This window comes from Equus asinus, chromosome 6, assembly GCF_041296235.1.
Source record: "Equus asinus isolate D_3611 breed Donkey chromosome 6, EquAss-T2T_v2, whole genome shotgun sequence".
Lineage (NCBI taxonomy): Eukaryota > Metazoa > Chordata > Mammalia > Perissodactyla > Equidae > Equus > Equus asinus.
The window spans coordinates 13,824,862-13,886,862 of record NC_091795.1 but is presented as its reverse complement, the minus strand read 5'-3'; the positions used below and the strand labels follow the sequence as shown (position 1 = coordinate 13,886,862).

The 62,001-nt window shown below is 41.4% G+C and overlaps 1 protein-coding gene and 1 long non-coding RNA gene across 13 annotated transcripts; one reads left to right on the top strand and one right to left on the bottom strand.

The window, feature by feature from the left end:
- Nucleotides 1–17,350: 17,350 nt before the first annotated feature.
- Nucleotides 17,351–28,975, top strand: NMS (neuromedin S). 11 transcript variants are annotated; one of them, XR_011503848.1, is made up of 12 exons: nucleotides 17,389–17,581; nucleotides 18,021–18,143; nucleotides 19,725–19,780; nucleotides 20,080–20,118; nucleotides 23,143–23,166; nucleotides 23,262–23,315; nucleotides 24,920–24,994; nucleotides 26,057–26,092; nucleotides 26,707–26,748; nucleotides 27,454–27,559; nucleotides 27,862–27,911; nucleotides 28,810–28,969. XR_011503848.1 is itself a non-coding variant. In XM_070511613.1 (11 exons), exons 1-10 carry the CDS (start codon nucleotides 17,443–17,445, stop codon nucleotides 27,898–27,900), a joined length of 627 nt encoding a protein of 208 aa, XP_070367714.1. In that variant the 5' UTR covers nucleotides 17,389–17,442; the 3' UTR covers nucleotides 27,901–27,911; nucleotides 28,810–28,970. The 11 variants fall into 11 exon arrangements, 8 of the variants coding, with proteins under 8 accessions (XP_070367720.1, XP_070367721.1, XP_070367714.1 ...); XR_011503850.1 differs by lacking the exon at nucleotides 18,021–18,143 and having other exon boundaries at nucleotides 28,810–28,972; XR_011503849.1 differs by lacking the exon at nucleotides 23,143–23,166.
- Nucleotides 28,976–50,293: 21,318 nt separating this feature from the next.
- LOC123286386 (uncharacterized) lies at nucleotides 50,294–61,748 on the bottom strand. 2 transcript variants are annotated; one of them, XR_011503851.1, is made up of 4 exons: nucleotides 61,463–61,748; nucleotides 54,954–55,033; nucleotides 52,447–52,550; nucleotides 50,294–52,069 (listed from the first exon to the last, which is right to left on the bottom strand). It is a non-coding gene; the product is annotated as an uncharacterized lncRNA (long non-coding RNA). The 2 variants fall into 2 exon arrangements; XR_011503852.1 differs by lacking the exon at nucleotides 52,447–52,550 and having other exon boundaries at nucleotides 61,463–61,747.
- Between the last annotated feature and the right edge of the window lie 253 nt (nucleotides 61,749–62,001).

Below are 62,001 nucleotides of genomic sequence, written 5' to 3'. Positions count from 1 at the left end.
TGAGGTAACAAGGGGGGAACAGACAGATGCCTTGGCTGCATGAGCCAGTTTGTACATGCATGGCCAATGCAGCTACATTACAGCCTTTTCTTCGATCTGGCAGGCAATTTCTTTTGCTATTGATTGTAAAAGGCAGACATGGATCCAGAGGATACCTAGTTCCCAGAAAGAGTCGAGGTAAAGAATGTCTTAAGGGGGGATGCTACTCCCAGCCCTTATTGAAACTACTCTGTTAAAGGCCACAGATAACCAAATTTATTCTCTTATTCATTTATCAAGTGCTTACTATGTGCCAAGTATCACACAAGTGCTGGAGACACATAGATGAAAAATAGTAGTAACAATAGCAAATATTTATGCAATGACCATGATATGCAAGCAACATTTTTCAAAATGCACATGACCACCTATTAAGGGGTTGCAAAATCAGTTTGGTGCTTCACAGCCATTGAAGAGAATTGAAATAGTAGAGTGCTTCCCTCCTATTAAGAGTAAGAATTGTTTCATAAAACTTTTATTGCATACAAGTCTATGTGTACTGGGTCACAATATAAAATATATTTCTTACTGTTGTGGTCAAAACAGTTTTAAAACCACTAACCTAGAACATTGTTACAAGAAGTATTAATATGTGTTTTTTCACATTTTTAACTCTTCTCAAACCAATGCGCATCTCACATTACAAGAAAAAAAATTATAGATCAATATTTGTCAAAAACATGGAAAAATCCTAAGTAAAATAACAACAAATTGAACACAGCACTATATCAAAAGGATAATGTATCATAACCAAGTGGAGTTTATTCTAGAAATGCAAGGTGGGTTTAATATTTGAAAAGCAATCAATATAATTCACCGTATTAACAGAATAAAGGAAAGAATAGTATATCATCTCAATAGATGCAGAAAACACATTTAATAAAATTCAATACCCACCGGATAAAATTCTCAGCAAACTAGACATGGAAGAGAATTTCTATAATATGTTAAAAGGTATCTAAAAACAAACAACAAAAATAGAACTAAGGAGGTGGCCTGGTGGTGCAGTGGTTAAGTGCGCACATTCCGCTTCGGCAGCCCAGGGTTCGGCGGTTCGAATCCCGAGTGGGAACGTGGCACCGCTTGGCAAGCCATGCTATGGTAAGCATTCCACATATAAAGCAGAGGAAGATGGGCATGGACGTTAGCTCAGGGCCAATCTTCCTCAGCAAAAAGAGGAGGATTGGCAGCAGATGTTAGCTCAGGGCTAATCTTCCTCAAAAAAAAAAAAACAAAAACAAAAAAAGAACTGAAAGTGCTACTGAGACCAGCTAGGCAGCCAGCCAAAGGGGCGGATGGAATTAATAGACAGAACACAATCTATATTATTCAATGGGACGAGGGACCATCAGCCTCAAGGACTGAGGTGAGGTCCCTCGGATCGCCACATATTTATTTGCAGGTAAAGAATCTCAAGCAAGTACAATAGCCAGAACTCATGCCTGCAGGGATACGCAAGCCAAAGTCCAAAGGTTCTATTCTTCATCCCCCTGAAGCACACCAGCCCATCCCAGGTCATTCACTTAGGGAGTATCTTAAGGACAATCAGCAAGGTCTGCAGATTGTGTTCCATCCCTGCAAGGGCCCAGTGTTCCTAAGCCCCTTGCCTTCATGCTCGATAAGATATTCCCTTCCAGCCTTTGATTCCAAGGCACAAACAATCTGGTATCAGATCACAGATCTCCCAGTTACCCATTTGGAATTTATTTTTCCTAGGCTTGAAGCCTAGCAAGAACGCTGCTATGATCTCCTGCAGCACGAAAGCAAATACACAAAGTCTTATAGCTAACACCATGCTTATTGGGTGAACAAGGCAAAGATATACGCTATCACCATTTCTATTCGGTATTGTACTGGAGGTTTTAGCTGAGAGAGAAAAGAGTACAATTACCTTTATTCACACATGAAATGATTGTGTATAGGAAATCCAAAGGATTACACATATTATTAATTGATTTAATCTGCACAACAATCTTATGAGGTAGGTAGAGATTTTGTAAGATTGATATTAGTTCTTGCTGAAATGTTTAGAAGACTTCACTAGGGCAGTGTGTTGCTGGGGTTTTCTTAGTGAGAGAGTGTTTAATTATGGATTCAATTTTCTTAACAGATATAAGGCTGTTAAGAAATTTTTTTTCTACTTTGTAAGTTTTGCTTGGTTTTGTTTTGGAGGGAAATTTTCCATATTGTTTGTTTTCAAATTTATTTGCATAAAATTATTCATATTATCTTATTATCTTTTTAAAATATCTGTGAAATCTTCATCAATGTCTCTCTTTTCATCCCTGATGTTGGTCATTTTTGTTTTCTCTCTTTTTTTCTTGCCCAGTCTTGCTAATGTTTATAATTTATTAATATTTTTCAAAAAGCCAACTTTTGATTTTGACTTTCTCTGTCACGTTTGCTTTCTATTTTATTGATTTCTACTTTTTCCTTTATTATTTCCTTCCTCCTCATATTTTTATTTACTTGCTGTTCTGTTTAAGATAGAAGCTTAGATAATTTATTTTCAACGTTTCTATTTTTTAATATTTACATTCAAAGCTATAAGTTTCCCTCTAAGTACTACTTTGGCTGCATCCCATAAGTTTTGACATAGAAGTACTCCAGGTGATAACTCAATGCTTGTTCTGTTTAGTTTGGCTAGCTTTTTCTGTCAATGCACAGTGTTTCTTTTCTTTCATCTTGGGGAGTTATGACAGCACAATTTTGTGGTCATTGGAACAATAATCACGTATTTTCCCAAATCATTTTTACTTAAAAAATATCTAACAAAACATCTTCTGGCATTGAGTCTTTTGAAATGGTTTTGACCAGGAGAGCCTGCTTTGATCCTTCCCTTCTTCTATAAGATCTATGAGAAGCAGCATCTCAAAGTCTTTTAAAAGTATAAACAATTAAGTGTTGCTTGTTCTTATTCTTGTTGTATTTGGGCAAATAAAGACATGAGAATGATCCTTTTTTGTCTTAATTAATAAAGCTCAAAGTATTTAAACTTTCCAGAAAATGGAGATGTTAAATATTATAACCAAGACTGTCGTTACTTTTATAGTAACAACTTCTGAAGTCCAGTTACGTTTGCAAGAACAGCTTTATTATGCAAAACAGAATCTGTTTCCTCAGAGATGTGGAGAAAAGATGCTTCCTGAAATATCTTTCACCTACTGTTAGAAGGACCTGCAGTCTCAAGGCTAACCACTGGAATTCCATTACAGTGAGAGAAAAAGGCAGGCGCACGAGACTCAAAACTTCTGGTATGAAAAGGGGGAAGAATAGGATTATTAACAAATGGAAGATGGAGCTAGTAATGTTTTGTCTCTACAATTCTGAGCTATTTTATCATGTATGGAACGTCCTTTAAAGAACAGTTTTACCTCTTGATTCAGACATAACTTGACTGACGGGGGATAAATACTGGCCTAGTTAATTGCAATACCAGGCCTTCAGAAAGGAGCTGGACACTGTCTTGGTTGTTGGAAGTCAGAAAATTTGCTTTGGAAGTCTTCACATTTTGCATATCCCTTGAGTCCGCAATTTCATGTCTAGAAGTCTTTTCTAAGGAAATGACAATTTACACGTGTGAAGATTTAACTATAAGGATGGCCATCATAATGTTGCTTAGAATTCTATGAAAACTGCAAAAAATCAAACTTTTCTCAATTAGGTAATGTAAATTTATTATATTGGAATATGATGGAGCCAAAGCAATGACGCTGCTGATGAATATTTCGTGATATAGAAAACATTCATATGATATTTTTGTTAAAATATTATATATGATGTAACTCAATTTTTATTTTTTTAATAAAGGGCTTTTGGTATTTTATATATTGTATGCATCGAAAACATACCAGAATGGATAACCTCCAAGTGCTGACAGTGGTTATCTTTTGGAGTGGGGATTATAGGTGATTTTATCTTCTTTTGGCTTGAACAACAACAATCCACAACATGTGGACAACACGAGGCCTGCATGATGCTTCTGTATCGCTGGTGTGGGTGGGGGCAGAGGGGTCGACATGGAGGGGAGCAGTGGGTACGAGGATAAGTGTGGGACACTAGTGCCCTTAGCTTCACTTTCATGCCCCAAAGCTTGTCTAAGAGTCACTCTTGTGGCCCGCTCTAACTGGAAATATATAGGAAAGGAAATTCTGAGAATTGTAAAGTTCTGCCAAGTAGACAGGCTTATTGGGGATTTACTGGTCACAGGCCAGAAGCCCCAGAAGGTAGAGGGAAAAGGTTTTGGAGGGAGGTTGTAGGGTTAGATCAGGGAACATACTGGACAGTCTGGAGAAAAGAACCCCAGGGACGAGGGGCTGGTGATAAAGGAGACTTTGATCCTGGCAGTGACTGAGGTGAGCGCACGTGTGAGATGTTGAGCTCTGCCTTGGTGGTCTCTAAGTAGAAATTTCAAATGTCTGGTCCTGAGTACTTAGTTTGATGTTATAGGGGACACTCTCCTGTACAGCGGATTATAGGGACTCTCTCCTGCACTGAGGGAGGAGGCAGTTACCTGGTGAGGGGTAGGGGAGAGGTGGGGCACACCTCCGAGGGCAGGTGATGATGTGGAGGCCTCCAAGTGCTCTCCTCGGGAAGAACATCTTGTGATTCATCTATAAGCCTTACCACCTTGCTGTTTATGACACGAAGGAACTAGAGGCAGCCTAAATGTCCAACCAAGGGGATCTGTTTCATATACTATGGTGCACCCATAAAATGGAATAGCATGAAGCCATTACAAGTGATACCACGGAAGAATATTTAAAAACAAAAGAGGAAGGATCCTAAGAATATGGAGGTGTTGGTAGCAGTGCATTTTTTCAGTTTCTCAAAATATTCACATAAAAATACACAGAGCAACTAGACAGCAAAATCAAAAAATCCCTGGGTTTTACAACAAAACTGGGTGGTAAGCTATTGCCACAAATCTCAAAATACAAGTGGGCAGGGACAAACCACAGGCTTGTGGGTTAGCAGCATCTGTGCAGAAAGAAGCAGACAGAGGCAACTGGACAGCATCTAGAAAACCAGAGAACAAGAGGAACCCAAAGTTGCACAGTGGACAAGTTTGAGAAAAGCAGCCCAAACGGGGAAGGGTCTCACCCAAGCCAGTAGCAGGTGAGAGGCGAGGCTGCAGTACAAATTGAAGGGCTGGCGAGGTCTAGTCCTCGGGACCCTCAAAACTGACCTGCTGGGGCTCCCTTCTAGGACAGGGCCCACTCTTAAAAGAAATTGTTAGTTGCAGAATCAAAATTGAGTAGGATGGGCACGACAAGGATGAAGGAAAGGAAGATCTGGACCCAAGCTGGGAGGAGAATAGAGCTGGGAACTAGCAGAAAACAAGCTGCCCTGTTTTGGTATTTTTATTGAGATATAATTGACATATAACATTACATTAGTTTCAAAAGTACAACAAAATGAGTCTATATTTGTAAGTGTTGTGAAATGATCACCATAATAAGTCTAGTTAATGTCGATCACCATACATAGTTACAAAATTGTTTTTCTTGTGATGAGAACTTTTAAGATCTACTCTCTTAGCAACTTTCAAATATACAAGACAGTCACCATGCTGTACTATTAATGATAGTCACCATGCTGTGCATTGTATCCCCATGACTTATTTATTTTATAACTGAAGCTTGTACCCTTTGAGCACCTTCCTTCATTTTGCCACCCTCAACCCCTGCCTCTGGCAACCACCAATCTGTTCTCTGTATCTGTGAGCTCAGATTTTGTTTTCTGTTTTTAGATTCCACATATAAGTGAGATCATACTGTGTTTGTCTGTCTTCATCTGACTTATTTCACTCAGCATAATGCCCTTGAGGTCCATTCATACTATTACAAATGGAAGAATTATTTCTTTTTTATGGCTGAATAATGTTCCATTGTATGTATACACCACATTTTCTTTATCCATTCATCCATCGATGGACAGTTAGGTTGTTTCCATGTCTTGGCTATTGAAAATGAACATGGGGGTGCAGATACATTTTTGAGCTAGTGTTTTCACTTTCTTTGGATAAATACCCAGAAGCGGAATTGCTGGATCATATGGTGGTTCTATTTTTAATTTTTTGAGGAACCTCCATGTTGTTTTCCATAGTGGCTGCACTAATTTAAGCAGCCTTGTTTTTGAACATACACAAAAGTGACAGAAAGAGGCCAAATTTTGGAGTTAGAAAGGCTTTCCTGAATGCTTTCTTCATTCCAAAAGTTCAGAAAAATTAACTTCCCATAAAAATGAGCCACAGGGAAGGATCAAGGTCAAATCCCATACACAGTTAAAGGGAAAAAGAGAATAAGGAGCATAGTAACGTCCCTGCTGACGGTGAAAGCGTGCATAGAAGTCTTCCACAAAATGGAACAAACGCATATGCTTGTATTTCAAAACGTGCGAAAGACATTAGGAAAATCATACAAGATATGAAAGAACAAATCACAATTAGAAAAACTCAGAAATGAGGTGATAGAATTCAGGAAGGAATCAGAAACAAAAGAAAAATGTCACTTCAGAACGAAGAGCAAATTAGAATAAACACAGAATAAATAAATAGTAAACAGAAAGATAAATAGAAGGTAAAAGAAATTCATACTTGATTGGTTTCAAGGCATTGCAGTTCACAGTATTGAAGCTTATACTGTCTTATCTTTGGTCATTTGGAAGCAATGAAAATGTTTCTCTAAACTATGTACTAAAAAAATAACTTACAACTCTCTCCTCCACCAAGCTGCAAACAGATAGCAAGCAGATTCCGTTTTGTAATAACGATGCCCACTGACCCTAAATACTATCTGTTAGCACATGTTGAGTGCCTACTATGTGTCAGGCCTGGGCCAGATGGTTTTTAATACATTATATCTAATCGTCACATTAACTCTGAGAGATAAATATTCGTATTTCTCTTTTATAGATGGGAAAACTGAGCCCCAAAGAGATTAAATGATTTTCCCAAGGCCGCAAAACTAGTAAGTTGTCTAGCTAGAATTTGGACAGTTCTGCATGGTGCCAAAGTCTAGCCTGTATCTTCAGGACTCCAGTGTGGTCCATGCACCAGCAGCATCAGCCTCTGGGGGCTGTTAGAAGTATAGGATCTTGGATCCCCCCTAGACCTCCTGGATCAGAATATACAGTTCAACAAAATTGGCAAGTAATTTGCATGCACATTAAAGTTTGAGAAGCACTGTTCTGTATATAATACCACCCTTCTCCATAAAATGGGGTTGGGAGATCAGATACGCTCATATTCAATTTTGAAACTAATTATTTGCATGTTTGATGGGAAGGTGGCTTTGTTGATTTTCAATGTTTATGTTAAGCTTTCAGAACACGATCTATTCCGTCTGTGTGCTCAGAGTAGCATACCTATGAAATAAATTCACGTTGAAGTCACGTGATTGAAAGTTCCATGGACATAAGCAACATGTTGTTAGCATCTCCCTTTAGAGAGATGTCTCTAATCTTTTCCTTACTTGTTAATCTGATGGATTATCTAAAATCTTGAAAATGGAACAGGCTAATACAGAAAAATTTGAGGGGCCAGCCTGGTGGCGCAGTGGTTAAGTGCGCACGTTCTGTTTCGGCCTGGGGTTCACTGGTTTGGATCCCAGGTGCAGACATGGCACCGCTTGGCAAGCCATGCTGTAGCAGGCGTCCCACATATAAAGTAGAGGAAGCTGGGCACAGATGTTAGCTCAGAGCCAATCTTCCTCAGCAAAAAGATGAGGATTGACAGCAGATGTTAGCTCAGGGCTAATCTTCCTCAAAATGAATAAATAAATAAATAAATAAAATTTAAAAAAAGAAAAATTTGATCAAAGCAGATAAAGCCTACTCCATAAATTATTTAACACACCATCTCTCCAATCCCAAACTCCTGAGGGTGTTTGCATTTTAAAAGAGAAGCTTAGAAATCAAATGAATCTACAATAGGTGGATTATCTGCTGGAGCACGTATTTTTTGAGAAGACAGATAGACATTCCTGTTGTCCTTAGCTTTCCTCCCTTAGCTCCAGTCTCCACATTTTATCAGCCATGAGAGCAGTAGGGTCAGCGATTAGCACTTCCCTTCTAAGTTTACAATGGCAGGTAAGAATACAAGGTCCATTTAGTTTGCTCCTGTGGAATAAATTTACCAAAGGAAGGGCTTTTTGTATGTAACCAAACTAGAACATGCTAACTTTGACACAAGGAGCACATTTCTAACTAGCATTTGTCCAGTCCTCTGGGCTCTGACTCACTCCACCTTTCCAGCCTCCCTTCCTGGCCGAGCATTTTCCTTTTCATTCTCCTCGTCACCCTGACTGCACGAGCCCAAGGCAGCCCTCTGCGGTCCTCCAACTCTAGGGCTTGCTCCTGCTTCTCTCCACCTGAAATGTCTTCCCTCCATGTTTCCTCTTGCCCCAAACCTACTCATTCTTCATGTCAAATGTCAGTTATGACACACTGTCTTTCCTGATGAATGGTGGATAGAAACTCTAAACCCCAAAGGACATTATTTTCTCCCTGTTCGGACACTTACCTCTTTCTATCTTGACATAATATTTGTCTGAGACTTTTTCTGCCCTAGAAGACTGTGACTTCCCTGAGGGCAGGATCCTTGTCTCATTCATCTATATATTCCCCACAAAGCCTAATACGATACCTACCACACTAGCCCTCAAGGTTCCTCTCTTCCTTCCTGACTAATGATGTGGAACACTTTTCATGTGTTTAATTGGCATCTGTACACCCTCTTCATTGAAACGACTCTTTGTGTCTTTTACCCATTTTCTAATTGGACTTTTTGTTCTTGTTGAGTTTTCAGAGTTCTTTACATACATTAGATATTTTGTTATAGTCTCAGGCCCCCGAGACTCTGCTCATTCTTTTCAGTCTATTTTCTTTCTATCATTCACATTGGGTAGTTTCTATTGTTCTATCTTTCAGTTCACTGATTCTTTCCTTTCTCCTCTGCATTCTGTTGTCCAGCCCACCTGTTGAGTTTTTAATTTTGGGTATTGTGTTCTTCAGGTCTAAAATTCCTATTTGATTCTTATTTAGATGTTCTATTTCTTTGCTGAGACTTTCTATGTCTTTCATGAGACTCTGTATTTTTTCATTTGTTTCAAGTGTGTTTGTAATTGCTTGTTGAAGCGTGTTTATAATAGGTGCTTTAAAATCTTCGTATGATAATCCTAACGCCTCTGTCATCTTGGTATTGGTGTCTATTGATTTCTTTTCATTCGGTTGAGATCGTCCTGGTTTCTTGGCATGATGAATGATTTTCAATAGAAACTTGGACATTTTGTGTGTTATGTTTTAAGTCTCTGGATCGTTTCAAACCTTTTATTTTAGCTGGCTTCCTGTGACATTGCTCTAGTAGGGGAAGTGGGAGCACCACCTGTACTTCCAGGTCAGGAGTAGAAGTCCAGGTTCACTGTTTGGCCTCCATTGACATCCCAGTGGGGGTGCCTCTGCATTATGCTGGGTGGGTGCGGGAGTTCTGGATCTCTGCTAGTCCTTCACTGATACTTCCCTGGCTGGGTGAGTTAGGAGTGCTTTGTTACTGCTCCCCACTTGGCTCCCCTTATACTGCAAGATGGGGTGGTGGTGAAAGGCCTGACTGCCAATTAGGCCACTTCTGACACCACTCCCGTGAGGAATGGGAGGTTTGCCTAATTTCTGCCAAGTGGGGTGGAATTCCAGGTTCCTCACACGATCTCCACTGACACCATTCAAGGGGTTTCTTACCACCCAGTGGAGAGGAAGGTCCTGGCTCCCTACTCAGTCTTTTCTGACATCACCATGGCAGCAGAGTTGGACATCTTATGGTCTGGAGAGGGAGAAAGTCTAGGCTCCCCAAGCGGCCTTTGCTTGAAGGAGTTGGGATGGGGCCACAGTATTTTCTGTGGTGTTTTGCTGCAATAAAGTTGTTATTTTCTAAAGTTTTATGTCTTTTAGATCCACTTATAATGACACATTTAGAATGAATTCATTTATCTAATTAATTTCTGTATAGTATTCCACTGTATGACTAAACCTCAATTTATTTACCTATTCCCCCAGTGATGGACATTTATGTTGTTTCAAACATTTTGCTCTAACAGAACTTCACTGACTATCCTTGCACGTGTTTCCTTGTGCACATGTGAATTTCTCTAGAGTATATACCTGCACGTAGTGTTGCTGAGGCATGGGGTGTGGACATTTTGAGCTTTGCTAGATATTTCCAAATTGTTTGCAAAGGAGTTGTACTAATTTACTCACCCACCACTTCTTTGCCATACTCAGTAATGTCAGACTTTTTGATTTTTGCCAATCTGATGTGTGTGAAATAGCACTGAATTGTTTTAATTTGTACTTCTCTAACACTGGTCTACTGGTCATTAGATTTCTTCTTCTCTGAATTGCTTGTTCATATCCTTTGCTGAGACCTGGCTCGGGCCATTACCAGCTGTGTAATATTGAACAAGTTATCTAAATTCTTTGTGTCTAAATTTCCTTATCTGTAGAATGAAAAATGTATAATAAGATCACTTTATAACTGTAGGGTGATTATTAGGATAAAGTGCCTTCATGTATGTTTAAAACTGTGCCCAGCACATAGTAAGCTCTGTATAATTGTTAACAATTATTAATTCACAGAATACATTAATTTATATTTGGATATAAATTTCTTACCTCTTCTGTTATAAATATGTTCTCTCTGACTACGGCTTGTCTTTAAACTTAGTTCATAGCCTATTTTATCATATAGAGGTTTATCATTTTTATAATAATACATATCAATATTTTCTCTAATGTCTTTATAAAAAAATCATCTTTCCCCCAAATAATGATATATTATTCATACTTCCTTTCAATTGTTTTAAAAGTTTTTTTCTTCATAGCATTTAGCATTTTCTTTTTTTTATTGAGGTAACATCGGTTACAGCATTATATAAATTTCAGGTCTACATTGTTATGTTTTGATTTCTGCATAGACTACATCATGTTCATCACCCAAAGACTAATTACCATCCATCACTGTACACATCTGCCCAGTACCCCTTTCTTCCTCCTCCTTCCCCCCCTCCCCTCTGGTAACCACCAATCTATTCTGTGTCTACGTGTTTGTTGCTGTGATTGTTTTTATCTTCGACTTATGAGTGACATCATACCTATTGACTTTCTCTGTATGAATTATTTCGCTTAGCATGATACCCTCAAGGTCCACCCAGTTTTAAAATTTTGAATTTCACATTTAGATATTTAATCTACCTGGATTATTTTTAATCTACGTAGTTTATTTTTATATGGTGTAAGGGAGCATAAATCTAATTTTTTTCTCATCTAATTTTTTCTTGGAAAGCTGAGCTAGGCCAGACCACAAGTGCTGGCATGGAAATGAGGACTGGTGAGGATGGTGACCCCACTTAGCCTGGGTTACTTTCTCTGTTGTTTGCTAGTGAGCCAGTCAAGACCAGGGCAAAGGATCACAGGAAGTTAAGGGCACTCACTGGAGGAAACAGCTCACCAAAATGCCCTTTGTTATTGAGGAACTGCATCTGAGTATTTGGCAGTCTCAGCAGCCTTGTGGGGAGAAAAAGTGCCCGAGGCTGCAGAATCAAGACAACCCGCCTCTTCTTCATCTTGGAGGTTGAGAGGGTGGGGGGAGTTTCAACACTTAAGGATGACCCTGTGATGTCATAAAAATATCGGTCCAGCGCGATACCTTCCATTTCATTTCTAATTGGGCCTCCTTGAGGTTTCGGTGCCATGAGACAACACAATTGTCCCAGCCCCATTTATTGACCAGTCTTTCCCCATGATTGGTAACATTTCCCACGCCAAAGACCCCTAAAGGCCAAGGTATCTCTGAATACAATAACTAATGTAATCATCCATGTAAAACAGACAGCTTCAAGTGTCGGCCATCTTGATTTTGGCTTGTGGATTCCAAATGTCCCATGCCAGAACTTCAGAACCGAAGTGAAAGAAAAACAAATCCCTATTTTCCTTTTGATGACACATTCCAGTTTTTAAAGATTCATAACATAGCCCAGAGTCTTTTTATACAGATGCTTAATGGTTTGACATGGGCTTACGCTTGGATTCGTGCCTTCTGATAAATATGGTGGTGTCAGAAATTATAGCTGGGTAATTATAAATGCAAGAATTCTGTAGCCTTTTCACGGTAGGAAACTGAGTTAGTCCATGAATTAGTGAGCAAACTCTCCAAAAAGAGAATTACTAACACGAGAGGTGGAGGAATAAATGTGTAGTTACAGTCCAGTTTTATTTCCTGTGAACTGATTGCTTCCTCAGTAGTGGGCAATGTGTGTGCCTCAGTGCCTTCTGGGAAGCATGCTCCTATGGTGTCATGATGGATAATAAAAACAGAATCCTGAGGAAGAACATTGCCACACGGTATTAAAGTATGGCCGCAGGATGAAAAAAAAAAATGAGCTTGTGACATCTGACTAATAGGGATATGAAGCACTGTGAGAATTATTCATAGTGGGTCATAAAATGGAAAGGCCGGGATGCCAGCAATACTTGGGTGTTGTTTGCATACTGCTTCTCTAAATGACAAATTCTAGTCATCAAAACTTCCCATCCACCAGGGCTGCTTAGGCGAGTATGCAAATGATATTTTTACACATACAGATGGCTGTGTACAGATCACATGGATGCCAGCAGCTGTGATGGAGCCGGGCTGTGGCACAGACCCCTCAAGACATTCCACACGGTTTCTGGAGAGTCCTCTATTACTTATTTATTCAGGGCATAAGAGTTATCTTTGTAAGTGTTTTTCCAGAACCAATAGACAAATACTTTTTCATGTCCTGAGCATCTCTAAGGTGATGGCAAGAGGAGCCCAGAATCATGCTGGCTAGAGACAGTAGGCAGAAAGAACCCAAAATGGGCTGAGAATGAGCTGTCACGTAAACAAGAGAAATTGCTTAGCTCTGCTTGAACTGAGATTCTCACCCTGGGGTCCCTGAACCCGTAGGCAGGAGTTCTCAAACTCAGGTTGCTGCAGAATCGCCTGGGGAGCTTGTTTAGCACGTTACTGTGCACCACGGCCAGCCATCCTGATTCAATCTGAAACAGACCTGCGAACCCGTGCAGCCCAGGTGTTTCTGGAGCCTGTGGTCCAGGGACTACACTCAGAGGAACCCTCTCCTAAGGGTGGGCGGTTGTTTGTGGTGGGGATTCATGAAAAAGGACTGTGGAAAGAACCAGGGGCCTGAACCCCTGAAATGGCCTGAACAACGGCTCCAGATGTGCCTGTGTGCTTTTCAGAGCTGAGGATCCATGGCTTTCCTCACATACTCAGAGGGATCCACGTCTCGGAAGTTATAAACCACGGTAGCGTGTGGTCCCTATGAAACTAATGATCGGATCTCTGTTTCCACAGGGGATGTTTAACTCCTCTCCACTTCCAGCCTCCCATCACTCCGCAAAATCCATCCAGCATCTCACAGAAGTACGAACATACTCGGCCCTGAGAAGGTTCTGGTCAGGGAGAACAGCTGGGTCCCTGTGACTCTATCATCACTATTGGGAAAGTGACTCAAAAACGACATCCCACTGAGGTGGATAGGCAGCTTGTCTCTGCAAACAAAGATAATGCAGTTCCGTGTGCCAGACACCTTGCTCCCAAAGACAGCCAGAGAAGCAGGGCCTCCCCTGGGAGCTGGTTCTGCTCAGTCGTGCCTGGGAAATGACTCTCAGTGGCAGCCTGAATCTCTGTCAAAGGTCTGCTTAGAAAAAGGTCTCTTTAGTCCTTTGGCTTCAGTTCCAGAGCCCCCTCCACAGCTCCTTGAGCTTCTAGAACCTTCCTTTCCTGCCCTGGGGCTGAGAAAAACTGTGAAGAATGGCCCACAGTTATGCAGGGTGTCCCCATTACCATACTAATCTTAACTCTTAGCTTTGCCATTTTGCCGTTTTTTTCATTACCCACCTGGCTTCTCAAGCATATATTCCCGTTAATTTACTTGAGTTGTTCTTTCAAACTCTTTGTTTAAACAAGATAACAAAAGAATCGTAGGGTTTAGTTTATTATTATTATTTTACCTTTGCACAAAGGGAAGATGAGAGAAGTGTTCATAACCCTCTTCTGCCTTAGAAGACTCAGAAATATGTATGCCTTTCAGAAAACAGATCTCAAAACAGAACATTACCAGAGCCACACGTTTATAAGCAAGACCAGTGAGGATCACCACTTTCATGGAAGCTACAGTTATGTCCGCAAGCCATAGCAATAATCTCTGAAATTCAGAGGTTTTATGACACCTGCATTAGAAAGAATATTGACCAGCATAGCCAATGATGGGGAAGAACATTTCTTTGTGTTTTCCATTTGTTTTGTTTGTTTCTGTTAGGGAAAGAGGGGTACATTGTCTTCTTAACGAGCTGAGATTTCTCTCCCCAGCAGTTAGAAGGGTCTATTCTTTCTTTCTTTCTTTTTTTTTTTGAGGAAGATTAGCACTGAGCTAACATCTGCTGCCAATCCTCCTCTTTTTGCTGAGGAAGACTGGCTCTGAGCTAACATCCATGCCCATCTTCCTCTACTTTATATGTGGGACGCCCACCACAGCATGGCTTGCCAAGCGGTGCCATGTCCGCATCCGGGATCTAAACCAGCAAACCCCAGGCCGTTGAAGCGGAACATGCAAACTTAACCACTGTGCCACCTGGCTGGCCCCTCTGTAGTACATTTTGACACTGGCAAAGTTTCATTCTTTTTTTCAAAAATTTCGTGAATATTCTTAAATATTTTCTGTCCCAAATTAATATCAGAATCAGTTTTAAAATTCCTTGAAAAGTCATTTTGCAATTTTAATAAGCATTGTGCTGACTTTATAGATTAATTTGCCTGCAGTTGAACCTTTAGCAACCCTGAATCTGCTTGTCAAGGATCATGATTTGCCTTTTCATTTACTCACATATTCCTGTATGTCCCTCAGTAAAGTGGTGTAGTTTTCTTTTTTAATACATTGCACGTTCGTTCTTTGGTTTAGTACTCAGTATTTCGTAGTGTTAAAGCTATTTACATTTACCAATACATTTAAAAATAGTTTTCTTTAAATCTGTCCATTTTGGTAAACTCTTATTCATGCTAATAATTTGATTCCTTTGGGTAGATAATCATATCATTTGAAATAATGAGAGTTTACAAATTTTACTTTTCATTTCATTATTTTATTTTGATTTTTTTATTGAATTGGCTAAAAAAAACTCTGTGTTTTTATTAGTCTGCTCCAGCTGCCATAACAAAAGACCACAGACCAGGTAGCTTAAACATCAACAAAATTATTTTCTCACAGTTTGGAGTCTGGAAGTCCAAGATGAAGGTGAAAGTGAGACTGGTTTCTGGTGAGAATTCTCTCTTGAGATTTCCGGCAGTGCCTTCTCCCTTGTCCTCATGTGGCCTTTTCTCTGTGCGTGTGCAGACAAAGAGGGCTTGCTGGTGTCTCTTCCTCCTCTTATAAGAACACCTGTCCTATTGGGTTAGGGCCCCATCTTTATGCCTCATTTAACCCTGATTACCTCCTGAAAGGCCCTGACTCTAGATACTGTCAGGTTGGGGCTCAGAGCTTTGACAAATGAATTCGGGGAGCACACAATTCAGTCCACAATAAAGTTGTTAAATGCAGACTTTTTCTTTTTTTTCCTTTTTCCTATTTCTAAATTAGCATTAAAAATAATATTTTTATTTTTTATCCTGAATATCTGAGAAATAATGTGCAAAGGAAAAAAGATGCAAAGGAAACGTGAAATAAATTTGATACCAATCAGAGTTATCATAGATTTGTTTGTGGTAGACACAGACCAGATGTTCAAAAAGTACTTGTTGATTGTCACTTAACAGAACTGCCACAAACCTTTGCTGTTATGTGTGTGTTGTGTCTAAAATGTCCATTAGTAGTTGTGTTTAATACCATATAGATAAATGGTTTGTGTTCAAAAAGCATTCGTTCATTTTTTCCTCTCATTCAGTAAAGACTTGCTGTTAGGTAGTGGGTGTATTTTAAAACAAAGACATAATCTCTGCTGATGTTTAAAGACCTTGGGTTATTCTCATGAACCAAAGTGATAAATACTGTAACAAATAGAAGTCTCTATTTCTTGCTGGCTCAAGGAAGTAGGCAAAATATTATGGCTAAAACTAGTTCATAATTCCCACTCTGTTATGAATTAGAAATTTTTTAGCAAAATGCCACCTTTTAAGTCATGAATAAACAGTCCATTTTGAGCAACTCCTACCCAAAATTATTCTTAAAAAGTTCACTCATTTAAAAAATTATATAAGACAACTTAGGTAAAGTATTAACATGTCTGAGGCACCTTATAAGCATCCAACAGCTGTTAGTTACCTGCTAATCCTTAAAAGAGCAAGATCAAAAATAAACATAATGAAAAAAATGGAAGGATATGTTTCACTTACGAAAAATATATTTCCACTTTTGCAAGAAATAGCTGACTTCATTCTTTCTCCTTCTTTCTATCCCATATCCAAGCTCAAGGAGGCTCTTTTAAGAAAAAAATGACTTATCAGCTAAAATTTCACACTCTTAAAGACATGACTGGGCTCAGATACCCTTGGGTCCAAATTCCTGCTCTGCATCCTTGATGGCTTGGTGACCTTGGACAAGTTCCTTAATCTCTCCCAGCCTCAATTCTCCCATTCATAAAATTAAGATAATAATACATTTCTTTTGGGTTTTCCATGAGAATTACATGAAATAACCTGTGTGAAATGCCTAAAACAGATAAGAGCTGAGTAGATGGAGTCATTTTATTATTGCCGTTATTATTATTATTAAACATTATCATGTTTTCTTGAATACTGATTTAATTTGAAATATTTAACTTGTTGATATAAATAAATCTGGAGAAAGCTTTAAGAGTCTAATTTCCAACCACGATTTTTTTTTTTTTAAAAAAACCTTAATTGAACTTTTAAGTTTCATTTGATCTTATATCCAGGACTCCAAATTTTGTTCTCAGATGCACGAACGACTGCAGAACATCCTTTGTAAAAATGGAAAATAACCTCTTTGGAAATAAGACTTCATCATGCAAGAATTTATAGATATATGTCCAGTTCTTTGATTTAAAAAAGGAAAAAAGCCTTTCTTGAGTTCAAAATGTTTCTCACACCACTAGGGAATAACAATTATGACTCTCTGCTTTTTATTTTTATTGCTAGGTTGAAAAAGATGATTGTCTACAATGCCTACACTAGGAGAATATTATTCTACAAATAAGGGCCCAGCATGACATTTATGAGAAAAGCAGGGTCCTCCTGTGCAAAGCTGATTGGTACTCTGCCAATGGGCTCCGGGGCGTTGCACATAAAGGTCCCTTCTGGACTGGGCCGATCAGACGCAGGGAGGAGAGTTGCCTCTGCCTGCGGAACTTGGAAAAATGCTGTATTCCTGTCCTGGCGGCACTCATCTGTGGCCAGTAAAGAGAAAGCGGACTTTGAAAATGAAACATCTTCTTCCCCTCTTCTCTTCCATCCTGGCCATCTATTGCTTCTGCATGTTACAGATCCCCTCTTCAGGTAAGGGGACCTCTTCATCAGACCCCAGTTGGTCTGAGCTCTAAGAAGGACTGAGACAGCCCTTGGTCCTTCAGGGTGGTTCAGGGGCAGGCAAATGTTATTCCCTCACTTACCCCATTTCCACCCTCTCATCTGTCTCCAACCTTTAAGAGATAGTGGACAGAGCCGGGTGCCGCAGCCTTTTATCAGAGGAGGGGACATCCCCCATGGAACTGTCTTTAAACAGCTCCTGCCCTAGGACTGTCCAGAGGATGCCATGCTGAAACTGTGAGGAATATGAGTTCGGGAATGACTCCAAATTAAACATTTGTTCTTCTGGAGTTCTGAAGAGATGAGAACAAGGACGATAAAATTTAGTTTACAGACCCAAAGACTGAGGAGTGAGGGACAGTTGGAGAGGGGCGGCTCCTGAGGATTTTTTCTCTGGGGCTCCTGGGAGGCAGGATCTCAGCGCAGCAGAGACACCGAGTCTTCCCGGGCTGCGGCGCTGTCCGAGGTGCTGACCGGACGCGGACGTCGCTTGGCCAATGTCCGAGAACCAAGCGTTTACAGGGAATCAGGGGTGAGTCATGGGGTTAGCAGCCAGAATCTGCTTCCCTTCACCAGCTAACGTGCCATATGATGCAGGGAAGGATGTGGTGCCCGAATAGCTACGGTTGGAAACACGGATTATTTTAAAATTTTGGATTTTTCCATTAGAATTTTGATTTAGGGGAGTAGAAACTATATTCAAACAGAAAATATATTTCAAATGGTATACTTCTTTTGCCACCCTGCAGTGTGATCACAAAACCTAGTTATTGCAAAGAACTGTGGAGACCATCTAGTCATCTACTTGAACCTCTCACGGAGAGCAGGGATCTCCTCTGTGATTTCCCTATTTGATTACTTTCAGTGACATGCAACTCACTACCAGACTAAGACAGCCTGTAGCTGCCTCCTCTGGGCCTCAATAGAATCTTGTTTATATTACACTTTTGGAAACTTGTTATTACCTTTTACTTATCTGTCTATATATTTGTATCCATCTCCCTCTTTTTCCTGTTTGATTTTATGTTCTCTGAGGGTAGGCCCCTGATGGTCTTTCTGAAGGTATTGTTAACACAGACCCTCTTAAAAGGATTGGTTTAAATTACTTTGCATTTTTTGAATGGCTCAAATCATCAAAAACTTGTTTACACTAAGCTGAAACCTGATCACATGTAACTTCTATCCGATAGCCCTAGCTCTGCCCTTTGGGGATATAAGATTAATATCTCTTACAAAAGTTCTCAAAATATTTAAAGGCAGTTAACATACACTTCGTAATATTTCTCTTTGCCAATGAAAACTGTGCTTGGTTCCTCTAACTTTACCACATATCTTATCATTTTAAATGGCGTTATTACCTTTCAATGTTTGGACACTGTTATTTGAATACAAGACAAGATTACGTTAGCTTTTTCTTGGCTCATAGAAGATTGCAGGGAGCAAAATATCACTCACTATATATATGTATATATATATGCCAGATATTCCGTGTCCCACATTTTAAAAATCTTTCGTTTTATATTCATCCCATTTAGTTTCATCTTGTTAGTTCTGCCCTATCCGATTGATTCTTTCAACTGCAGTAATAGCTACTCCTCCAAGTGTTCTCTCATATGCAAATGAGGTAAAGACTTCATTTAGGTCAGACACAAGTTGACTGGCGCAGCATCCAGCTGCATGCTGGTAGCAACCTTCCCCACAGCCCTCCCCCTGAAGAGTCTGATGAAGCAGAGAGACAAGAATCCACATTTTGTAAAAGTTCTGAGGGTGATTCTGATGCACGTACTTTGTTGAACACCATTTCCTGATGTTCCATCCCCATAAATTCCTTCAAAATACAAATCAAGTTTTTACCTAGGTATTTTTTCCCTCTTTCCTGAGTTGATAACTCTTGTATTGTTATCTCCTGGTAAATAAAAAAACATGCCATTCTAAATTAATGTTAGTACAAATCTCAGGTTTGCTAGTGGTAGGTAGAAGTTTGTTTTCCTTGTAAATTCTTTTAACAACATTGTATGAATAGAATCTCTGTATGTTTTTCATGGTAAGATTTAAAAGGCAATGCTATGACCTCTTTTCTCCTAATTGATATTTTTATGATTTCTCACAATAGGATTTCCCCAACCCTTAGCTGATCCTCCGGATGGCTTGGATATTGTGTGGCTTAAGGTATGCTGTTGTTCGGTAATGTGAGATTTTTATTTAGTCTTGGTCTTGAAAATATCATGTGGATAATGTTAAAACTATTTTAAGATAAGATTCTTGGCTGCAGCAGGAACTCACTGTTGCCACTTTCATGGCCTCATTTAAGGCATCCTGGGAGTTTTGCTGAAATTCACTGCGATTGTGTGAGAAGATAATGCAAGGTTCATAAACGGGACAATTTTAGAATTCTATTTGTGTTGTAATAGAATTCTGTTGACTAAGAATTTATACTTATCTTTGATTCATTTCCTTCATTTTTTTAGCTGCTGCCATATTGGACAACTCTTTCTAGGCAATCTAAGGTAAAAAAAAAAAATTCCTATGATAATTCTTCTGGTTATAACAATGCACACATTTACGCCATAGTTGATGTTTGTAATAAGCATGCTCTTTTGCAACCTACAGGCGTGTGTATGTATAAGTGTGTGTGTAAGAGTATAGTTTTAAGAAATAAGTGAAACTCTTAAATATAAATTACCATAAAATATTGTAGTTCATATGTATTCCTAAAATTATCATAATTTTATATACATATATAATTACATTAACTGTATATGTTATGACGTATCATAACATACATTACAAACTGATATACCATGATATAACAATTCTCCAACACAATAGATCTCACATAAAGGACCTAATCGTAATTACAGCAACCACAACAGAAATATTTCAATGGATGCAGAGTGATGTTGATTCAATCAAAAGTGCAAGGGGATGGTATCAGAGTAGAGTCCATGATTCTTATCATAGACTGTATGTTTTCACCTTGAGTCACATCTCTTCCTCCCTCCCCTGCCTCACCCCGCAGCACACCATGCTCCAGCCACATTGAACTTCTACTATTCCCCAAACGCAGCAGGCACTATACCCACAGGCTTTTCCTTAGTCAAAAATGCCTTTACCTCCTTCACAGGCTGTGGTTAACAGCACAGACTCTAAAACTAATTGGTTCGAAACTCAGATCTACCTAACCTTGGAAAGTTTCTTAATGTCTCTATGTCTCAGTTTCCCCATCTCTAATAGGGAATAGTGGTGGTACTAGCCTCATAATGTTATTGTGAGTATTGGTTCCTTTAATATTTGTGAAGTGTTTTCAACAGTGTCTAGAACATGGTAAATAACAGCACTTAAGTGCAAGCTGTTACCATTGTCTCTTGATGCAACTAATTTTCACCTTTCAAGACTCAAACATCACTTTCTCTCTTAAACTTCATAAACATATTAGCCTATTTCTTCTTATTTTCAGTTTACAATTATGCATGTGTTTGAAAGCAATTGTCATCTCTCATCTTTACAACTAATCTTTATAGCCTTGGTACCTGGAGCAAAAATTCAGGACAAGAACTCAGTTCTCCATCTCCTTACCACTGCCTCCTCACCCCACTCTGGAGGGGCTTCCCTATCCCTCACATGAGGACTGCGGGAGCATCCTCTACATAAGCAGAGGAAGTGGAAGTGTGACTGTCACATGCGCTACATGCAGTATTCAGTTGGGTTATGGGGTTCCCCAAGTGCAATGGTCCACTTGGAATGAATTTCCCTCCACCTTCTCCATTTTCCCAAACTGATCCTGTTCATTGTTTCCAGTTGCAGAAGGCTAAGGAGTTGCTCAGTGAACAAAATTACCAATATTGTAAAGCTATTAACAGAGAGACTGTGGCTCCTCCTGGTCTTGCTGCTGCCTTCATATGTGACCTCCGGCATGTCACTTCCTCTCTTGGGGCTTTGGGTCCCTCAGTTATCCGGTGTCTGGATGAGTGATCTGGGCTCTAAGTCCACTTGCAGTTCTGGTCTCCAGAGGAGTCCAGCTCTCTGTCTCCAGAGGACTTTCATCTTGAGGCAGCTCAGAAAGCAGTCACGTTCTGCAAATAATGGCACCTGCAGAAACTCTTGGTGTTTTGTGTTTCTGGTCTTGATGTGGGATCAGAAGAAGTTTAGATGGGAAAAAGGGCAATAGATTCTTATGAACACAACCCTATTATTCATCCATGTGAAAAAAGATATTTATTGAGAGCATCCATGTGCCAGAAGCTAGAGATACAGCAGTGAACCACCTGCTCTCATAGAACTTATATTCTAGTTGGAGAAATAAATAATAAACAAGATAGATAAGTAAAATTTAAAATATGCTTTTTCTCTAAAAAGAAAAAAGCAAGGAAAGTCCATATGAAATGTTGAGAGTGATGTTTAGCACCTGAAAAAGCATCTTCAAATTCCTTGGTATTTTTTGGCCTAAAAAGTAGTGATATAAAGTTGATGAACATGGTACAAAAAACAATTGTCTGCTCAATAAGTGTCCAAAACACACACACACACACACACACTCTCTCACTACATTGTGAACAGATGCTGACAAGGAGACCAGGAGCTGTAAAAAGGGTAAATACTTTCTGCAGATTTAGAAGCGGTGATCATAAGGAAATAGTTAATTTCTGCAGAGCCTCTGCTATTAGTAACGTTGGTTAATTCTAGTGTGTATCTGTGTGTGTGTGCCCATACGTGTGTGTGTGCATATATGTGCATTGGCTGCTTTCACCGCAGAAGCTATCCACAAACTATGCGGGAAGATGTAATTGTATTCACAGCAACAAAATTAGCAGTGTTATTAACAACTTTCATTTTCTGTCTTGATTGAAGTCTGAGCTGCTTCGAGAACGTTTAAATGTGAATGGGGTGCGGCTGATCAATGTAGCCAGAGCAGCATATTTAAAAGTTCATTCACAGTAATCATCTCCAGCAATTTGATATAACATACAGCCATGGAAACCTGTGCCGTTGTTTTCTGAGATGCCTTCTTCAGAGCCTGTGCAGCTCTTCCTGGGCTGTCATCCACGCAAACGAGGGCACGGCGGTGCTCTGACAAGGATGCGGAAAGGAAGAGCGGGGCTTTCTGCAAGGAGAGTGAGGATTCGTGTGGAGACTTTTTTGGGGAAAAAAGTTTGGTCAATTTGAACCACCTCTAAAAAAACTGAATTCTAGGGTATACCCAGCAGCAAATTAAAAATTGCAATCATTATTTTATTCCACCTCAGAGTTGGATAGTTATCTGTGAATTGATTGGGGTGTTGCTTTGCTGAATCGTAGAGCACGTTTCTCTCCTGAAGATCAAAAAGGTGAAGTGAGATTAAATTTTAAAATAATGATGTATTGCTGGCAACTTTCTTTTTTTATTGGGCACTGCATTGACTATAGTCTTATTCAGTTTGTGTATGGATTTCTTTTTAGATTGGTAAGGTCCCTGGTGTGACTTACACTGAAACCTTGTCAGTTGCCTGCCTCACTAAGATTCCATGTAGCTTTTCTCACAATTCTCTTTCCAGGGTGATCAAGATGTATGCAAAAGGGTGAGTGCCACCCAGCCCAGTAACTAAAGCATGCGACTTCCACGCTCGCGGCAAGTGACACTTAGTACTAAAATCAACTTCCTTTTCTCCTATAGTTTTTATTTCACTACTCCAGAACTCAGGAGCCGACACATCCAGTTAAAACTGGGGTCAGTATTTTATCGTAATCATCTTTCTGTAAAGTCACTCCCCTCCGCATGCCTTTTATCTCTTCCTAATTAATACGTGCAGATAGCAGAAGAGCAGGGCCTCCAGACACTGGCTAATGGCTTCGTCAGTGCTCATTCCCGGGCTGCAGGGTGGGGGTGCTGGGAGGCTGACAGATCTGAAAAGTTAGAGAATAAATTATAGAAAAAAAATGAGAAATAACTTTTTGGAGCCGGCCCTGTGGCTGAGTGGTTAAGTTCACACACTCCGCTTCAGTGGCCCAGGGTTCCATGTGTTCATATCCTGGGTGTGGACATGGCACCACTCAACAAGCCATGCTGAGGCGGTGTCCCACATAGCACAACCAGAATGACCTACGACTAGATTATACAACTATGTACTGGTGGGGCTTGGGGGAGAAGAAAAATAAAAGCGGGGAAGATTGGCAACAGGTGTTAGATCAGGGCCAATCTTTAAAAAAAAAAAAGCCAGAATGCTGAGGCTGAGCTCATCTTAAAAAATAAGTAAGAAATAACTTTTTATTATGCACTTAAAGAGATGTACAAGAAGAACCTGGTAAATATTGAGCTCTGTTTATGTTGTTCCATGTCACCTTCCATTTTTCAAATTTTGGAAAGTGTCAAGCAGCATTTCCCCCACAGTGGTCAGGGGTGTGCACCTTCCGTAACTGCCATGCTGTGGACGTGCTATGGGAATGAGAGGCATCGCCTCTAACTTTCTTATTATAAACTTGAGTCACCCTTGGGAGCAGGTCGTATAAGACACTTTCTGCAGGGTATGATTTGAGGAATATTGGGAAGGTCATGGAATATAATTTTTAATTCAGGCGCCCAGTCCCAGCAACTGAAATTCTTCCATTAGAAAGTCACTTATTTATGCAATCAAGGCTTTCCAATCTTCAGGAAGATCCTTAAAAGAACAAAGACTCAGCAAAATATTTTTTCCTTAAGAGGCAAAGACTCATCAGAGGTATAGGTCTAGGAATGGGGATCAGGTAAGGACGAGGATATTGTCAAGAAGGGCCATGGGCGCTGCAAAGGGAGCAAGGACAATGGAAGGGGAAAGCTAAGCTCTGTCTGTGACACAAATTACCCTTTACTCTGAGTCAGAGTACTCAGGGAGGAGTCAGAAAGACTAGATAAGATACAGGTGTGTATGTCTGTGTGCGTGCGGGCACTCACAGACAAGAACAGGGAAATGAAATGCACCAGGGAGAAGGTTATGGATGCTGCCCTTCCACCTCACCCGTCAGGTGAGGAGAGCACACCTGCGAGAAAGGATCTGCCTGGAGATGCTTCTCTGGGACAATGCACTCCACACCAGAAGGATGGCATGCTTGGGGTTCATCCAGATAAAAGTCTGATTTACTCTAAGGGAATATTTTTAAGTGTTGTGTTGGAATTGAAACCTGCTATCAAGGCAAGCGATTCTTTATTGAAAACATAAAACTTCAAGCTTAGGCTCAGAAATGGATTTTGCTCTGAAAATTAAACCCATTTGTAAGGGAGTGAGTGGAGAGGACTGTGCATAGCCCTGGGCTGTGTCCCAGTGCTGTGTCTGACCTCATGGCGCCTCTCTGTTGCAGTTTCCTCCCGTGCACCCTTTAATGCGTCTGGCTGCAAAGCTCGCCGATAGAAGGATGAAAAGATTCCTGCAGCGCGTATGTGCTTTTTTCTTCCACCATATTTTTGTGCCACTAAAAGCTCATGTAACCATGGTAAATGTGTGTCATTGCCTTGGGGCTCGCTTGCATTCTCTCCTTGACTCTAAGTCTCCACCTTGGGAGGGAGCTCTGGCCCTTTGACCTTGCACAAGTCCTTTAACCTTCCCGCGCCTCAGTCTCTCCACTGTAACCCCGCATGGTGGCTTCAGGGCTGAGGGAGGGCCTGTGGCTCAAGGTAGTGACATCCTCTCTTTTGCTCTCTTCAGCTACATGTTTCATTTTGGTTTTTGTGTTGTTTTTTGACTTTCCCTGGCCCTTCCTCTGCCTCTTGACATGAACATTTGCCTTGGTGATATTCTCTGCTTCCCATTGCCCCATCTGACCTTTTGTCTATATCTCAGAGCTTTGTTGCTTTATAAATTTTTTTAAGTTTATAAATTACTAGTTTCAGTAATAGCTGAATCTGTTAAAATGTCAATCAAAGTTTTGTTGCATGGTAGCAAATAAAGAAATTTTTTTGGACACTGAGCCAAAGTAGGATGACCATCTCATCCCAGTTTGCCCAGGATTTTCCTAGTTTTTGCTCTGAAAATGCCAAGACCCCCAGGAAACTGCTCAGTTCCTGGACAATCCCTTGGTCATCGTAAGCATGGGCAGTAGTATGTTTGATCCGTTGCTCCCCGCAGCCTTCCAGGTTGAGTTTGACTCCATTGTTAGGCCAGACCCACAGGCAAAGACAATCTGAAGAAGCTGAAATGGCGTATGCTGGAACACTTGCCAAAACCGGGGGTTAATTTCAAGTTGAGGGTGTTGGGAAGAGTGAGCAAACTTAACATTGTCCTGGACACAAATGGTAACTCAATCAAGAAAACACGCTAGCCTGTCCAGGCAGGAAATTATTACCGGCTACATGGTTAGCCCTTCCCATGAGCTGCTTTTTTGCACTTAACTTCTGGCTACCTTGGAACAGAACCAGGGAGTTGCAGGATCACACAGAACAACTGTGAGCCTTGGGGACATGGTTCCCGTTATATTAACCTCTGCCTCATTCCCTCCCAGGACTCGGGGGCTGTGGCAGTGGACTTTACCAGGAAGGTATGTAAACCCCGTGGAGAACACAACCCCCAAAGAAAGATAGATTCGAGAAGGACAGGGAAGGGCATGGAGCTGGGCCGCCTTGCAGCCCCTTTAGATCACTTCTGGAAAGAACTGTCTCATGATATGCCCCTGAGATCTTCTCTGAGGCTGAGCATTTAATTTGGGTTTCCCTGGGCTTATCCTGAGGCAGAAAGGAATCATGGGGCACGGCCTCTGGCTGTTTAAATTCATCTCCAGTCTCACAAATGAGCCGCCTGGGGCCATCTGCTCCTGAGGATTTGCTTTCTCTGGCTCGGGGGTCCACAGGCCAGTTGTACAAACTTGGGGAGACATACTGCAAGTGGCATGAAGCCCGTATACCAGTGCATCTCCAGGTGGACTGTGCACCGTAAACACCCGGGGGCCTTGTGAAAATTCAGATGGTTGGGCCCCAGCTGGAGATTCAGTAGGGGCCTGAGAATTTGCATCTCTAACAAGTTCCCAGGTGGTGTTGATGCTTTTGGTGTGGGGACCTCATTGTGAAAACCGCTGCCATAGGCATCTCTTAACGATATTTGGCACAACATTTGGCACAACGTGGTTGCAGGATGGTTTGTGTTTTTATGTTTCAGGATCACGCTGCCACCTTGGGACGAGCATTGTTCCTTTTCAGGGTATAACACATTTCCTCTTTTCTGTTTTTAACCCCGATTTCCCCCTGCCACCCAATTATGGATTTCCTGCAGAATGAGCCCAGCCAGTGCCCTATGGCAAACTGGTGAATAATTGTAAGGACTCTCTCACCCTTTGCTTAGGGGATGACTCTCAAAGTCTCCTCCTAGAAGCTTGATGCTTGTAAAGGAAAGGGCATCCAGAAGGACAAGGGCTGAGAGAACTAGGGCTCTGGGAGCCCAGGGGTGGGGGGCGGGAGTTCTGCTGATGGACAGATATGGGGACCAATCAGAGTTGTAGTCCGTGTTCCTGAGCATAAAGGTCCAGGATACTTGGCCCCAAAACACACTGGAAATAGCAGTGTAGGTACCATCCTCTGCTCCTTCCCAGAGGACTTGGAGCCTCTTGCAAAGGTCACGGAGTCAGAGAGCTAAAAGTTTGTGATCTGCCACTCACTAGCTAAGCTTCACCTGCTAGGTCCTCAGCGTCTGCCTTGGAAAGATGTGTAAATCAGACTACTGGACTCGTGCCCCTCAGACTGCCTTCTGTGGGTCCTTGGTGCTGAGAGATGCTCTATAGAGATCAAACAAGATTGGAAAACACTGCACCCAACGTTCTCGAAGGTTTACAGGGCACAGCAGCAGGTCTTGCAGGAAACAACCTGTTTAACACGACTTAATCATGTGTTTCTCAAACTTTCACCACAGAACTGCTTCCCACCCCACCACGTGCACCATTTTAATTTGCATGACCGTGATTAGTTGTTCTTCGGAAAGTGCTTTGAGAAACAGTGGGTGTCCATGATGTCTTTGGGTGAGAAGTCCTGTGACAAATGGTTTGAAGATCATCCTGACACCTAAACAGAGGCTAAGGGCTGGAGCGGTGGGGTGGGGGCAGTGATGGGGCATAGGAACAGCAAGGGTCCTGGAGCCCTGCCACAGGGGACCAACAGACTAGAATGGGGCTGGAACTTGACAGGAGAGCCCCAAGGAGGCTGCTGACATCCCAGTTAGGAGAACAAGGCCTTACGGCCCAGGAGAGAAAGAATCTGAAGCCAAGAAATAAGTTCCAGGTAGTTTTGTCTCAGTATCTGTAAGCTGCTCCTTTTTTTTCAGCCAAGGAATGGAAGAAGCATTGAAGATAATGCCGGGTAGGATAGTCCAAGGTCAGGCTCATTGCGGCTCTTCTCCTCCAAGCAGTGTCATGTGTCCGACTAGGGGGAAGGAGAGGCAGCCAGAGAGGTGATAGTCCAAAGAAACGGAGGCCATGTGGAACCTCTGAGGACCCCCTGCCCCTTCTTTTCCTGTTCTCAGCACCACAGGGACCCTCCCTGCAGCCTGGCAGAAGCAGGCTATCCAGGCAAACAACACAGCCTTTGCTTCTGTGCCGGCTGTTTGCAGGTGTGCTGTCTCAGCAGCTGAGGGGATGAGAGCTCCATGCAGCCCAGCTGGTCCCCAGGACTTCTCACCTGACCCTTCTGAGGAGGGAAGAAAACGCCCCTGCATGCTTGGGGTGGGGAGCTCCCAACAGTGGCAACATTTCAGAGTGTGGCCGGGCAAGCCTAGCCCCTCCATTCAATGGTGCTCTGAGACCCAGAGTTTGAATCTGGGGAGATTCCTTGGCCTTCGGGCCCGTGGAAGCAGAAGTCCATGCACCGGGGCAGCTCCGGGCCTCCTCTGTCTCCCGTGATGACCAGGCCCAGGGACAGGAGGCTGCTGTCCTGCAGATGAGTCACAGCCCCCCTCCTGGAGCCGGACCCTGACCTGCTGGCAGCGCCCAGGGCCCAGGCAGGCCAAGGTGCCTGAGAAAGCGGTCCAGATGCTGGGAAACAGAGCCACTCAGGAGAAAACAAGGCGAAGAGGCTCCCCGAGGCCACAGCACTCACGCAGACCTAATGGCCTAATTAGTTACAGCGAAGACAAATAAGTACCCATTACGGGCATTTATGACATGTCAAATTGAGGCATAATTTTAAAATATGTTATATAATAACAGCCCATGGGCCTCGTCTCGATTCTGAGAACAATTTGATCTGAGCTGTACATTTGTCTTCTCTTTTTCAGAATTCAGTGGCAAAGGAAAGCTGGATCAGATGAGGCAACAGAGCAATTATTTTGAACAAATGTCAAATTTTTCTTTCTGTGAACAATATTTAAAGATGATTCTCTCACTCTGTGCTCACTAGAATATTCAGTTGTGTAAAAAATAAAGCAGCGTTGACACAACATTTTCATTTCTTAATGGAAGTCTTGGGGGAGGGATCAGGGATATTTTTAAATAATGGGATATGTATTTTTCACACACGCTGGTTTGGGGTATTGTTTTAGCGTGCCCCAATGATCTTAGTATGGAGAATTGAGATCGTGGGCTGGGGATAGACTGGCTGACTTCAAACGCTGACTCCTCCACTTTTCAGCTGGGGGACCTTGGCCTGGTCACTTCCCGTCTCTGTGCCTCAGTCTCCTCCACAGTAAAATGGGGTTGGTAACAACAGGACCTTCACATAATTTTTGCGATGACTGAGCAGATGACTATGGAAAGGGCTTACTGTGGTGGTACAGCGAGCGCTCAATGAGTGTTGGCTCTAATTAGACTTCAAAGAGGATTTTCATCACACAAACAGCACCAAAGGGACTAGCCCTAAGGAGGGCTGCTTCCATATTGCGACCAGGGCCTTGAGGTCCAGCATTAACACATAACAACTCCAGACTCCTCCAGAAGCACGAGGCTCAGCCCTTTCCCTTCTCAGGCTCCTCCTCTGTAAAGAGTATCTGACTCGCAGGCCTCCCAAGATCACCTGAAGGAGCAGACGGTGACGCAGAAGACGGGCAGCAATGTGGGGAGGGAGTCTATGACACACGCGATGACCCTAAACTGCACTGGACCTTCCTTCTTTTAAGCTTCTCAAGCTTTGCATCAAATTCCAGTCATCCTTTTAAAATGTAATTTAGACATCACACTTTAGGATTAGTTTTTATTTTAGCATTTATAAGCTTTTGCAATGTCTCAAGTCTATTTTCTCAAATAGAGTATTTTACGACGGTAGATCTTGCCACGCAGAGATGAGCTGAGCAAACCTAACTCCACGTGACGTGTTGCTGAGTGCAGGGTGCTGTTGCAGGGGTCAAGGGCTGGCCTGAGGCCGTGCAGTAGGTAGGGAGCGGGGCGGGTTTGGCCTCCAGGTGCTTCCATGCCCTGCCAGCACAGGCAGCGCCGACTCAGCCCCACACATCCCAGAGAAGGTGGGGGGAGCACAGCATTAGTATGAGACGCTGCCAAGGCAAGTCTTCAAGGCAAGTCTCAAGATTTTGCGGTGACCAAGGTTGGCTGTTTCTACCCCAAATCATGCCCAGAATCCTCTTTGCTAAGCCAGTGATGATAAATTCCGCCCCAGTGGAGGATCATACCCTTGGCACCGGGCCTGCCTGGCAGATGATGGTTAAGGGGGTGAGGGGTGGGTGGAGAGGACCACTGCTTCTAAGGAATGCTATTTGAGCTAAAAACTCTTCCTTTGCTAAGCCAGACTCCGATGATGGGGAGGTGGAGATAGACTTTGCAATCTCAGACATCACTTCACCCCCTTTCCCCACAGCAGTGCCCAGTGATGCACAATAAATCCAGAGAAGAAACTGGACTATAATTCACAGCTTCTGCCCTGTGAGAAGGCGTCCTCCCTGCATGTAGTGCTGGGCTGTTTTTAGCCTGGTTTCCCATGAAAAGGAGCCTCTGAGGTCACACTACCTGGGTGTCCCTTCACATAAGTTTGAGTTTTAGGCCAAATATCAGCCACTGGATGGGCAAGGCCCCGCCTTCTTAGCACTGATGGTCACTTTATGGGGAGAGGCCACAGCTCAACCCAATGCACAGGGTCACTGACAGCCTCAACGAGATCAGGGACATGTCCAGCCAGCACAGAATTGTGAAAGGGACCCTTAGAACCCTGGAGTGGGCATGGGCCTCATTGATCATTCAGCCCCACCTTCTCATGTGCTGCTGAGGAAAGCAGCCCAGAAAGGCCAAGTGACTTGCCCAAGGCCACACAGCTACTGGCAGCATGTCCAGGATGGAGCTCAGGCTTTTCAGTTAAAAGCCTAATTGCTTTCTTCCCTCTGATGTTACTCTCCTGCATTAGTTTTCTAGGGCTACCATAAAAAATTTTCCCAAGCTTCGTGACTTCAAACAACAGAGATTTATTCTCTCACAGTTCTGGAGGCCAACAGTCCCACATAATGGTATCACTAGGGCCATGCTCTTTCTGAAGGCTTTAGTGAGAATCCTTCCTTGCCTCTTCTAGACTCTGGTGGCTCTCAGTGTCCCTCTTGGCTTCTGACAGCATCACTCCAATGTTTTCCTCCATCTTCACAGGCCTAGTTCCCTGTGTCTCTGTGTCTCCTCCTTTTCTCTTCTCTTACAAAGATACATGTCTCCGGATTTAAGGTCCACTCTAATCTAGGATGATATCTTAATCTAGGATGATTAAGGAGGAAAAACTTAATTATCTCTGCAAAGACCCTTTTCCCAAACGAGGTCACATTCACAGATTCCAAGGTTAGGACATGGACACATCTTTTGGGGGCCACATTCAAAGACGGGGTTCCATGGCCTGTCATTGCTCTGCGGAGCTCAGAGCCCTCTCGCTGACCCTGTTCCAGATGCCTCTCTGCAAGCCCTCACATCCTGGCTTCCCCTCTACCTTTTCAAATAGGTCTGCATGAATCTCACTGTACAAACAATCATTCATTGACTCATTTGACTCTTGAATGCCTGCCATCTGCCAAGCCCTGTTGGGATAATAGAGCTACATAAGACATATTGGCTCTTAACCAGGCCAATCTTGAAGAAAGTGCAAGAGTTTTTCATGGGTGAGTTGTGTTCTTTCTCTTCATTTATCCTCAGAATCATGGACTCTTAGAGTGAGGAGAAACCTTCAAGGGCTTTGCAAGTCCAAACCCACGGCCAGTGCCGCTGGGGCTCACCAGTTCTGATGGGAGGTTATCCATACTCTATTCAAACACTTCCAGGGCATGAAGCTCACTGCTTCATGAGGCGTCCACTTTGTTCTTGGACAACTAAAAGCAACGGACTGTTCCCAGAAACTGATATGACCTATAGTATCTACTTTTCTTTTTTTTTGGTTTGTGTTTTTTTTGTTGTTGTTGAGGAAGATTAGCCCTCAGCTAACTACTGCCAGTCCTCCTCTTTTTGCTGAGGAAGCCTGGCTCTGAGCTAACATCCGTGCCCATCTTCCTCTACTCTATATGCGGGACGCCTACCACAGTATCTACTTTTCTTATTTCCCCAAGACCCCCTCTCATTCCAGTACTAGGATTGGCCTAGAACCAGCCTTAACACGAGTTTTCAGATTCAGCTCCTTTGGAGGCAGTTTTCACCCTCTTCAAATCTCCCCTTAGATTCAGGATCCCTTTTGAGAACAGCTCAAACAGAATGAACAGAAAAATATTCATATGAATGCAGCTAACACACTGCTTTTCGGGAACTGTGTGGCACAGCGAACAAGGACAGGCCTTTTGTTCCCATCCCTGCTCTGTGGCTCACTCTGTATGTGATGCGACCTTAGGCCAGAGGCTCACAGCAGAGGGAGTAAGACCACAGGACCTGGAGTCAGAATGATGAGGTCTGAACCCCGGCGTGAGACCTTGATCAAGTTGTTTACCTTCCTTTCCAGCCTGCCCCTCACTCAACTTCTCCATCTTTGAAACAGTGCTAACAATAATACCCAATCCACAGGCTTGTTGTGAGGGTTAATAACAGTTAACATGCAGTGTTTGCTGTGTGTCATCTAAATGAGATACTGCACACAAACGGCTTTGAATAGTGACTGGCTCATTGATAAATGTTAGCTATATATAATAATTAATGTCTAGAGCAGCTTTGTCCAATACAACTTCCTGTGATACTGGAAATATTCTCTAACTGCACTGTCCAATATTGTAGCACTAGACACATACGGCTATTAAGCCCTTGAAATGTAGCTTGTATGACTGGAGAATGGAATTTTTAACTTTTTAAATTAAAAAAAATAAACTTTTTGTTTTAGAACAGGTTTAGACTTACAGAAAAATCGTGAAGATAGTACAGCGAGTTATAATATACCCCATACAAAGTTTCCCTTATAATTAACATCCTACACTAGTATGATAGATTTGTCATCATTAATGAATATTGATAGATTATTACTAACTAAAGTCCATAATTTATTCTAACTTCTTTACATTTTACCTAATGTCCTTTTTCTGGTCCAGGATCCCATCCAGGACACCACATTACATTTTTTCATCATATCTCCTTCGGATTCTCTTGGTTGTGACAGTCTCTCAGACCCTTGTTTTTGATGACCTTGAAGTTTTGAGGAGGACTGGTCAGTTATTTTGTAGGATGACCCTCTCCTGGGTTTTTTCTTATGTTTTTCTTGTGTTAGACCAGGGTTATTGGTTTTCAGGAGGAAGACCACAGAGGTGAAGTGCCATTCTGATGACATCATATCAAGGGCGTGTACTATCCATGTGACATGTCACTGTTTTTGGCCCTGATCACCTCACTGAAGTCATTTGTCAGGTGTCTCCACTGTGAAGTGACCTTTTATCCCCCTTTCCATCCTGTACTCTTTGGAAGGAAGTCGCTGGGTAACCCATACTTCAGGAGTTATACGTTCCACCTCCTTGTGGGTGCAGTACCTACACAAATTATCTGGGATTTTGCAGAGGAGATTTCTCTATTTTCCCTCATCTATTTGTCTATTCACTCATGTATTTATGTCAGTGTGGACTTATGGATTTATTTTATACCTTGGGTTATAATCCAATGCTATGTTATTTATTTTGTTGCTCAAAATATTCCAACTTTGGCCATTGGAAGCTCTTTCACTTGGTTCCTGTGTCCCTTTGACATACCTCCATCATTGTGGGTTTGATTTTTTTTTTTTTTTTTAGCACTTCCTTGCTTTCTGACACTACAGGATACTCCAGACTCATCTTGTATATTTCCTGCCTCAGTGCTAGAACCAGGAGTTTCTCCAAGGAACCCTGGCTTCTTTTGTTGGAGGATGGTATTAGAACTCAAGATCTGGGGGCTAGGTGTGCTCATTGCTACTAGGTGTCATTGCTTCTAGGTTCTCTCAGTTGATAACTTTATTTAACTTTAATTCATTTAAACTTAGATAGCCACATATGGCTAATAGCTAACCGTGTTGGATAGCAAAGGCCTTGAGTAACTACTTTGTGCCGGGCACTGTGCTATGCGCGCATGAACACTGTGCTTTATCTCACTTAATTCTCACCTCAGACCTTTACGGTATTTGTCATGCAGTTGGACTTGGAATGAAATCCACAGTGTTATATCATATAGGCTGGGAAACAAACTGTAATGGGCAAATGTATCACTCAAGTGTTGCAGGAGAAGGATGGCCCCCAAGTCTTCAATCACCTCATGGTGTGCCCCGGCCAGGTGCTGATGCTCACACAGGGGCCTGTGCTTTTCTGAGAGACACTATCCTTCAACCCCTCTCCATGGAGTTCTTCCCTTCTTAAGAGACAGGTGTGAGAACAATCAACCTTGTCAGTGGACAGACAGACAACTCGGGTGTTAGGCAGTGTGCGTAAATAGACCGGCTATTTACAGAAATTGGGAAAGCAAGAGTCTCAGCATCTGGAAACCTGGGAGCCCTTGAGTATCTCAGTTTGACTGCATCCCCTCCCATCAGAAAAGAATCCAGGTAGCTTATAATCCAGGTCACTCAGACTGAACTCCTGGGGTTACTTTTGGATAATTTTAGTACATTTAAAAACTTGATTTAATATTATATATATAAAATAAATATTAGTATTACTTCACTTTAATATTTTATGATTTAGCTCATTGCTAAATTTAGTATTGTCATCTCTGCTTTACAGGTAAATAAACTGAGGATGAGAGACTGTGTAACTTGTAAGGACATCCAGATAGGAAAACCCTGGTATATTCTTCTAGTCCGTGAGCTTTGAACCATCTTAATAGATTTAACCTCCCTTTCCTCACTGCTTTCTCACTACTGCAGTGAGACTTATGATCTACTCACAGAGTTGTGGTGATGATTAAATAGGATAATGCATGTAAAATACGTAAAATGGTGCTTGGCCCACGGTAAGCAAGCATCCAGTAAACTTTGGCTATTCCTTATTATTTTGCCTTTCGCCATGCTCTGTAACTAGCATGCCCTCGCATGTAGTACAGACTCAGTGAATACGTCTAGGATGAATGAATATTGAATGAAGGTAAGGCGTTCCTGCACAAGGAGACTTCACGGTGAAGATAGGCAGCAGCAAAAGGAGAAACATTTTTTTCTTTTTCGTTTTTTTTTCCTCTTAACAATTTAAAGGAGCAACAGAATAAGAACAGAATTTCCATTCATTGCAAAGAATGTTCTAGTTGCTGTATGTAAAGTTGTATATTTAAATATATTAGACGTGGCTCTAGCAGTTTGGTCTGTGGCAATGAAAGAAGTAGGTAATGGAACTGAGGGGGGATCTGTCAGGAACTGTGAAGGGTCTGAGGTTTTACTCTACTTGCAAGCTGACAAAACAGTCTAATGGTTTTATGGATGCTGATAGAAGGCTCAGGACTACTGGATCAGAGACAAAAACCTTTTTTACTGACAGCACAGCAAGCAGCGTGATGTTCTGTGGCTCAGTTCTCTTTGCCCCAAAGCCCGTGGGGGTGACATGGATGAACTCGGATAGATGCCTGCACATACAGAAGGTTGCATTACAGAAGAAGCCTGAGCTGTGGAAACCAGAATATTTTCTAATAGGCAGTAAGTATGCCTTGCCCTTTGCTCCTGCGTAGACACCATCTCAATTTTCCAAGGCATCTATCCTCTGTACGAACAACCTTGAAAAGACAGGAACAAACGACAGTCAGTGTCTCTGCTCCCAAGAGGTACAGAAATGCCAGAAACCCAGGGAGAATTGTCTCCCAACGGTAACAACCTTGTATTAATCAGTATTCTTTCCATTACAAGTGATGGAAATTCAGCCCAAACTGATGTAAGCAAAACAAGGAAACGGACAGACTTCTATGGTTGGGAAGATAGTAAGATAGTTTCTAGATTCAAAGGATTAGGTTAAGAACTGGAACTGGAAATCAAAGCTGCCAGGGATCTCTGCCTCTCCATCATTCTCTCCTATCATAGACAGCCTTATCTGCATGGCATCCCAGTTTCGCAAACCTAGTAGAAAAAGAAACTTATTTTCTGCCAGTATCCATATGACCAGTTCAATCCCAGGAAGTTACTATAATTGTCTCAATTTGGATCACCCTCCAAAGTGGACATCACCCTCTTGGACCAATTACTAGGTCCAATTACAGGGGATTGGGTAGAGTTCCTTCTTTTGCTATTCCCTGGAAGACTTTGTGAAAGATGGACATTATTTCTTTCTTATATATTTGATAATACACCTGAGAATCCATTTGATCCTAAACCTTTCTTTAGGGAAAGGTTTTTAATTGAATATTCTATTAAAAAAAAAAATAGGGGGCCGGCCCTGTGGCTGAGTGGTTAAAGTTCCACGCACTCCACTTTGGCAGCCCAGGTTCCCGGGTTGAGATCCTGGGTGCAGACCTGCTGCACTCATCAGCCATGCTGTGTAGACATCCCACATACAAAATAGAGGAAAGATGGGCACAAATGTTAGCTCAGGCTGATCTTCCTCAAGCAAAAAAGAGGAAGATTGGCAACGCATGTTAGCTCAGGGTGAACCTTCCTCACCAAACAAACAAACCAAAAAAATAGTGCAGGACTATGCAGGCTATGTATTAGTTTTGGTAATTTGGATATTTCCAGAAAATTTATCTAAATTTTCAAATTCATTGGCTTAAAGTTGTTTCTACTATCTTCTTATGATCTTTTAAAATACCATTTAGATCTACAATGATATGACATTTTTTATTCCTGACATTGAACGTTTTTGCTTTCCTTTTTATTATTGATTAGTCTCACCAAGGTTCATCAATTTTATCATTCTTTTCAAAGAACCAACTTTTGTTTTTTTAAAATCCTATTGTATATTTGTTTTGATCCTGTTGTGTCTTTACTTTCTATCTCTGCTTATATCTTTATTATTTCATTTTTCTACTTTCTTTGGGTTTACTTTGCTGTCCTTTATTAGCATATTGATTTTTCAGACTTAACTCCTTCATTCATACTTCATTTCTTCATAATATGAGTATTCCTTCTAAGCATGGCTTTGGGGTTGCATCCCACACATCTTTATATGCCATATTTTTATGATAATTCTGCTAAAATATTTTTCAATTTCCATTGCAATTTCTTTTTTGACCAATGGATTATTTAAAAGTATGTTTTATAATACGCAACTATATGGGGATTTTCTAGTTATCTTTTTATGATTGATTTCTAGCTTAATTGCACTGTGGTCGGAGAAAATACCTCTTTTGGACTGATCAAGTATTTTTTACTATTATATTTTCCCTTTCTTAGTTTAGTAGGGGTTTATTACTTTACTATTCTTTCAGTGTTTAGCTCAGAGATTATAACGTAAATTATTGACTTACCAAAGTCCAATGATACTTAGTACTTTTACCCTCTTCCAATACAATGCAGTAACTTTAGAACACTTTAAACCCACTTCTCCTCCTCTTGACTTTTATACCATTTTTATCATGTATTTTAATTCTATTAACATTTAAACCCAACACTTCATTATTATTATTGTGTACAGTTAATATTCATTTGTATTTCCCACATATGTAACCTTTTCATTATTCTTTATTCCTTCCTACATTACTAAGCTTCCAACTGAGATTTTTCTGTCTACTTGAAACACCTTTTGATTTTTTTTTAAGTATAGATCTGCTGATGAAGGTTTATTTACATTTTGTTTGTCTGAAAATATCTTTATTTCCCCCTCTATCTTGAGTGATATTTTTACTAGGTATAAAATTCTAGGTTGGATATTATTTTCTTTCATTGCTTTGAATGCCTTCCATTATTTCAAATGAGAAGTCAGCTTCCAAATTGCTGTTCCTTTACAGGAAATCTGCTTTTTCTCTAGTTGCTTTGAAGATTTTCTCTGTGCTTTGGTTTTCAGTTTTTCTTCTGTGGCTAATCTGCCTAAGTGCAGCTTTCTTTGTGTTTACTCTGCCTGGAGTTTATAGGGTACCTTATATCTATTGCCTGATATCTTTCATCAGCTTTTGAAAATACGCAGACATCTCTTCAAATACTGATACTGGCACATACTTTCTCTCTCTTTTTTCTCTAATCACATTTATATTAGTTCTTCTCACTGTAATCCATATACCTCCCGTATTGTTTTCTCTCTCTGGTATTCATTATGGCTATTTTCTTTTGATCTATCTTCTAGTTCACTAGATTTCTATTCAGCTCTATCTCTTACGTTATTGAAGTCACCTGCTGAGTTTTAAATTTTGGTTATTATAAGTTTTAGTTCCAGAATTTCTATTTGCTAATTTTGTATTTTATAGCTTTCTGATGAATTCTCAATCTTGTCTTTTTTCTCCTTTAACATGGTAATAAGTCTGTTTCTGATAACAAAATTATCTAGATCCCCTTTATGTCTGTTCCATTGTCTTTTATTTTTCTTGGTTTTCACTTGTCATTCACTCCTGCTCATAGAACATAGCTCTTCAGGGTCCTGACTGAAATAGTTGAGAGTTTATCATGAGTTCCTCCATTGCACACCCTAGAATCCAGTTTTTCCCCTTAGTCCCAAGAGGATGGCAAAAATTGATGCCCAGTTTTTCAGTCTTACAACTGCCTTCCTGAAACCTGCAGACATCTCCAGAAGAAATGTACCAGTCCCAAAATCTTAGTTTACCTTTCTGGGTTTACATCTTAATCACATCTTGGTCCTATAAGTCTTCACTGCCATGTTATCCTTTCTGATACCTATTTACCAGAGAAAGTCTTACGAAGTCCATGAGGACACCATTACAAGAGTGTGCACGTGGTTTGCTAAAGTGAAAGAGTTAGAAAAAAAACAAGATTTCCATTAGTAAGAGAAGAGACAAATGAATACTGTAATATTCATACAAATGAAATTTATATAGCAGTGAAAAATGAATGAACCACTTGCATGAAGTTAGAAGAGTCTTAAAATCATGATGTTGAGTGAAACAAGCAAGATGCTTTTTATGGCAAGATAACATTTATATAATTTGAACTTGATGCTGAGAAAAAATACCAAATTTAGGTGAGCAGTGACTCCAGAGGGGAGGAAGGCTGACACACCACGAAGCTATAGCAGAGCTTCAACTGTATGGTAACGTTTACATTGGGTATTAATTGTGCAAAAAGTAATAATTTAAAAATGAAGAAAATAATTTATACATGAATTTATATGGAAGCGTGGAGAAAAAAGAAATTGTTTGTGCCCAGGAGAACCAAGGAGAGAAGTGGTTCTTGAGTTGTCCCTTAAAGGATCTGAAGGATTTTTATAGATGGTGATAGAAGAGAGCCACCCTGACAGAGAGAATAACACAAACAAAGGTAGGAAGGCAGGAAAATGCAGGGCATATGTGAGGGACTACAAGTAGCCTGGTCTGACCAGTGGGCAGAGTGCGTATCTGGGTGGCTTCTTCCTGCCTTCTTCCACCACAAACCTTCTTCACTCCAACCCACAACACATACAGAACCAGGAAACGATATTTCTTCTCCCTGCTAGGCCAGTTGACACTTGTTGAAACTGCATGAAGCTAGATTCCAGGTCAACTTGGAGATGAGGCTAGGGCCGAGGTTGAGGCGCAGTGACAAGCCATAGTTGAGCTACATCAGCAGTGCACATGGCCTGGCAGCCAGGTTGCCTGGGTTCAAACTCCACCTTTGCCTCTTACTATTTGTATGATCCTGGCACGTTACTTCACCATTCTGTGCTTCAGTTTCCTCACTATTAATGTGAGCACAATAACAGAACGTGCCTTGTAAGGTTGTTCTGAATATTAAATGAATAAATTCTTGTAAAGAATTTACAATGGTACCTGATATCTCATAAGTGCTCTATCAGTATTTGTGTTTATGTTCATTATTGTTATTACAGCATGAGCAAAGGATCTTCTACCTCAGGGACACTCTGAGACGTGTTGCCAGGGAAGGTGCCCTGCCTGGGCTCTGAAATCTCTCCCTCTCCTAGATCAAATTAGTGATTAGCCTCTGTGTACTCTGTTGATTTCTCGTTTCTGAAATTTTTTAAATACAGTGGCTAAGAGCTGGGTTAAGGGCTGAGCTCTGTCATTGACTACTCCCTGTGTATAATACCTTCTTATAATCTTGAATGACTTACTTAACTTCTCTGAGCTTTAGTTTATTCACCTGTAAAATGGGGCAAATGATAGAATCTACCATATAAGAGTGTAATTATGATTAAACAAAAGAATGAACGTAACCTCTCAGTAAGTGTGGTGCAGACACAATTTATAAACACATATCCACATGCTAGTTACATCACAGATATCTTGTGAGTTTCCATTTACAGAGACCCGAAAGAGTTCTATTTCCTGAGTCTTTGGTCTTTCAGGCACTATAGTGGGGGCATTATATTAATCTTTACAGTCCTACAAAGTGGTGTATTAGAGTAACACTGACTACTGCAACAGATAAATCTCAGAATCTCGGTGGCTTAACTCAATATAATTTTATTTCCGGCTGTCACATAGTCCACAGCAAGTGTTCTTAGTTGCTCGGGGTCCAAGTTCCTTCTACATTATAAACTCTAGTAGGATGAGCTGAAGGGACTCCAAGCCCTCTCCATTCAGTGAGTGGATGGGGAAAGATAGGCTGTCAGGAGGGAGAATTTTTAAGGCCAGGTCATTTCTTTTAGTAGAACTCGTGTGGTCATACAACCATGCCTGACTGGAAAGGAAGCTAGGAAATGTAGCCTACCTCTGTGGCCTGGAAGAAGGAGAGGCAGATTTGGTGAGTAGCTGGTCAGATTTCAAACCCAGTCCAACTGGGTCCAATGTCTATCATTACAGGCTGTCTCCTAGGGACATGGAATAGCCCTTAGCTGGGTGCAGGAGTGAGATGGGATGAGGGTACAGGGTTGAATTGTACATGAAGTTCCAAAGCTACGATCCCTGTCATCTCACCTTTTGACTCATTAGATAGAGATGATGTACCTAGTTCAAGAATAGAGTGAAGCAAGAGTTCACCATGGCCAAGCAATGCCAGGGCTGTGTCTGACTTGGGGCCAAGGAGAGATCTGGATAAGCTGTAGAATTGGGGAAGGTAAAGCAGGGACCTTCTCCTAGCTTTGCTTGGGGTTTCAGATTCTTTTTCTATTCAACATGTTAGTTATTTATCTTGTGTATCTCAATATCTGAAAGAAACAGTTATGACTGGCCTGAACCAACTTCTTCAGAGAGCTGGAAAAATTCCACTTCTGGACAATTTTGTTTTTTGCTCAATTCTCTGATCTCTTTGCTGACTCTTGGTATTTCAGTTTAATATTAAAACCATCAATTTGCCTCAAGAGATTAAGTCACAGTCAATAGAAATGCTGACGAACAAGGCAGTAGGACTTATTTTATTTATATTCTTAGTCTTTGTCTTTCAGTTGTTAGTGAAATGGAACCTAGGGAACTGCTATAACACAGCAGAGCCCAGGAGAAGAGGCTTTCAGTGCCTGGGAGCTGTGAGGATGCTGGGACACTGGGCAGCTAGGTGGTAGACCACATGGCTGCGGACTTGGAAGGAGAGGTAGCCAAGGGAAGAACTACCATTCGTCATCATCCCTCAGGGAAAACTTGCCATGACCTCAAGCAGGTGAAGAAGAGTGAGGAGTGTTTGTGGGAAGGACAGCCACAAGAGAGTAATTTTATTCTTTATTGGCACTTAAATGATGGACCTTATTGTAAAATGTACCTTTTTATCAGGGAATAGGGTCTTCTCCCTGTCAACTAGAAAATAAAGAGACATTTTGGTAATGAGACTTATATTACTTAAAGTCAGAGACCCAACGATACTGTGGTTTGAAGAGCAAATAAGTTCTTCTCTCTCACTTACAGTCCCAATGTGGATGACCCAGATCAGTGGAGGAGCTCTTTTCTTTGAACCATTCACAAGTGCAGGATCGTGCAAATCATTGCCCCACTCTACCCTGCATCATGAAAGCTGGATTGCCACCAGTCCATGCTCCAGCTTGGGGGGATGCAGGCACAATATTTTAAGGCCTAAGCCTGTAAATGGCAAACCTCACTTCCCTCCCTTGGAGAAGAATCAGCAACAGGACCACATTCAGGGAATGTAGTGCTTACCTGGGTGGCCATGTCCCACTACAACCCTGCTGCCTTGGATGTAGAAGAGGAGAAGGTTCTTGGGGGACAACCAGCTGACTAACACAGAACTCAACATCAAGGAAGAGGAAGGGATTCTTTTATCAAAGTGCTAATGGTGTGATATGTTAGGGGGAAGAGGATGTCCATAGTGCAAAAGCGTGTCAGGGGCTGTAGACGCTCTACCAGCAAGATCCACCACCTCATCCAAGTGGAATTTGACGAACTGAATGGCTGTCTACTGAAATTGGAGGCCAAGGAGAACAGGTAGAGTCCTGTGAACCAGACTTCCCGGAAGAGGACAGAGAGAAGGTCTAAAGGAGAGAGGTTCATGGCCCAGTGACTGCAAGAAGGGCTGGCTATGTGGAGCTGCCCCGGAAAGCTGGAGCGAAGGCCCATGTCTGTTGCAGAGATAGTGGGTGAGATAGGACAAGTTGAATGATGAAGAGGCTCCATTCCTGAACATTCCTGTGAATATCCTCTGAAAGGATGAGAAGGCATGACTGGAACCTGAAGAACTGCTTTGAAATTCTTCTGGATCTTGAATGTGTGAGTGACTTGTTTAAGAATGGATGGTTCCATGCTCATCCACTATGGTGTGCGTGGCGGCAGCACACTGCGCGATGTACTTCTCTACTCCAGCTTAATGAGGAGACTCTCAGCAGGGACTCTGTTGACCCACACAAGGCAGATTTCCCTTGACATTCTCCTCTAGTAACCTGTACTTTACCCTTCTACCACTCGTTACTCTAATAATTCCTGATTTAATGTCTGTTTTCTCTTCCAGACATTAAAACACCATGAGGGCATGAGGGCCTGGATCCCAACTGTCTAGGTCAATGATGTATATACAGTTCTTAACACATGCTCAACACATAGTAGGTGCTCAACTAATAACTATAAATTGGGTTTTGGCAAGGCCCTATGGCTTGCTGCCAAACAGGAAAATAACTTGTGACAATGCTAATGGATAGACTGAGATCTATGCAGTTGAGATCCCTCCCGGGGCAGCCAGAACACTCCAGGGGGTTCAGAGCCACCTCTGGCCTCTGCCTGCAACAACCCCAGGACCTTAGACAGGGCACCTGATCTACCGAGGTCTTGAACACCCCACCAGGCCAAGCACTGCTAGCTGCTCAGACCGACAACCTAGCCCAGTGCCTTAGCTGTTAGGATTCCTGAAAATAGCCCAACCCCATGGACCCATAACAGCACTCCACATATACATGGTCACTGCATACACTGCCAGCTGCTGCCACCTCGACTAAGAGGAGATCAGTACCGTACTGCCCTGGGATCCTCTCCTTCTAGCCATCCTCCTTCTCCTCCAAAGTCACCTCTCCCTCTGGGCTCTCTGGCCCTTTCATCCACAATCTCTTCCCTGAATGCTGTACCTCCACTTCCTTTCTCTTCCCTGAGGACTTCCTGGACGGGGGTCGGGTAGGAGAGGCTGCTCAGTGTCCAGCACACCAGGTATTCCGGGGTGCCTTGAGGGGAGATCCTCTTCGCTACCTCGAGTACTCCGACTCTCCTTCATGCTCCCCTGAAACTGCATACTTCTCGGTGGCTTATTTCTTCCGGCTAAGCCATCCGACCCCTCCGTAGTTCTGTCATCTGCAGACATTCTGGCTGCACTCTTTCTTCCCTTGAGGGATATGGTAAATTGGTCATGGTCCTCCTCTTGACCTTCTGTCCTATGTCATCCATTTGGGCCTCAAAGCCCCTGTGGACATCTGTCTGACACTCTGGGCTTGGAGTTCTTGACCTCCTCATCCCCAGAGCTTTTTACCTCTTTACTTGGGCTGCCAACTGGTTCTCTCTCCATCCTCAGTGCAAGCTTCCAGAAGGCAGGGGCCGTTTCCAATTCATTTTAAGTTCTGAGACCTAGAAGTGTGTTTGGCTTACAGCAGGCTCTTGAAAAATGTTTGAGTGAATGGATGAATAAACAACCATGTAAAAGGTAAGTGCCTAGTCCACATCCAAGGTACTGAAGTAATACACTAGCTTAACAATTCAGAAAGACTGCATTAACTAAGTCACAAAGCTCTCAACTCTAGTTTGCTGTAATTATTAGCACAAGTTTCTAAGGTGGAGAATGCTGGTATTATTAATAACTTTAGAGATTATAATTTGATTAAGCAAAAGATTGTTGTGCTTGCTTCACGACCGATAATGCTAGATCTTTGCGTGGGACTGTCACAAGAAAATATTTAATGATGTGGGGAGACAGAGGTAGAGTCTGGTTTGAAATGTAGTGAGAAGTAATCATTGACAATTTCATGATGGCCAGTCATCTGGGTTCCTTTCTGTGACCTGGCATTTAAAATTGGTAATCAAGTCAAATATAAACAAACAAACATCACCACCACTCCCTCCCCCAAATACAGGGCCAAAGGACCCTTTTCCTTCTGTTAAAACTTAATCGGACGAAACTCCCAGGGACTAGCCTGTAGTACAAAACATCAGATCTATCACTTGATGCGATGAGAGAGGCACTCTGTAGGAGCCATGAAGTAGTGCTCAATAAGAGGGAGAGAGTTGGAAGGTCAAGTCTCCTGCTAAAAGGATCTGAGGAGGGTCTAAAGAGAGTAGGGATCATTGCTGTACTGGTTGCAGTTTCTGAGGCAGGTTAGGAGAAATGGGGATTAACTAGGGGTTGGGTACCATCATGAGCAAGGATGACGCAGCATTTGGGTATCCCTAGTAAAAGATGGGTTGTAGTAAGACAGGTCTAGGAGCATCATCTTCTGTAAGAAAGCGGTGGTCATTCAAAGTGGGGCATGTTATGGCATTTTACAGCTGCAGCCTGACTGCGGGAGAAATGCTATTGTCTATGAACTTTGCACTTGGCTTCCTGAGTCTCTGCTCTCAGCATGATTAACAGCAGGGCAGCTTTTACTCTTTTTCAGTCCAAGCTGGTTTTCACTCTTTCAGTCTCAGACAAGTTTTAATTCAGTTAACTGGATTTAGCCAAATGTCCACATTTTTCTCTGCACTATGCTTTTAAATCATGCTAAAGCCAAATGTCCACATCTTTCTCTGCACTATGACCTTCAACTACACAGAGGACTAAAGGTCCTGCAAAGCCTAATGTGGCCACATGCAGGGCAACTGCCCAGTGGTTCATTAAAACAATTAGAACCAAATAAAATTCAGATCAAAATCAGAGGTGACACAGGGCTGGCCCTGCAGTGTAGTGTTTAAGTCTGGCGTGCCTGGGTTTGTGGGTTTGGATCCCAGGCGTGGACCTACGTCACTGGTCAGTCATGCTGTGGTGACGACCCACATACAAAACAGAGGAAGATTGGCACAGATGTTAGCTCAAGGCTAGTCTTCCTCAAGCAAAGAGAGGGAGATTGGCAACAAATGTCAGCTCAGGGCAAATCTTCCTTCGCCAAAAAAAAATCAGAGGTGACTTAATCCCAGCAAAAGTGGAACATCTGCCTGGTGTAGCATGACCAGCTTCTTGAGGCTGCTCTTGGGGAACTGTTATCTCTAATAAGGGCCCAAAGAATTCACTAAGAGAAAGTACTTATCAGTTCCTTACCTCTTATTTCTAAAAACACCCCCCCCCCCCCGCCAAATGGGAAAATCACTTATAATTTGGACACATTAAGAACCCAGCTATTGCAGCTGATGAAGAACAACTCTTCTACTCCAGAGGTCCTCAAACTTTACTGGGCTTCAGAAATACCTGTAGGGTTTGCTGAAATCCAGATTGCTGTGCTCCATCCCTAAGGATTCTGTTTCAGTAGGTCTAGAGGGGGCCCCAAAATTTGCATTGTTAATAAGTTCCAAGATGATGCTGGTGCAACGACCACACTTGAGAACCACTTCTCTACCTCAAATCTTCCTCTGTACTTCCACCTTCAATACTTTTGTACTTCCTGTTCCTTCTGCTTGGAAGGCCTTCCCTGCTCTCCAGCTAATTGATTGCTTGTCTTAGTTTAAGTTTATCTCTTTCCTTTGCCTTCATCTTAGTTATCTATTGCTGCGTAACAAGTTGCCCCAGGTAGGACCTGGGGTAATGTAAGAATGGTAGTGTAAGGAGTTCAGGGAAACCAATCCCTGAAAGAGTCACTTATTAAGCTGGTCAAAATTAATAAGGACACTCATTCAAAATCTCTAGATATTTATTGAAAGGTTTACAACAAATTGAGAAACATGAATCCACAAAATCGAGGAAAACAGCAGGAATAGTGGAAATCCATGGTATTCAAGCTAAGGACTGCATTCATCTCCCGACAGCTCTACTTTGTGGAAGAACTGTTACAGTGAGCTCAGCAACCAAGTGGCGGTTCACACCTCCCCCAGCTCTCTGGGTTGGAACAGGTATTCCAGGCAGTTTGGGCAGACAATGAACATGGACAGATCCATTATCTGTATTTCTATGCTGTAGAAGCCCTATATCAAGTGAGTGGTGGCAGCTAGTTGGCATTCACTCCCTTACTCCCAACTTCCACTATGTATGTGGAGAGGATCCTGGCAGAGCAGACAGTGAAAAGTAAACCTTCCCTTGCCACCACAGCTCTATGTCACAGTAGAGATGCTCTGGTGGGCTCAGCAGATGAATGACAGTTCCCATCTTCCTCAGCTTCCTGGAGCTGAAGACCTATTCTGGGTGGATTTGGCAACCAGTGCATTTCAGATCTCATTCTGCTTGGATCTGTGTTGTAGAAGATCCATACTAGGGACATACTTGGGAGTGGCAGCAGCCTAGCATGGGACCACCTTCCCCACTCCTCCTCATCCCTGCCGTCAATACACACAGCTCCTGCTCCATACCAAGGATTCAGGTTGGGTAGTCAATCAAGAGTGAGTTCCTCACCCCTTTCTCCACCTCCTGCTTCAGAGCCTCCACAGTGTAGAGCTTCACCCCAGGGGGACATCAAAGAAAATCTCAGACTGGCAACCCCGTGCTTTTGCTAAGGGACCTGACTTCAATTGGATCAGATTGTGGAACAATTTATGCTGCACAGCATTGTCAAAAACAATAAAGCATCCAGCTGGCAATTAATGGAGAATAACATCTGAGGGTGACATTAATAGAAACAGATTCATCAGAATCTTAATGGAAAGATCAGAGAAGGAGATAACAGAAGGGCCCAGATGAAACTACAGTTATCCCCTCTAGTCAGAAGGACTACATGAATCCCAGGCTGTACCATCTGAGAGGTAACATTAGAAGCTACACACTGCTGAGAAAAGGGGTTTTATTAAACTAGTCCAGCCAAGTCACTAAACAAACAAGCAAGCAGCAAGCTCCAGTGGAAGATCAGCACCCAGAGTTTCTACAATGTTTTACCTAAACTGTCCAGTTTTCAACAAAAATTACAAGAAATGGGAAAGTACGACACATATACAGGGAAAAAAAGCAATAGAAATTGCCTTTGAAGGCGTCCAAATGCTGGACTCAGCAGATAAAGACTTCAAAACAACTATTATAAATATATTAAAAGATATAAGGGAAAACATGTTTCAAGATTAAGGAAAGATATGATGACTATGTCTCATTAAATAGAGAATATTAATAAGGAGATAGAAATTACTAAAAAAACAACCCAATGGAAATTCTGGGGTTGAGAAGTATAATAACTGAAGTGAAAAATTTACTAGGGGGGCTCAACAATAGATTTCAGCCAGCAGAAGAAAGAATCAGTGGACTTTAACACAGATTGATACAGATTATGCAGTCTGAAGAACAGAGAAAAAGCAATGAAGAAAAACTAACAGAGACTGAGAGAAATGTGGCACCCCATTAAACATGTCAATGTACATGACATGAGAATACCAGGAGAGGAGAGAGATGGCCAGAAAAAAATGTTCAAAGAAATAAGGGCCAAAACCTTCCAAAATGTAATGAAAAACACTATTCTACACATCTAAAAAGCTCAGTGAACGCCAAGTAAGATAAAAACAAAGGGATATTTCTTCAGTCAATCATACTCAAAATGTTGAAATACAAAGGCAAAGAAGAAATCTTGAAAGCAGCAAGACAAATGAATTAGCACATACAAAGGAACCCAATAAGATTATAAGCTGACTTCTTACCAGAAACAATGGCGGCCAGAGGCAGTGGGATGATATAGTCAAGGTGTTGAAAGAAAAATACCGTCAACCAAGAAACTTACATCCAGCAAAACTATCTTTCAAAAATAGAGGATAACTGAAGACATTCTCAGATATAAAAAAAACCCAGAAGTTTTTGTGATCAGAGCCACCTTACAATATGTTCTTCAGACTGAAAGCAAGTGATACAAGACAGAAAATTAGAGACACATACACACACACAAAAGAGTGCTAGTAGGTATGTAGGTAACTACAAAATAGAATACATGTGCATGCTTCTTCTTTTACCCAATTTAAAGGCAATTGCATCAAACAATATTATATAGTAGTATCGATGAGCATATAGGAACATAATATGTTTAACAATAATAGCACAAAAGAGGTGAAAGGAAACCCAACTGTTTTATTGTAAGGAAATGACACCAGATGCTAACTCAGATCAACAGGGAGGAATGAAGAGGATCAGAAATCGTAAATAAGAAGGTTAATATAACAAACTCTCTCTCTATATTCTCATTCTTTTCTCTCAGTTTTATGGCTTTTAAAAGACATAAAATTATATACAGTAATTATATAATTACTTTATTTAAAGTAAAAGACATAAAGACATAAAATTATACCAAAGACAACAAAATCATATATTCTATGTTAAAAGACATAAAATTATACAAGTTGATTACTTTATCATTAAAAACATAAAATTATGTAAAATTATTATAACATTGTATTGTGGGGATATTACATATGTAGATGAAATATGTATAACAAGAGGGGGCCCCAAGTTCCCTCCAGGCCTCCATTTCCTTACTGTAAAACGGAGATAGTAGTACTTATCTTGAAGGATTATTGGAGGCACTAGTGACTACTGTGTTGTCAGCAACAAAATCCTACCCCAAACCTCTGGTTCTCTCTGTTTCATTGACCAGAATGGAATCCCACCTTATGACTAAATCAATGCCTGGGAAGGGAGATGACATCACCTTAAATAGCTTAGAAGAGTGGGAGATTTCAAAAACAAAAAAAGGCTGCCCAGGTCCCACCCTGAGATTGAGTACATTGGTTGGGGATGGGCCTGAGCATAGGTGGATTTTTAAAGCTCCAAGCTGCCTTCAATGTGCAGTCGTGCCTGAGAATCACTGGCTTCGAGTCCCCTGTGAATAAGATCACATTCATTTGGCAAGACAGACTGCAGCAAATAGCCCACACTGGCTGCCACAGTCAGGTCGTCCTAGACCCTCCATTCCTGGAGGAGTGGAGACTGACATTAGATTTTTGCTACTCAAAGTGATGTTCATGGACCAGCAGCATCGGCATCACCCCTGAGTTCATTAGAAATGCAGAATTTCGATCCCGTCTTCTGACCTACTGAAAACAGAGTCTGCATTTTAACAAGATCCCCAAGTGATTCTCATGAGCATTGAAGTGTGAGAAGCGCTGGCATAAAAGATGCTTCTGCATGATTTTGGTGTTGCATCTTGCTGTCTGAGCCCTGCAATTATGTCTCAAACTCTTCCTACAGTCTTACCTCCAGCTCCTCCCTGGGTTCATGGAACCATGACTCCTGATGCCTCACCACCCGAAGGCAGTCAGCCCGAGTCTTGTAGCCTGCCTGCCCCTGTCTCACTTTGCCAGATAGACATGACTGACCTTTTTTGGCATCCGGGGTGAGACCATATCAGGTGATGGACTTCAGGTGAGGAGAATGTGATTGTCTCAATAAACACGTGACACTTCCTAACACAGGTCAAGGCCCCTCTGGGATGCTTTGAGGAGTCAGAACTGAATAATGCATGGCTTCTCACCCAGCTTGCAAAGTAGAAGGGCCGAGTAACAAAAACACTGTAACAACCAATACGTTTATCACACTTTAAGCCTACAAGGTACCTTTATATCTACATACTCCTTGTAAAAACAGGCTTAAAGAAATTACCTGGTTGTTCAAGGCCACACGGCTAAGTGGGTGGTAAAGTTGGGTCTGAGAAGCAGGACTTTAGACTCCAAACCAGGATTGCCGGATAAAATACAGGATGCCCAGTTCAATTTGAATTTCACACAAGCAATGAATAATTTTTAATATAAGCATATCCCATGTAATATTTGAGACACACTTATACCAGAAAATTATTCACTCTTTATCTGAAATTCAAATTTAACTGGGCATCCTATATTTTTATCTGGAAACCCTATTTCAAATCCCTCTTTCTTTCATGTGGCAGAATGTAACGGGTGCTAGTTAGTTTCGTCTACCAACTTCCTTTCTTTCCTCCATGGCGCAAAGCCATTATGGTACATTGTAACAGCGTCTGCGGGCAGTGAGGAGGCCATTACTACCTGACTGAAGATGTGAAGTGGAAGGCCTGTAGAGCCTTTCAATGTGACACCCCTTCTCTCTGCCCTTGGGTGTCATTGTGAGGAAGGTCCCCAGATGGCCCAAGATTGGGGTCCACATTGGGCTTTCACTGATGCTTCAGACCCAGGATCATGAGATGGCCAAGGGCATGAGGCTTCCTGTTGAGGTCTGGGGAGGCTGATAGATACCCATCTATTCCCCATGCAAATTCTGAACCAAGTGAGAGAGAGACACAGAAGTTGGAAACATGGAGGTCAAAATATCTTCTTGAACATATAGTTAGCATCTGCAATTCTGTGTTCAGATGGGGGATGCTAAAGCTGTGAATCCAAGGGGCTTATTTCTGAAATAACCCACTATGGATCTGGCATTTTACTTGATAACCAAATCCTTCAGAAATTATTTTGTGTCACGGTCGTCTCTTAGGATGATCATGCTGACAAGGTTGTTAATGGCAGGTCCTACGCTATTTTAGCTTATACCCAAACCTTGATCTCGCCTCTTCCTACCCTCTCTACACACTGCTGCCAGCCTCATCTGCCTGAACCTTGTTTCAATAACACCACCTTCTTCCTCAGAAACCTTCAGTGGCTCCCTATTCTCAATTCCTCACATCTCGGTGCTGTCTGCCCCTTCAAATCTCTCCATCATCTGTCCTAATCTACACACAACTCCTGTTCCCCGTCCTGCCCCCTCTGCTCTGCACTCACCCACTGAGTTCGTCTCCACCCTAAACCCATTCGACTTATGCTTCTCCTCCCTTGGAGCACCTCTTCTCTGGAATTTCCACAGCCTCCCTGTCTCTGAAAACTCAGCTGCCATCCATTGAATTCCCTCTGCTTTAAACCCAGACTGCGATTTTACCCATGTCTTCTGAAACTTCTGTATCCCCCAAGCCCACTGCAGAGCACAGGAGAGACTCCTACTTTGCTTGTTGATATCCAAAAACTTGTCTCTCTAAACCCAGGCTCAGGATTTGATGAACACATCTGTATTCTTCCTATTCCTTTGCTTCATTATGTGTAAACATTTATCCTAATGTCATACAATTTTAATGGAAGTGGCTATCATTTATTTGTGCCCACTATGTACTAGGACCAGGCTGGGCACTCTCTGTTTATTGGCTCCTGAGACCACACTGCTGTTAAGCAACAGGAGCCTGACCTGAACCCATGTATAGCTGCTCCCAAAGGCCATGACTTTAACCATGAGGTAGATTTGCAGTCATCATTACAGTGTGAAAAAAACCAGTCTCTAGTGCATCATTTCTCAAAGGGTAATCTTTGGGGTCCTAATAGACTTTATGTAGAATCAAGGTTCCATGGTGAAACCAGTTTGGCAAACACTGCATAGAACAAAAGAGGTTTCTTCTACGAAAGAAGAGCTTGGCACCTTTAATGGGCTAAAATGCATCGTGAATAGTCAGAAAAGGAATGTCATCCACACGGGTTCCAAATGTACTTGACTTGGGTTTTATTCACAGAGCATCTCAAAGGACCAGTGCATTCTGCAATATACTTTGGAAATGTGGCTTGACAACGTCCTCATATTGTCGGTTTGTTTCCCTCCTCTGCATTCATTTCATTTCCATGATGTCTCTGTTAAGGAAAGTGCCAAGGACCCCATTAGACATTCCTGTTATTAGGGCTTTCGACAAAACTAGGATGACATTTATCTCTGATTTTTAATATCTTGCTGGGTGATAGACATGGTGCCAATTAGTGACCTTTTGGGGAAAGTTACACTTGGGATCAAAGTCACTGGCAACATGAATCTCTAGCTCCCTCTCCAGGTCATCCCTGGTGCCTTGTACACATTTGGCCCCTGAGTGCTATGCACCTACCAGGAGATGGGGACCAGGATGCACAGTGCTTTCCACAGAGCAACAGAAGGCAGACAGCAGGTCAATCTGCCTATGACAAGCTATTATTCCTGCCCCAATTGGAATTCCTTGGATAATTTCATGTTCACTCACCTAGTCTCAGTTATTCCTAGAAGAGCAGTTGGAGCACTGGGCCCTAATTGCTCCTCTGAGAAGACACATCTTCACAGCCTTAGATTGGTCCCATCCCATGGGTCCTGTGGGTCAGCCAGTATCCCATGCAGAAATAAAAGCCATATTGATTCCTTCTTGATTTACATTTTTAGATGACCTTTGATGTTTAGCTTTGTGATAGATTTACTCATTTATTCAGTCATTTGTTCAACATATTTATTGAATACCTATTCCATGCCAAGCTCTATGCTTTATGCTCAAAGAACAAACAGAAGCCCAGACTTTGACCAAAATTAATTCCCATTTCAGTGTGGGAGGCAAATACACACTATATTGCAATGGTGCAGAGACAAGATGGCCACTAGAATGGAGAGAAGCACAGTCTCAGCTGGGGTGGAGGCTTCTGGACGAATAGACAAGTTCGGTAGGAGTTGGCCAAGCAAAGGTTGGGAAGGGGAGGGGAGCAGCAGGGGTGTGGGAGTTGAGGAAGCTATTCCTGATAGAAGGGTCAAAATAAGCACAGTGCAGAGGCGAAAAAGAGAATGGGTGTACACAAAATCAAAAAGCCTTGGTTTGGCTTTAGTAAATCATTTACCAGCTCCCACACACATACACATTTTTAAGGAAAGGCTGGGAGTAGGGAGATGGCCCCAGCATTGCTTTATCTTCTGTTGCCCCTATTTCTCTTCTGGGTCTTAATTTTACTGTCCAGAAACAATCAGGGTCCCCAAAGATTTTGCAGAGTTTTCAGGTCTGCTGAAGGATTTTTTTCCCTCCTCCACTCAAAGATTAATGCAGCCTCAGAGCTGAGTTCAGACCGCTTCTGTGGTTAACACTGAGGCGAAGGTTCCGTTCCAGCAGATATGAACAACAGTGTCATTTTTCAGGGCCATGTGCTTGGGTGGAATCAAGGTGCCTCCATTAATAAAGTAAGTCCCAGCAGCCTAAAAAAAATGCTTCTACAACTTCAGGAAACGCAATGCAATAAAATATGCCTGCCACGGTGGGGTCAAGGCAGAGTTAAAACATTCCATCTTTTCAGATGTTAAATGGTAAGCACTGTGTTTTCACCAGGGTTCTTAAGAGGAAACAACCTTTCCACCAAAAAGGTCAAGTTGCTTCTTAAAAGTCATATTCTTTTGTGTGATGCTAATAGAATTTTAATTCTGATCACAATCCTGAGAAATTATTGGGCACAATGTAGATCCGAGTATAATACAGTAAAAATAGAAACAAAACACAGACAAGTAAACAGAACCTGAAATCGTGTGGGCTACAATTTTCAAAGATGTTAGAGGTGATGAGAAGTCTTATCTGATTAAAATGAATTAAATTAATGTGTTTCCGGGCCCCTGACACCTTTAGGTACCAAAGGAAAGGTAGGTAGGATGCTAGAGTGGCAAGAGCCCATGTTCTTTGTTTTATTTTTTTCCAACTTTATTGGGACATGATTGAGATATGACGTTGTGTAAGTTTAAGGTGTGCAATGTGATGATTTGATACATGTAAACATTGTGAAATGTTTACCACAATAAGGTTAGTTAACACATCCTTCACCTCACATAATTATTAGTTTTTTGTTGCTATGGTAAGAACATTAAAGCAATACTCTCATAGCAACTTCAAGTATATAATACAGTGTGGTTAACTATAGGCATCAGGCTGTAGGTTAGGTCCCTGAAACTTAGTCATCTTATAACTTAAAGTTTATACCCTTTGAGCAACATTTCCCCATTTCCCCCACCCCTCAGCCCCTGGCAACCACCATTCTACCCTGTTTCTATGAGCTCTATGTTTTTAGATTCCACACATAAGTGAGAGCATACAGTATTTGTCTTTCTCTGTCTGATTTATTTCACCTTGCATTAGCCCCTCAAGGTCCATCCATGTTGTTGCAAATGGCAGGATTTTCTCCTTTTTCTGGCTGAATAATATTCTATTGTGTATATATATGTATATATGCATATACACTACATTTTCTTTGTCCATTCATCCATTGATGGACACTTAGGTTGTTTCCCTGTCTTGGCTATTGGGAATAATGCTGCAATGAACACGAGGGTGTGGATATCTCTTCAAGATAGTGCTTTCATTTCCTTTGGATATGTACCCAGATGTCGAATTAATGAGCCCACGTTTTGGGCTCAGAAGACATGGATTGGAAAGCAGATCTGCTTTTCAATTGAGTAGTGAAATAGCTATGCTTCCTACTCACTCCTGTGTCTTTAAGATATAAGACATGAGCTCTCAACTTTTCTTTTTCCCTTAGCTGCATCTAATTCCCTATAGTGTTTGCAGCAACAGAGAGGTTACTTTATATTAATCCCTAAGAGGTTTTCACCCAGGTCCTCTGTACATTAAGACAAACATGAATCTTCATCCCTCATTCGAGTTAGAGAATAGAATGATCTTGCTAAGCCTGTGGGGGGGGGGGGGGGAATGAAAATAAATGATAAATAAATTGGACCAGTCATTTAACAACTTACGGAAGTTGTCTCTCCAAGGACGATGCTGGGCAGCCCTCCTCAAGTTACATCATGCTCTTTGGAGTTAAGGAGCTTTATTTCTGTGGAGAAGAAGCAGAAGGAGCTCAATCATGGCTTCTTTAACATGATTTTCTGATTCCAGCTTAGGTACCCTAGGAGCACCATGGGCAGAGTTCTCCACACGTCTCCTGGTGGGATGGATATCGCTATGGTCTAATTTCTTCTGGAGATGGATGATATCTCAGCCTCATTCCTAAGGTTGCTGGGGGACAAAATATCTTGGATTAAAGCTTTTCCCCTAAAAATGGAAATGCCCTTGGGAGATAATTAACCTTATGCCTCACATTTTATTTTATTTGGAGTGAGGTGCAAACCTGAAAACATGAAGGCCCAGGGAGAAAGGTTATCGTAAGGGACAGAAGGGAGGTTCCAAAAGACCTGAGTTAGAGGAAGTGAACTTTTACTCTACTGTAAACATTTTTGTGGCTAGGGAAAACATAATCATGTCCTGCTTTCCCAGTCTTCACCCAGCCCTCACCACCAAGAGGATTCTGAGTTAACGAGCCTGAGAAGGGTCTTGCCTTGCTAAACATACTCTTTGGGCTTTTGGAAGGCAGAAATGGAAGGAAATGGGGATGAGAAAGACAAAAGGACTAAAAGCTAGGCTGAGTGGGGGTGTTTTCCATGCTGTTTTGAGATGAGAGCTGTGGGTGCAGCTACAAAAAGTGTAGCAGTTGATGGGATAGAAAATGGGCTTTTTACAAGTCTTCCTGTGGTCTACAAGTTCCTGTCTAGTGTTTAAGCAATACAAGAAAGAGTAAAGTCAATTTGGACTTCTTTTTTGGTATATTGATGTGTTTCTTGGATTTGACATTTCTCTAGGACTGAACCATTTGGGTGATGACTTTACAAGCGTTCCTATGACACCGTGTGACTGATGACCACGTGTTTTACCTCTGCAGAAGTAGCTGCGGCAAAGAAGAAGGCAGGATTTGGGACAGGAGGCTAGTCCTGACTCTGTCATTTTTAGTTGTACCAGGGAAGAAAGGGCGATCCAGTGATAGAAATGAACTCCCTGTGCTCATTCTGTCATTCCTCCAGCAGCAACAGTAGCAACTGCCATGCTTCATTCTATTGCCGGCTGAGAAATCAACTAATCAATCAGTTGTCTCATAATATAATCCAAAATCAAAAGGCTCTGGGCTTTTGGTAAACATGGCAATTTGAACATGTGTGTTTAATGCCACTCCCTCCAAAAACTGTGCTGGCAAAGAGATAACAAATGAGGATAAACCAGGAGGAAAGAGGAAAGATTGAGCATCATAAGCAGAGACATGGAGAGACTTGGAAGGTATAAAAAGCCTGAAATCAAATTTCTAGAGATGAAAACCACAATATCTAAGATGAAAAATATGCTGGATGGGACTAACAATAGATTCGCATTGCAGAATAAAAGATTAGTAAACTAAATACATAGCGAGAGAAACTATCCGAAAGGAATGGAAAGAAAAAGGATAAGAGAGGATAGATCAAAGGCATTTTCAGACATTCAGACAGAGAGTTTACCTCCTATATGGCCATTCTCAGAGAACTACTGCTTCACCAACACAACGGAGTGAACAAACAAACGAAGAAAGGGAAATAAAAGTATATAGATTGAAAAGGAAAAAATAAAATTTTCTTTATTTGCAGATAACATATTTGTTTATGGAGGAAATTTCAAAGGACTGACATTATAGCTTCTGAAACTAATAAACAAGTTTAGCGAGATTCCATGATAAAAGGTTAATATATAAAAAAGGCAGTTGCTTTTCTATATACCAGCAGTGAATAATTGGAATTTAAAATTACAAGATTACAAAAAGAAATCATTTACAATAGCAAAAAAAAAAAAAAAAAACTCCAGAAATACTTAGGTATAAATCTAACAAAATATGTAAGAATCTATATGTACAAAACTATGATAAAAGAAGTCAAGAAAGATCTAAACAAATCAAGAGATATTCTCTTTTCATGGCTTGGAAACCTCAATATTGTTAAAATATCTATTCTTCCCAACTTGGTCAACAGATCCAATGCAATCCCAAAGAAAATCCCAGAAAACAATTTTGTAGATATTGATGAAGTGATTCTAAAGTTACCTAGAAGAGCAAAAGACTGAGAATAGCCAGTACAATACTGAAGAACAAAGTTGGAGGACTCACGCTACCTGATTTCAAGATTTAATATAAAACTAATCAAGACGGCATGGTATAGACACAAAGATTAACGGGACAGAATAGAGAGCTCAGAAATAGACCAGACAAGCATAACCAACTGATCTTTGACAAAGGTATAAAGGCAATCCAATGAAGGAAGAAGTCTTTTCAACAAATGCTGCAGGAACAATTAGATGTCCGTATGCAGAAAATGTACCTAGACACAGACCTTTCACAAAAATTAACTCAAAATTGATCATAGATATAAATGTAAAATGCAATATTATAAAATGTCTGGGAAAAAAATAGGAAGAAAATCTATGTGACCTTGGGTTTGATGGGATTTTTTTAGATACAACACCAAAAGTGTGATCCATGAAAAAAAAAACCCAGAATGTTGAACTTTATTTTATTAAATGTAAAAATTTCTGCTCTGAGGAAGACACTGTTAAGAGAACTTTTTAAAAGTCGTGGACTGGGAGAAAATATTTGCAAAACACACATCTGTTAAAAGAGACGCATAAAATGCAAAGAACTGTTAAAACTCAACAATAAGAAAACAAACAATCCAATTTAAAAATGAGCAAGAGATCAGAACAGATACTTCAGCAAGCATGATTTACAGATGATAATAAGCATATGAAAAGATACTCCACACAATTTGTCATTATGGAATTGCAAATTAAAACATCAATAAGATACCATTACACATCTATTAGAATGACTAAAATCCAAGATTGACATGGATGCTGACGAGGATGCAGAACAATCAGAAATCTCATTCATTGCTAGTGGGATTGTAATGTGGTACAGCCATTCAGGAAGACAGCTTAACAGTTTCTTACAATGTGAAACATAATCCTACCATAGGCTCCAGCAATCACTCTCCAAGGTGTTTACCCAACTCATCGGAGAACTTAGATTCACAGAAAGTTCTGCTTATGGTCTTTATAATAATTTTATCCACAATTACCAAAAACTAAAAGTAACCACGATGTCCTTCTATAGGTGAATAAACAAACCGGGGTCCATCTATACAATGCAATATTATTCAGTAAGAAAAAGAAATGAGCTATCTAGCCACAAAAAACATGGAAGCTAAGTGAAATCAGCCAGTCTGAAAAGGCTACATATGGTATGATCCCAACTGTATGGCATTCTGGAAAAGGCAGAACTATCGAGAGAGCATGAAGCTCAGTCGTTACCAGGGATTCAGGAGGAACTCGGGAGGATTGACTAGGAGAAGCTCAAGCAATTTTTAGGGCAGAGAAACTATTCTGAAGATTATAATGGTGGAGATATGATGACATATATTTGTCAAAATCCATCAAACTTTATAGCTCTTTGGAGACTATAGGGGCAAGATGAGCCTGGAGCATCTTACAGTGCCAGAAAGTAAAAGAAGTGCTCAAAATAAAACAAGACAAAAAACAAACCCCACACTGTTGCGGATGTGTCAAAGGGACACAGGAAGGAACCAACTGATAGAGCTCTTAATGGTCAAAACTGGACCAATTTGAGCAACAGAGAAATAAAGTAGTATTGGATTATGACCTAAAATATAAACGTATATAGGTGTGTCTGTCCTGGTATAAACAGATGATTGAACGAATAAATAAATAAATGGGGAAGAAGAGACAAATCACCTGCACAGAAGAATTCTGAATAATTTATGTAGCTACTCCACCCTCAGGGAGCTGGAATATAACTCCTCCTTCCTTAAATGGGACCTTCCAGAATGACTTCTGCCAAAGAGCACTGTATGGAAGAGGGGAGAAAGCTGACAAATACGGCCTCAGCCAGGTATTTGTGAAAACATCAACAACGATAAGCCACGTTGATTGCTGATCTGATATGATCTGATGAAAATGACACTTTACCTTGAGGTCTTCTTCCCCACAACACGCAACCCCAATCTAATCAGGAGAAAAACATCCGACAAAACCAAATTTGTGACATTCTACAAAATACCTGACCAGTAATCACCAAAACTGTGAGGGTCGCCAAAAACTCGGAAGGTCTGAGAAATTGTCACAGCCAAAAGGAGCCTAAGGAGACACGGCAATTAAATGTAATGTGGTGTCCTGGACGGGATCCCAAGACAGAAAAAGGACATTAGGTAAAAATCAAATTTGGTTTTAGGGTTTGAAGTATGGACTTTAGTTAATAACAGTGTCTCAATATTGTTCACTGATTGTAACAAATGTACCACGCTAATGTAAAATAATCCGTATTAGGGGATAAAACAGAGGAAGCGGAGTACGTGCATGCTCTCTGAATTATCTCCACAACTCTTCTGTAAATCTAAAACTGTTCTAAAATGAAAAGCTTTTTTTTAAAGCACACACACACACACCCCTCACTTAAGGAGCAGAAAATATTCTCAGATGGAACTTCAGAATGTGGAAAGAGCACCTGTGGTGCAGGGATACATGGAAAGGATTACAAGAGATATATTTAGTACCAGAATTAGGAATCTCATCAGGCTCTGTTTTTCTTTTACGAAGTAGAAGAAAAAACAAACCCCAACTTCTGTAGCTTGATTCTTCAAATAATATCTGAAGTAGGAGACATTCAGTGGGACTCATGGAAGATAAGTAGATGAGTTAAGAAATAGGTAACCATTACTTTATCAATTGCTACATTTCATAATAAAAATGACATCATAAGTAATAGTAATCATTGTTAAATAAAAAGTACCACCATTTAAAATTTTGTGTTAAAGTTAGAGTTTCAGTGCGTGAAGATGAAAAGTGGAGAGAGGGAGGGATGGGGGAAGAGAAAGGAGGCCTGAGGGTGGGAGCTAAGGATCCCTCAGAAGAGGGCCCTCGTGAATTTACTCCATGTAAGTATCAAGAAAAGAATGCATATAGTTTGGCTCAAGTAAGTAAGTGTAGGAACACAACAAATTAGGATATTTCTCAGATCTCACTTAAAGTGAAGCAAAAAAAAATCTACTCTAGAATGAGTAATAGTAAAGTAAGAGTGTTAAAGAAAAAATACAGACTGGTGGAGGATTAATGGGGCTAGTGGTAACAATAAATTAAAAAGAAAACTAAAATCACCTAAAGAAAGACCATAAATTATGTTAAAAAGCAAACACAAAGGGCTGTAACACATTAAAAGCAAAAGAAAAATAAAAGGCAAGTCTGAAATTGCTGTACGTGCAAGCACAAGAGGTTATTATAACTGCTCTTAAGAAAGAGATTTTCTTTCATACTTTCCTGCCACCTCGGCTGTACCTGGTTCTCAGATACCTGAAAGCTGTTTCAAGTTAACAGATTTCCCGCCTTCACTTCATTTGACCCGTTTTTGAACAGTTCATCGTTCATTAGCACATTCTCTAGAGACTGGGCAAAGCCAAGAAATCAGATGAGACTCAAAAGGCTGTGTTTGCTATTTGCTGAGAGAAGAGCCCACTCCTAGTGTGGCAACAAGTTTCATTCCAAAGGACCTATGATGTGACATCTTTGTGCACTTAGAAGATTTACAACAACTCATCTTCGTGCCCCTGAATAGGTGAGCGAGTTTTGCATGTGAGAGACACTTCCACGACAGATTTGACATAGTGAGTAATGGTTGAGCCTGAAGTTTGGCTCGAGCTCTTACAGATCCTGGTCAAACAGGACCGTCCATAAATTTGTCAAACACTCTACATTGTGGAACCCTTCCTCCAGAAATCATCTCCAGTCTCCAGACAAGTGACCCTCTTCTGTCACTCCCATAGCTCTTTGCATCTGGGGCCTGTGGTGGGCAGGAGAATGGAGGCTTATGAATTAGTTATGTTTGTAAACGTTTTCTAGTATAGTCTGAAATTTCTCTGAATGTATCAACTACATTTTGCTCATGATAACATTTTATTTAATGGAGAGTTGGCCTCAAAAGGAAAATATCCTGAAAGGAACAAAGTGGCCTCAGTCTGATACCTAAGTTTTCCAATTTCCCAAACATCTTGACATGTAATAAAGATAGAAACTGCTTATCCCCCGGAGCAGTGAGTATCGGGTAGGAAAGTGGAACCTTCACAGATAAGAATTAACTTGAAAAGCCTTGTTACACAGTTCATTTTAAGAATCACATTCATTGTTAGATGGTTCATTTTAAGAATCAAAATAAAACAACACACCATGTGATAAAAGAAAACTGAGTTCAAAATATTGAGAAAATGAGCTTACGTGCAAAGTTTTGTAAAGGAACTCAGACTTCAGAAAGATCGGCTCATGAAATAATGATATCGACCCTGATATCAGTTTCCCCGCGTTAAACCCAGGATATATGGGGTTAAAACCAAAACACTCATTCCCTACTTACTCTCTGGCTTCCTGGCTCCAGAATCCACTATCCTCCATGGAGACAGACACCGTCAAGGACAAGCACCTGGATTATCTCCTCCCACAAAGAGATACAGACTGGTGGGAAAGCTGCTGACCAGCAAGGTCATGGGCTCCCTCCTCTCTGCAAGTGTCTCAAGGCCAAAGACAGGCTGGTGGGAAAGCTCCAACCAGCAAGGCCATATGCTTCCCCCTCCACCTAAAACCCCAAATAAAAACCCTTCCTTTTAGCTTTTCGGGGAGTTTGGGATTTCAGCGTTAGCTGCCCTCTCTCCTTGCTCAGTGCTGTGCAAAAATAAAATTCCTACTTTCTTCCACACACCCGGTGTCAGAGATTGGCTTGTTGCGCAACGGGTGAGTGAACTCACTTCAGGTTCGGTAACAATAATACAACATGGAAAGAAACACACACACACACACACATTACCAAGGTCTGATCAAGCTGAAAAAGCAGCGGTTTTCTCACAAAATGATCGTATCTATGGAAGCCAGCGCATCTCTTTAGTCATCCTCACCATA

Excerpts from the sequence above, each read along its gene's own strand:
- NMS (XM_070511613.1), top strand. The coding sequence starts at position 17,443 with ATGCTGTATTCCTGTCCTGGCGGCACTCATCTGTGGCCAGTAAAGAGA. Across the intron at positions 19,781-20,079 it reads TGGATATTGTGTGGCTTAAG|CTGCTGCCATATTGGACAAC; the intron begins GTATGCTGTTGT and ends TCATTTTTTTAG. Across the intron at positions 26,093-26,706 it reads CAGTGGACTTTACCAGGAAG|GATCACGCTGCCACCTTGGG; the intron begins GTATGTAAACCC and ends TTTATGTTTCAG.